Source organism: Taurulus bubalis, assembly GCF_910589615.1.
Source record: "Taurulus bubalis genome assembly, chromosome: 4".
NCBI lineage: Eukaryota > Metazoa > Chordata > Actinopteri > Perciformes > Cottidae > Taurulus > Taurulus bubalis.
Genome location: NC_136592.1, coordinates 28,580,600 through 28,652,688, shown reverse-complemented (window position 1 = coordinate 28,652,688; position 72,089 = coordinate 28,580,600). Strand labels below are relative to the sequence as shown.

General features: G+C 42.2%; 9 protein-coding genes across 9 annotated transcripts; 6 read left to right on the top strand and 3 right to left on the bottom strand.

The window, feature by feature from the left end:
- Window positions 1-6,370: 6,370 nt before the first annotated feature.
- Window positions 6,371-7,617, bottom strand: LOC306735434 (trace amine-associated receptor 13c-like; the record flags this gene model as incomplete). The annotated part of the gene is made up of 2 exons (XM_079216901.1): window positions 6,371-7,190; window positions 7,445-7,617. 2 exons carry the CDS (start codon window positions 7,615-7,617, stop codon window positions 6,371-6,373), a joined length of 993 nt encoding a protein of 330 aa, XP_079073027.1.
- A 1,724-nt stretch (window positions 7,618-9,341) lies between these two features.
- Window positions 9,342-10,564, top strand: LOC306735433 (trace amine-associated receptor 13c-like; the record flags this gene model as incomplete). Its single annotated transcript, XM_079216900.1, has 2 exons — window positions 9,342-9,553; window positions 9,748-10,564. The coding sequence occupies 2 exons, from the start codon at window positions 9,342-9,344 to the stop codon at window positions 10,562-10,564; spliced, it is 1,029 nt and encodes a 342-aa protein (XP_079073026.1).
- An 8,521-nt stretch (window positions 10,565-19,085) lies between these two features.
- On the bottom strand, window positions 19,086-25,318 carry LOC306735349 (trace amine-associated receptor 1-like; the record flags this gene model as incomplete). The annotated part of the gene is made up of 3 exons (XM_079216809.1): window positions 19,086-19,346; window positions 24,516-24,810; window positions 25,065-25,318. 3 exons carry the CDS (start codon window positions 25,316-25,318, stop codon window positions 19,086-19,088), a joined length of 810 nt encoding a protein of 269 aa, XP_079072935.1.
- Window positions 25,319-26,961: 1,643 nt separating this feature from the next.
- On the top strand, window positions 26,962-28,184 carry LOC306735432 (trace amine-associated receptor 13c-like; the record flags this gene model as incomplete). The annotated part of the gene is made up of 2 exons (XM_079216899.1): window positions 26,962-27,173; window positions 27,368-28,184. The coding sequence occupies 2 exons, from the start codon at window positions 26,962-26,964 to the stop codon at window positions 28,182-28,184; spliced, it is 1,029 nt and encodes a 342-aa protein (XP_079073025.1).
- A 3,040-nt stretch (window positions 28,185-31,224) lies between these two features.
- On the top strand, window positions 31,225-32,410 carry LOC306735437 (trace amine-associated receptor 13c-like; the record flags this gene model as incomplete). Its single annotated transcript, XM_079216904.1, has 2 exons — window positions 31,225-31,397; window positions 31,594-32,410. The coding sequence occupies 2 exons, from the start codon at window positions 31,225-31,227 to the stop codon at window positions 32,408-32,410; spliced, it is 990 nt and encodes a 329-aa protein (XP_079073030.1).
- A 3,921-nt stretch (window positions 32,411-36,331) lies between these two features.
- On the top strand, window positions 36,332-40,350 carry LOC306735348 (trace amine-associated receptor 13c-like; the record flags this gene model as incomplete). The annotated part of the gene is made up of 7 exons (XM_079216808.1): window positions 36,332-36,410; window positions 36,717-36,823; window positions 36,929-36,951; window positions 37,912-37,996; window positions 38,091-38,297; window positions 39,076-39,335; window positions 39,534-40,350. 7 exons carry the CDS (start codon window positions 36,332-36,334, stop codon window positions 40,348-40,350), a joined length of 1,578 nt encoding a protein of 525 aa, XP_079072934.1.
- A 5,816-nt stretch (window positions 40,351-46,166) lies between these two features.
- Window positions 46,167-47,354, top strand: LOC306735436 (trace amine-associated receptor 13c-like; the record flags this gene model as incomplete). Its single annotated transcript, XM_079216903.1, has 2 exons — window positions 46,167-46,339; window positions 46,538-47,354. The coding sequence occupies 2 exons, from the start codon at window positions 46,167-46,169 to the stop codon at window positions 47,352-47,354; spliced, it is 990 nt and encodes a 329-aa protein (XP_079073029.1).
- Window positions 47,355-53,119: 5,765 nt separating this feature from the next.
- On the top strand, window positions 53,120-54,307 carry LOC306735438 (trace amine-associated receptor 13c-like; the record flags this gene model as incomplete). The annotated part of the gene is made up of 2 exons (XM_079216905.1): window positions 53,120-53,292; window positions 53,491-54,307. The coding sequence occupies 2 exons, from the start codon at window positions 53,120-53,122 to the stop codon at window positions 54,305-54,307; spliced, it is 990 nt and encodes a 329-aa protein (XP_079073031.1).
- A 5,357-nt stretch (window positions 54,308-59,664) lies between these two features.
- Window positions 59,665-60,857, bottom strand: LOC306735347 (trace amine-associated receptor 13c-like; the record flags this gene model as incomplete). The annotated part of the gene is made up of 2 exons (XM_079216807.1): window positions 59,665-60,466; window positions 60,697-60,857. The coding sequence occupies 2 exons, from the start codon at window positions 60,855-60,857 to the stop codon at window positions 59,665-59,667; spliced, it is 963 nt and encodes a 320-aa protein (XP_079072933.1).
- Between the last annotated feature and the right edge of the window lie 11,232 nt (window positions 60,858-72,089).

Sequence of the window (72,089 nt, the reverse complement as noted above, 5' to 3'; positions counted from 1 at the left end):
AGGTAGAGTAGGAAGCAGAACATGTTGCCGGTCCTCTCAAGCGGACCTGAAACACAGCTGGAGTGGACGAAATGTAAACCTACACGTACAGACAATGGTCAAAGTATTCTCATGCAAATGTAGCGATATTCAAACAAGAATGTTTTCAATTCACCTACTCTTTGTACTTAAAATAATAAATAAATGCATTTATTACATTTTACCTGAAGGGTCATATGTACTGTGTCTTGTGCTTTGTGACTAAATACATCAAGTCATACTCTTTAATACCGCTTAAAGCTACATTTCTAAAAAAAAACCCTCAAAACTCAAAAACAGTGCAAAATAAAGCACCTTAACAGACATTAATGACCCATGTACAAGCCGTAATCTATTTATAATGTATAATGTTGGACTAATAGGCAGACAGATGAACTAGCATTTCCATCCATAGCCACGGCAGCACAAAAAAATGTACTTTTTCCAGACCTGTAAAGACCCTTTCCTTCCTTACTAGTGGCTGGTGATGGGGAAGAGTCAGTGTCGACCTTTATGTGAGAACAGCTTATATGTGCTGATTCAGTTGAAGAGTTGATTTTCTTTGTTTTGAGACATTCGCACATTTCTGAATACAGATATGCGAAGATCACTCCTTCCGCAGGCAGAGTTTGTCTGGTTATGAATGTGGCAAAAAAAAACTCTTGCATTCAGCAAGAATTACCCCAAAATGTTATTTTTTTGGGATTAAATTCAGCTACCCTCAGAGCTGTTGCACGAGTCAGAATAATACCAAAAATTGTGAGGCAAAAGTGTCCATGTTTCCTTACCCCGTGTTTAAGGAGAAGTTTCTCTCGGATGCTTCAGCGCTCAGACGGCCTGCCTCTCTGTGTGGAGGACGCAGCAACCTCTGCGTCTATTTATAAACATCGACCACAATCGAGTTGACTCCACCGGCGCAGTGAAGATGTTACCATTCTTGCGACTCGGTGCTCAAACTGGTTTCTGTCACGAAACATTCCAGTTTTCAAATCCTCTGTGATTAACTGAGAGATAAAGATGCGTTGTGTGAAAACAACCAGACAATGTTCGACGCCAGACGCAACAATGCCTAAATACTGTCACTGCGAGACTGAAGCAGCATCAACATACATGGCATATTTAGCATGTGTTGGAATCTGATATTTATCAACTGGATTATATGTTGTCTATTGTGACTTATCAGGAGTAAGCGTGAATTAAAAGGACGGTTTACCCCAAAATCTAAAATACATATTTTTCCTCTTACCTGTGGTGTTTCAGGTTTATGTTCATGCACCTCTAAACCAGTTATGTGGGCTACCTTAAGTAACCCACAGAACTGTTTTTTTGGGTGCTTTGAGCACCCCAAGCCGAGTGACATATAGTCCATCTCTACAGCCAATATTTCTAACGCTCGGTATCTCCCACCAAAACAATCTTGAATGATAAATAGCACTCCAGTGAGAGGAAAGTATGTATTTTTGTATTTGGAGTGAACTGGCCCCTTAAAGAGCCTACGTTTCTTTGGTTTAAAACAAGTCTGTGCTATGTCTATATTTAGTTTTGAAGTACACATTGCATGTGTGTGATGTCAAACTGGTTGGACATGTAGTTTGTTTTAAAAAGTTCACAAGACAAAAGAAAAGCATTCAAAAGCTCAACTGTACCGATCAAGTCAAGAGAGATGTGGTCTGGAATGTAACAGTGCAGAAAGGAGTTTGACAGCTCTATTATGAGTGCTGTCACGGATGAGTTTTACCCCCAGGGAGAAAATAGACAGATGCAAAGGCCAGTTGTCGCCAGCCAGTCCCAAACAGAGGACCAAACAATAGCATTTTTTTAGAGAATTACAACACGTCGCAAAAGGTTACATTCGATGCAAAGGAGCGTCAGTTCTACTCCGAGCTCCCTCTGGATGTCTGAGCTCTTCACCCAACGAAAGAAAGCCCATTTCAGCCGCTTGTAATCTGCAATCTCATTTGTAGGCCACTACCCAAAGGTCATGACCATTGGTGGTCGTCCTGCAGCCGCAAGGTGCCTGGTTCAATCCCCAGTCTCCCCACAGTTCGCATGTCGAAGTGTCGATCAAGACACTGAACCCTCGCTTCACAGCAGCCCACTAGATCGTGGATGGGCTGGTAGATCGAGATCTTTGCCTTCTGGCACCATTTGATCTCCCTTGCTTGGGTTAAGCCCTAGGGGGACCCTTTTATATCAAGAAAAAATCATGGTATAAATCCCTCCCCCCCAAAAAAACAAACATGTTAGGTATCAAATTAAACATAAAAAATCTGGGCTACAATAATATATAATCCCAATGTACAACCTCTAAACACAACTCAATCAATAAATAGGATTAGGGGTTAGGGTTATTAGGGATAGGGCTTAAAGGGCTACGGGAATCACTCCCACACCGGTGGGCACAATTCACCGTCAGAACAGTGTTCTCAGACTTGGAGACTCTCATTTCGACCACTTCACACTCAGTTGCAAACAAAATGCAAGAAAATAACATATAGATTATAAAACTTTGCAAAATAACCTTGTTTTAACAAGTTGAAATTAAGGTAAACTCAGTGTGCCATTATCCTGTGATTACTACTTGGGGCCACAGTCGCAGCTCTTAATCACGGATTACATTTTGGACTTTGATATTCTGAAATCAAATTACCCTGAAAAGGGAATATGGTGCCTTGGGTCCTGCAAGGGCTTCAGCATGCAGACCCGATGGAAATGTCTGTGGCCCAAGATGAGTACTTCTGTGTACTCTGTATGGCCTAACCTACAGTGGGCCTATAGGGCTTTTTGTGGGTGACTTGCAGGCTGTGTCTCAGGCTCAAGCCATGCAGACCCACATTGCATCGGTCACACAACAGCGTCCAGTGGGTGTAACTGCTAAGAAATCTGAGATGAAAGCAGCCGGGATTCTTGGTGTTGTTGTGGTTGTGTTCCTGATCTGCCTTTGTCCATTATACGTTTCTGCTTTTACAGTCCAAAGCACATCTTTAACCTTTGAAACCTGGCTGTACTACTGCAACTCTTGTCTAAACCCACTCATTTATGCCTTTTTTTACCCCTGGTTTAGAAAATCTATGAAACTCATTGTAACATTTAAGATACTTCAGCCTGACTTGTGATATGACAATACTTTAGAGACAAACTGGTCAGTAGCATCACTAAAACCTTCTAAGAACATGGAAATGTATTGCTGTTGTATAGCTGGATACACTGAAGTAAAGTCAAATGATGTTATGACTGGAGACAGTGACGTTCGTATATGGTAATTGTATTTCATTTTATTCTGAATTTGCACCTTATTGACAATTTATATTTATATGTATCTGCACTCCATGTATTCACACTATTTTCTACATTGTACTGCAACTGCTGTTCCACAATTTCCCTTGGGATGAATAAAGTTCTGTATTATATTTCATCTGTAATCTTTGTGAATCACGTTGTCTAATCGACAATGAAGTGTGTCCGTTGTCATCATATAAGCTGAAACTATACTTGCGGAAAAATGAAGCCAACGTGACAGTCCAAGGTATAAAACATTGTGTTGTTCTCTTTAGCTAATATCCCTGTTAATGACGATTGTACAGAACATCAATTTTAACCGGTTTCCATTTAATTATTCAAAGGTTGTGAGCTGCTAACTGTCTGCTCTGCAGCTCCACAGACGAGCCACCTCTTTTTTTGTGTTAAGCTGTGTTTCTACATTTCCAACCATAGTTTTGAGTCTGAATAGTCAGCTGGTTATGTCATACTTAAGCATTCATTTGCAGTATGCAGCACACACTGACTGCGTATAGTGAGCAGAGCATCAGTGTGCCATTTTGAACAGACTCATTGGACTGAAGCTGCCCTGCTAATGTGTTGCTCCCAATAAACCCGTGTAGTCATGTTTATTGTGCAGTCAATGAAATAAAATACATAAATAGCTTCTCCGTGAGAACCACAGCAACTTAATTGCAAAGGTGACGTTGGTAGCCTTGTGGCGTGCAGGACAAAGGAGAGAAGGAACAAAACTGCACTTAGAATAAAGAGATGTGCAGATAAGAGTGTGACAGGGAAAGAGAGACAGATCTATTGTATCTGTGTGTGTCTGTGACAGAGGGAGGGAGAGAAAGAGGCAGGCTGTCTGTGAGGAAGAGTGTTGCATAACTTTCTCTCCATTAGATATTTAAATCATTATCAGCATGCTCGTCTTTATTCTTAGAATGCATAAGATCTCAAAGCAATCTGCCTTCATTTCTTTCTCTCCCGATTTCAGGAGTTGTCAGGATCTACAAACTTACATTGAAAGTAAACGACTTGCTCACAAGAAAACACAGCAGGCCACCATTTAACTGCGTGTGCCATCTTCTGGTGGCTAAAACTTGACAAGTTATTTACTTCATAATTAACTGTTGATGAGGAGTTATCCCTCTTTTGAAAGATGTGTCTTTCAAGAAGTAAAAGAGATTTCTTCATATGTCATGTAACATTGAGACCTATCATACCAAATATGCCATATGTGTGTGTGTGTTTGTGTATATATATTTATATACATATATATCACATTAATATGATTATTATATTGGGAATAGAAAAAGTTGAAATCTTTATTGTAAAGCATTTTACAGAGCATTTTAAGAATAACAGAATGGTTAAAACCACAGATGTAACACTAAATTAGAGTTGAAATGATATCCATGCCTTTTTATAGGTTTACAAAACAAACTGAAAACATTTTATTGAGTAGATTTAACTTGACAATCTAGGCAGACTTTGCCAGAGCCTATAATATCCTTTTCAGCCCCGCAGTGTCCATTATTGGACAAGAAAAGAGACGAATAAGTCAAGTGACGTTACCTAAAGGATCTTCAGAACCACAACGTTGATTAACTTCATTTAAATTGCTGAAATACAGTAAAGTCTTGTGGGAAGAGTTCTATCGGCTCAGAAAAAATTAAACTTACCGTTAAGTTTATGTAATTACATAAACCCCGTAACCTCGCGGTCAATTTCGCGCGGCAGTTTGACGGAGGGAAAGGTTAAGATTCATAACTTAAGATTAAAATTGTACTTTTACTTTGGACTACAGCGGTCTCTTTTTACTTTTGACCGAATTGTTTCCAATTATATGTGTATTTATATAAATATATAAGTATATATATCAAATACATTTAAAAAACACATATTAATTAATTGTTTATTACAATTAATTATTACATATTAATCACATATTACATATATATAATATATGTATATGTACAAGATATATATATATATATATTACATATACATATTAAAAATAAAAAATACATATTAATGAATTGATAAAGCCGGGTATGCTCCAAGGAGATCAATTACAGTAAAAAAGGGCTCACATCGCCTCTCTTCACACTTAATAAAATGAAACTGCACCCCTCCTATGCAATTATTCACAGCCTCACAAAATACCGCATAGTGTCCTCCATTTTGGTGTTATGGATATGGTCACTCTACTTTGAATGGCTTTAGAGAAGGACCGGGTGGGCGACGTCAGCAAAAGCAGCCGCATACCTTTAAAAATAACCGGCAGAAGTCATTGTTGCTGATACCGGACCCAACTCGATTTATTTGTGCTACAAATAAATCAAACAAATCTCACCGTGCAGTCAGATAGGAGAGACCTACAAGTTTATACGGCATCAGGTTTTAAGAAGATTAATCAACATCGATCCAGAAGAAATAAATCAGCCACAACAACAGTTATAAATGTGTGAGAAACACAAAGTGATAAAGAACATTAATATGATGCCCGTCAGTGGCACGAGTGTTGAGTGTGTTTCATAGTCTGTATGTACACATTATTGATTATTGATCTAGGCTGCCAGTATGCTGAATCACAGTCTATGGAAATGGACTAATGGATTAATTACACTTAATTAATATGTGAATAAAATACAACAGCACATCCTAAAACATGTTGAAAGCTTAATGATTTATAACAGTTTTGCAACTCTGAAAAAAATCTTAATATTTTTCTTCACAGTAAACGTCTGTATATGATTAAATCAAGCTTGTCTCATCAGCAAAAAAAATTCAAATCGATCTGTCATACCAAGAAAAAACTGTATACAGAGGTAAGGAATAACTAGAAGGCATGCATAATAACAGTGATTTGAGTGCACTCCCTTTAACTTGAAGACAGTGCTTCAATGTATTTCAAAATAACAATAGAACAACATAGTAACAACACAGCATTTAATTGACTCAGTACTTTCACATTTTAACTATATTTTGCACAGCCGTTACACCTTTCGAGTTTACTTCAGTGACTCAGTAACAACACCAAATACATTTCCATCTTCACAATAAGTTGATGTTACTCATCAGTCTGACCCTACAGTATATTAACATCACAAGAGCCGGGCTGCAGTATCTTGAGGGTGACTATGAGTTTTATAGATTTTCTATACCAAGGGTAAAAGAAGGCATAGATCACTGGGTTAAGACACGAGTTGAAATACAGCAGCCAGACTACAAAGGGTGAGGATGAACTACTGTCTTCAATAACTCCACCTGTAAGGGATGGAGAGTAATATGGACAGAAACATATCAGAAGCACAACCACAACAACACCAAGAGTTCTGGCTGCTTTCATCTCAGATTTCTTAGCAGTTACACCCACTGTACGCTGCTGTGAGAGCGTTGCAATGTGGGTCCGCATGGCTTGAGCCTGAGACACAGCCACCACAAAGATTCTCAAATATAGAACTATGATGAGGGTAATGGGGCCGATAAAGGTAAAGACAACATCAACAGATCCTGTGACGTGGTTAAGAACAACTACACATTCTCCGTAGCAGGAATAATGTGAATCAGGGTGTATCAGAAAGTCCATCAAAATGAGACTATTGTAGAGAACAGAGTAAATCCAACACAAACAAACACAGATCTTTGTTCTGTCCAGAGTAACTCTGGTGTTATAGTGTAAAGGGTCACAAATAGCCAAATAACGATCAATTGATATGAGCACCATATTTCCAACCGAAGAAGAAGTAATTATAAAATCGATAACATAATACAGAGCACACATGAGGTCACCCAGGAACCAGCAAGCCTGTGTAAAAAGGATATCAACCGGCATCAGCAGGAGGCCCACGAGGAAATCTGAGACAGCCAGAGAGAGGATGAGGAGGTTGGTGGGGCTGTGCAGCTGCCTGGAGAGGAAGAAAAACATCACTTTTGAGATTGTTTACAATGGTAGAGAGTAAGAATATAATTATTCATGAGATTATTATTAATGTTAACTTGTTAGTAACATCAATGAATGTATTTTGGAGTCCAACATTACATTTGAATGCATAGCATTTTAACGTTAGGATTTTTAAAACAAAGATTTATATTATTAACTAGAACATTCACATTTAATTGTCAAAACATGTATTAATTCATGCTGAGGGTTAATCTCTGCCTGAAGTGTGAGATAGAGATGATGACCAGCAGGTTGAGAGCCGCAGTGAGCAGAGAGATGAAAGACAGCAGAGCGTTAACAAGCGTGCCGTCGAAGTGAGGCGGCACTGGTTTCCTGCAGGAATTGTTGAGGAGTAGTGGAAAGCAGAGTTCAGCTACTTCTGGTGTCTCCATGTTCAGAGAGTGGTGGTGGGAATCTGCTAAGTTCTGGGAGCTTTTTGACTGTAGCTCTCTGATAAACAGCAGCTCTCCCATGACAGCGTTTTCTTATCTCCAACAGAGACTAAAACCCCTTCCCTCTACTTTGCTGTGTCCAGTAATCTTCATCTCAGTCCTCATCACTTCCCTCCATCTCTTACTTGACATATTCTTTCCCTCATTGTTCTTTACGTCATCAACTGAATAACAACTTCTAGCTATCTTGACTATGGTTACCACTTAATCCTCACTGGTAGAGATTTGTTGTACATTCTAATCTAGACAACTGATTCAGCTAGATATAGTTTGGTGGGCTCAGCTCTAAGCACAGTCATGGCTGTATGCAGATTCTTACTGTAGAAATAGAGAGGTCCAAAACATGGACTTTATTAGTGGCCTTTGGGGGTATGGTATCCTGAAAACTAGTTGATTTTCCTGTTTGAAGATAGTTGGCTCACAATAGGTTCAAACCATGTTTTTGGGTATTAGTAGAAATGATCTTTCAAGCAGTAATACATAGGGATCAGATACAATGTTGCAATGAATGATCCACATCATAATCTTAAAATACAGAAAAGGCCACAATGAACACCAAGTCCACATTGACTTATTTTACAATACTTTTCCTGAGTCCCTTATGACCTAATGCCGAACCGAGCACTTTTGTTGCTTAAACTTGACCAAATTATTTAGTTGTGCAATTAAACCAAAAAACTATGTAACCCAACATTTAAAAGTTATTTTGAAAAGAGCCTGTATGCATATGACAAGCAGAAACTGTACTGTGGACATGGAAATCGAGTTTGAAAAAACCCTATGCAGGAAACTGGCACTGTCCTTGACACATCAAAAACTGACACTAGAAAGGTACCTTGTCAAAGAGCGTCATTGTAACGCCCAGACATTCTGGCTAGTTTTTGTTGTCCACAGTCCTAGTTTGTAGCACCACTGACCGAGCATCGGTATCTGAAGAGTTGGGGTCGAGAATGTGTTGGAGGGAGAGTAGGACACTAGTCTAAAAGAAGAGCTAATTGGCAGATTAACAAGAGGGGAAGCAGGACATCCAGCTGGATACTGGGACAAGCGACCATCTGAAGATCCACCTAGCTTTTCAGAACAAGTGGGGGGCTGTCGGTGCAGGGACAACCTGGCAGAGGTAGCTGAGTGGAGACCACAGCATGTGGCAAACTGGAGATCAGAAACATATGAAGGGGTTTCCTGAGTAGTGATCAGAGAAAACTATTGAGGTTGGCCAGCAGTGAAATGGTGACAACAGCAGGGACTAAAGTTCAACAACACATGACATAACTCATAACCTATCTAGTTCAACCTCTTTATTGCAAAAAGTAAAAAAATATGCATACATCTATAGCTTATCCAGGTTCATGGCCTACTAATAGTAACCAGAAGCTTTATTCTCCCTCCTTCTTGTCCTGGTCACAACTTTCTTAAAAAAGTAACTTTGGCTGTGTTGTGATGTGCCTTGCTGTTCCTTGGTGCAAAGCATGATGGAAATTGTAATTGTTGAGAAAAACATTGGAAAAAGATGGAAAAGGAGGGGAGGGGGTGGGGGGCGCGAAATACAGGGAAATTCCCATGAAACAGTCAGGGTAATATTCAGTCACTCCCACTCAAAGAAAGTTATCACCAGAGTAAAAGAGAAGGGGTGTGCAGGAAGAAAAGAGACAATCATCAGTTGTATGACGAGCTCAGCAGCATCTTGTCTCCTCTTCCTGAGAATGAAAGCCCTTGAAGAAGCTGAACTTTGCTTTCCACAACTCCTCAACTCCTCCTGCAGGAAGGCCATGCGTCCTCACTCTGAATCTATGCTCATTTACATTGTACTGTCCTCCATCTCTCTGCTCACTGTGACTCTAAACCTGCTGGTCATCATCTCCATCTCCCACTTCAAGTATTCATATGTTTTATCAATTTTAAATCTGCTATCTGTACAGAAATAAATAGTTAATGGAATAGAACAAAACTAAATATTATATTTCAGACTTTTAAGGGAAATATGTTCATGTGTTTCAGCCATTTGCTTTTATGTCTTAATATAATTACGCTGCCAATATTGATAAGCATGTTATTCTCTTATCTCTCCAGGCAGCTCCACACAACCACCAACCTCCTCCTCCTCTCTCTTGCTGTCTCAGATTTCTTCGTGGGCTTCCTCATGTTTTTTCAAATTATGCTCATAGACGGCTGCTGGTTGCTCGGTGACCTCATGTGTATTCTGTATTATGTTTTGGACTTCATTATTACTTCTGCCTCAATAGGAACCATGGTGCTCATATCAGTTGACCGATATGTGGCTATTTGTGAGCCTCTACATTATCCAAACAAAGTCACACCAAAAAGAGTTCAAGTCTGTGTTTGTCTGTGTTGGATATGTTCTGCTTTCCTTCACAGTCTGCTGCTGAATAATAACCTGGTACAACCAGGCAGGTATAACTCCTGCATTGGAGAGTGTGTCATTGTTATTAACTACATTGCTGGACTTGCAGATATTGTTTTGTCCTTTATTGGTCCTGTCACTGTCATCATAGTTCTGTATATGAGAGTTTTTGTGGTGGCTGTGTCTCAGGCTCGTGCCATGCGGTCTCATATTGCAGCTGTGACAAGCCAGCGAACAGTGAAAGTAGCTCCAAAAAAATCAGAAATGAAAGCAGCCAGAGCACTTGGAGTTGTTATTGTAGTGTTTCTAGTGTGCCTCTGCCCATATTTTTGTGTTTCACTCACAGGCCAGGACACCTTGTTTAATGCCTCAACTGCTGCCTTTGTAATATGTCTGTTCTATTTGAACTCCTGTCTTAACCCTGTGATCTATGCCTTTTTTTACCCCTGGTTCAGAAAATCTATTAAAATTATTGTTACACTGAAGATACTTCAGCCTGGCTCATGTCAGACCAACATAATGTAGAGAGACACTGCATGGTGGATGAAAATAGACGGAAAAATGTACTTGTCACCTTTTATTTATTAATCAATGTAAAAGTATTGGTACAGTAACCTTTGTATTTACACTTTTACATTCAGATCATTTGTGTGCCTTTACATTGGGTACTGTTTCAATGCAACAGTGAAGCAACTTTGAAAACTACTACTACTCTAGAAAAACTGTTGCCTGACTGGTGTGTGGACTCTTGGACTATTGTAGAAATGCTGTTTTCTTTTTTGTGATTCCAACATGTCTTTAGTTGCACTGCGTGACTGTAGCTAAAGACCTTAATGCAACTCTCTCTTTCCTGTTTAGAAAGAGGAGCCTACCAGCATCCTTTCAAGGGGCCTTTCCCAGATTTTACAAATGGTCTGCAAACATGTTTTAATTCGAAAATCCTTTTATTGATCATATCTATCAGGTAGTTGTGAAACTGTGATCAGCAACTGTACTTACTTCTCCTCAGTTTGGTTTGACTGCCGGATTTAAATCTTTTCTCTTTTACGCAAGTTTACAAGATCACTTCAATGTACCTTGATTTTGAAAAACACGTAAAGGAACGAGTGTAATGATGTTTGTTTGGTTTATCTGTTCTATGAAAGATCTCAATGTGAGGAAATAATCGGCAGATGAAAAAATATCTATTTTTCAATGAGGGGCACCTCCTCAACAGTAAATCAAGAAGAAAATAAGCTTAAGATGTTTGCACATGCATTCAAATGGTGGCTTGTAGTGTTTTCTTTTGAACAAACAATATTATTGTTTATCTAAAATGCAAGTTTGTAAATCCTGACAACTTCTGAAATCAGGAGAGAACCAAAAATAGTGATTGCCTTCAGGTCTTATGCATTAAGCCACCAGACACAGAAACAGCGTCTTTCCACTGGCCGTCACTCTGATGAACAATTAATCAGACTCCTTCACCTGCACTACTTGCACTACTGTTGTCTTTAATTGTCTTTTTTATATTTATCTTGTTTTTTGCATATTGTGTTTGTATATCAGTAGGAAGAGCTACGTGAAACCGGAGTCAAATTCCATGTACAGTGCATCCGGAAAGTATTCACAGCGCTTCACCTTTACCACATCGTGTTATGTTACTTATGTACATGTTATATTTTCGTTCTTTATTTTTTAATAGATTTGCAAAACTTCCCCAAATGTTTTCCACTTTGTCATTATGGGGTGTTGTGTGTAGAATGTTGCCGAAAAAAATGAATTTAATCCATTTTGGAATAAGGCTGTAACAAAATGTGGAAAAATTGAAGCGCTGTGAATACTTTCCGGATGCACTGTATGTGTAAACACCCATGGCCAATAAAGCTGATTCTGATTCTAAGAATAAAGACTAGCATCCTGATTATGTGATTATGTTATCTCTCTGTCACAGAAACACACAGATGCATTGACACTGTCTCTCTTCTCTGTCACATTCTTATCTGCACATCTCTTCATTCTAAGTGCAGTATTGCTTATGTTTCCTCTCCTTAGCTAAAATAACGAACCTTAACAACCCTCTTTCTCCACAAATATCAGTCACATTTGCAAATAATTTTGCGTGGTTCTCACCGAAAAGCTATTTATGTATTTTATTTCCTTTGTTACACAATAAACCCTATAGCTCAAAGCTCATCAACGCTGTTCTTACACAGAAATATATACGCAGGTCCAAAAACTGAGTTTAGAATAAGGCTTTGGGGGCATGCCTTTAAAAAATATATATATTTCCATGACTTAAATATGTACATTGAAGATGTATAAAGAGTAAATCATTGTGTAACAAAACGATTTAAAACCATGTCAGTGGGCATTAGTTTAAATTATTTGTCATGCTGTCATACATGAGAACCAATGTAAATGTTGCAATTAATGATTCAATCTTTAATCTGAAAATACTCTGTACAATGTGTGTCCCTTTCTCTGTCACTTGGCTCTCTTGCCAACTTGAATAAAACATTTTTACTAATATTGTATACTCCTTATTTATTTCATCTTTGTGCTTGAGTTTGACTGAATTATAGACATATATCTCAAACACAAATACACAAGCAAAGTGTGTGTTTTCAAAAACATATTCATGTAATAATAATAATAATAATAATAATAATAATAATATGTTATTGTGGTGGAAATGAATGTATAGTTTCCTTGTGAGAAATCAACAGCACTTTAAGCACGTTAGTCTTTTAATACGATATTACAGGATAAGATATAGAAAGATTATAACGAGTTTACAAGTCATCAAACATGAGCCATAGTAGAGACAGAAGTCATGGTACATTCAGCTGATGTAGCCGTAATCGATCATATTTGACTTGTCCATTGTTTACATTCTTTTACACAAGTCAGAGACACAGGTGTCCAGTAAACACATCTGACAAAAAGCATAGTTCCTAAGCTATATAATTACTCAGAGTGCATCGGATTCATTTTCCCCCGACAGTTATTACACTATAATTATGCTCTGTGTTTGTTTAATTGAGCCTATCATTTCCACTGTATAACCCAAATAACATACTGTATATATGTCAGTAGCAATCACAGGGTTTATCCTAAAAAAAACATCTCACGACTTTTGCTGATCGATTTAATACGAGATGGAAAGATAAGATATAAGAAAATATATTAATTTATTAGTCCCGCAGTGGGTACATTTACAGGATTAAAGCAACAAACAGGATAAAGTGCACACAACAGACATATACAAAATAAAAAGTGATATAAATGATGAACATTAAAAACAGTAATAAAAACAGTAAATAATCTACAATAACTGAATATTATGTATACGGACAGAATAAATATAACTATTTTGCACAGTGTATTTATATATGTTTTTGTGGTCTACTAGGAGCTCCGCTGGTTGTGCAGCCTGGCAGAAACCGGAAGGAAGGACTTGTGGTACCTCTCCTTCACACAGGTAATGAATCATCCGGTGGCTGAAGGAGCTGTGCAGAGCTGCCAGAGTGTCCTGCATGGAATGGGAGGTGTTGTCCATCAGAGATGATAGCTTAGCCATCATCCTCCTGTCTCCCACCACCTCCACCGTATCCAGTGGACACCCCAGCACACTGCTGGCCTTCTTTACTAGTTCGTTCAGTCTCTTCCTGTCAGCTGTCGAGATAACGCCGCTCCAGTAGACCACTACGTAAAAGATGGGTGACGCCACCACCGAGTGAAAGAAGGTCCTCAGGTGTGCTCCCTGCACTCCAAGAGACCTCAGTCTCCTCAGCAGATAGAGTCTGCTCTGTCCCTTTTTGTAAAGTGCGTGAGTGTGATCGGTCCAATCCAGAACATCTATGTCCTCAAGATCATCCTGGCCCTGTTTTAGCATCCCTGTACAGGTTACTACTAGGTTTTAGAATACATTTTAAGATGAAACTTTTTAAGCAATTACCGGTTCAGGTCCCAGTTACATTGCTGAACTGCTGCCCTCTTTGAGCAGAGCTCAGCCTGAGATCCTCAGGCAAGGCTCTGCTGGTTGTACCTTATGCTGCGTTCACACCAAACGGTAAACCAAGTTTATTCGCTCGACAATAAAAGGGTGTCAAAGGGGGCGTGGCTCATCTCCGTTGCTTCTCTCTGTGAAAAGAGCTTTCATTTCCGCTCGTTCTGCTTTATACTTGTTGTGGAAGTCGCAAACAAGCCGCACACAACTCGGTAAATTTCACCGACTCCTCCAGGAACTGCGTCTGGCTTATCTCCGTAAAACGGATACCGTTTCCGCCATCCACCATGGAAATAACCACTAGTTCTGTTAGGAACCGGACCACGGTGGCTGGACTCACAAGCAGACAAGACAGTTTGATTCGAAAAAGCAAGTCTGTACTTAGTATGCACACAGAACGTCAAAAGACAAACTCGCACAGGACAGGGAGTTGACACAGACTAAATACACAGGGGAACGAGACACAGGTAGAACCAATGAGGGCGGGGCTTGCAATCACACAGGAGGGCGGCACACAAGGAGGGAGGAGTCTGGAACGAGAGACAATGTGAGTGACAGACAACACAACATACACAGACAGTGAACACAGAGCTACCCAGAAGATCTGGGCATGACAAGTTCTGCTTTATACTTGTTGTGTAAATTCCACATACGTCGGAACATCACACTTTTGCAGTCACTATCCCTCAGCTCTGGAAGTCCCTACCTGAAGATCTGAGACTTTTAAAATCCGTAGCATGTTTTAACCCTCTGGACCCTAAGGTCATTTTCTCAATTTTACACCATTTCTTAAATTCACCTTTTAAAGGCACTTGCATATAAGATACATACCCATGTTTTACATACAAAATTGCAGAACAATCTCTGCTCTCTATATAATGAGCAGTGGCGGGCCATGACTTATGCACCTACGCTTGCGCTGTTGATCGCGGTGCACCGGCGGCGGCGCACACCGCCGCTCTCAGCCAGCCACCCTGCTTTGCTCCGCCGGCACCCACCGACGATGCCCCCACCTAGTTCCCCATTAGTTCAATAAATTGTGTCTCAGGGGCAGAAAATGGGAAGAAAAAAAGAGAAATCAACAATCTTAAAAATGTTTGGTGCACAATAAGGGTTGTTTTTTGTCTCTGAGCAGTGAGTCTTTTTTCAGCTCCCTTATCGATTTATCATCTGCCCATAAAAGGGTTCTCTTTTTAAATTAGCACCAGCTGTGCATGCCCTAATTACACCCATTAAACTAATTACATACCTGAAAAATAGTCAACAAACAAGACAATCGAGTGCAGTTCCCGGCTTCCCCAAAAGCAGCGACTGGGAACAGTGTGCCCATAATTCCTTTCACCACACGGATGCTGTCCTTGGCCGGAGAAAGAGCAGCATCCCGCAGGCAAAGACATGTTCCCCTGCTCAGAGGAGATAACCACACCCGGCCTCCAGTCCTCCTCTCCCCCACCTCCTCCACCAACCTGCCTGCACAGCATCTATCCTCCTGGCCGTCAACGTTTTTCTCTCTTACGACTGTCCATCGCAGCACATCGAGGTGGGGATGGGAAACAGGTCTAGCAGCGAGCGCTCTCCCAACACCTCCACGCCGTGAGCTAACTTAGCTCGGGAGCTAGTAGTGCGAGCTAAGTTAGCTCTATGGAGGTGGGAGCCAGCGGAGAGCCAAGCGGGGGGAAAACAAACAGAAAAAGAGGAGATTACATCGTGGAGGAGGGTCATATTAGCAAGGACCCAGAGAAGGTTAAAGCGGTCTCCGAGAGGCCGGTTTCCCATAACCGGAAAAAGCTCCAGCAGTTCCTCGGTTTTGCAAATTTCTACCGTCGGTTCATTTGGAACTTCAGCCAGACGGCATCACCCCTAACCAGACTTATTTCCTCAAAGGTGAACTTTGCCTGATACCCCAACTATGATGTGGGCAACCGGGAGCTAATGGTCATCAAGCTGGCTCTGGAGGGAGGAGTGGAGACGTTGGTTGGAGGGGTGAGTCCACCCATTCATCGTATGGACCGAACACCGAAATCTTGAGTACATCCATTCCGCCTGGTGACTCAACTCCCTGTTTTTTGCCCATTTCAATTTCTCTATCACTTACCGCCCGACGCCCTCTCTCGTCAGTTTTCCTCGGACAAGGTAGACCTAGTCCCTGACACGATTGTTCCATCCTCCTGTGTCCTAGGAGTCCTCACCTGGGAGATTGAGTCTGCAGTACAGGAGGCTCAGCAGACCAAGCCAGATCCTGGAGGTGGTCCTCCTGGGCGACCTATTTGTCCCCCTTTCCGTCCGTTCCCGTGTTCTGCAATGGGCTCACGACTCCTGACTCTCAGGCCACCCAGGAATAAGACGCACTATTAACTGGCTCCGGTGCTCCTTCTGGTGGCCCTCTCTGGACAATGACACCCGAGCTTACGTTCTAGCCTGTACCACTTGTGCGCGTAACAAGGCCTCGCAGAGAGAGATCGGTCTATTATGGCCTCTGCCTATCCCCCACAGACCTTGGTCACATATGGCCTTGGACTTTGCCACTAGATTCCCTCCCTCCGAGAACAATACGGTCATCCTGCCTATCGTGGACCGTTTTTCGAAAGCGGCTTACTTCATTCCCCTTCCGAAGCTCCCATCTGCCCGCGAGACCGCAGACTTGTTGGTCCAGCATGTTTTTAGGCTCCACAGCATTCCGACATTGTTTCCCGATTGGGGTCCCCAGTTTACCTCTCAAGTATGGAAGGCATTCTGCCGCAGCCTCGGCGGCACCACTATCATCTCCTCTGGCTTTCATCCTCAAACCAATGGGCAAACCGAGAGGCTTAACCAGGAGCTAGAAGCCATGCGCCGTTGTTTAAGGGCGGCCAATCCATCCTCCTGGAGTCGTCACCTGGCCTGCATTGAGTATGTACACAACAGCCATACCTCCACGGCAACGGGCCTCTCTGCCTCCGAGGCCTCCATTGGCTACCAACCTCCCCTTCTACCTAGCCAAGAGGTCGAGATTTCTGTCCCATCTATCCAGAGCTACCATCGACGATGCGGGAAAGTCTGGAAACAGACTTGTGCCGCTCTACTTCGGTCTGACCACCGTCGCACACCTGCCCCAACCTATCTCCCCGGCCAACAAGTCTGGCTTTCCACCAAGGACATAGATTTACACACTGAATCCAAGAAACTCTCCCCCAGATACATTGGCCCGTTCCCCATAGTTTCCGTTATCAACCCCATCTCGGTGAAGCTCAAGCTCTCGCAATTTTTGAAGATCCACCCTGTTTTTCATGTATCCCTTCTCAAAGCTGTACACTCCAGTCCGTTGAACGCTGTGGCCGAACCCCCTCCACCTGGTCCGGTATACACAGTTGACCGTCTTCTGGATATTCGCTCACGAGGGAGAAGCTACCAAGACCTCGTTGATTGGGAGGGGTATGGTCCGGAGGAACGGTGATGGGTTCCGCGTTCCAGGATTATGGATACAGGCTCCCATTGAGGATGGGGGAGGCAGGGAGGGGGTGGGGGGGTTACTGTGAGGATTATTGCCTAACCCTGTACTGTTTGCTGTGAGTTCCTCTCTCGGTTCCTCTCTCTTCACACTTAATAAAATCAAACTGCACCCCTTCTATGCAATTATTCACAGCCTCACAAAATACCGCATAGTGTCCTCCTTTTTGGTGTTATGGATATGGTCACTCTTCTTTGAATGGCTTTAGAGAAGGACCGGGTGGGCGACGTCAGCAAAAGCAGCCGCATACCTTTAAAAATAACCGGCAGAAGTCATTGTTCCTGATACCGGACCCAACTTGATTTATTAGTGTTACAAATAAATCAAATAAATCTCACCGAGCAGTCAGATAGAAGAGACCTACAAGTTTGTTTTTAAGGCATCAGGTTTTAAGAAGATTAATCAACATCGATCCAGAAGAAATAAATCAGCCACAACAACAGTTATAAATGTTCTCTTCTTGGTTAATAAGCTTGACTATTATGGGCTTCATTAATTTGGGTTCATATACTTTATAAATGATATATTCCTCATTTGTAAATTAAGTAATATAATAATATAATTAATAATTAATAGTAATATATATTGCAACCCAATTATTAAGGACTTATAGATGATGTACTAATGGTTAACATGTGCTTTATAAATGTGTTTTAATACTGCAATTCAAGATGAATTCAGGTAGTTACTAGTCGTTAGATAAGTATTTTGTGTGACCTCATCTAAAATGAGAACTAGCTATGCTTTCCAACGCATTTATACATTACATTGAAAGGCCAGCAGTGCCTCAAAGCTAACAAAAGTCTCAGTTATCTTCTCAACAGAAAAGAGAAACACAAAGTGATAAAGAACATTAATATGATGCCCGTCAGTGGCACGAGTGTTGAGTGTGTTTTATAGTCTGTACGTACACATTATTGATTATTGATCTAGGCTGCCAGTATGCTGAATCACAGTCTATGGAAATGGACTAATGGATTAATTACACTTAATTAATATGTGAATAAAATACAACAGCACATCCTAAAACATGTTGAAAGCTTAATGATTTATAACAGTTTTGCAACTTTGAAAAAAATCTTAATATTTTTCTTCACAGTAAACATCTGTATATGATTAAATCAAGCTTGTCTCATCAGCAAAAAAAATTCAAATCGATCTGTCATACCAAGAAAAAACTGTATTGGGAGGTAAGGAATAACTAGAAGGCATGCATAATAACAGTGATTTGAGTGCACTCCCTTTAACTTGAAGACAGTGCTTCAATGTATTTCAAAATAACAATAGAACAACATAGTAACAACACAGCATTTAATTGACTTAATTTAAATGTGTAACATGCCAACTGCAGAATTCTTTTTTTTTCAGTACTTTCACATTTTAACTATATTTTGCACAGCCGTTACACCTTTCAAGTTTACTTCAGTGACTGAGTAACAACACCAAATACATTTCCATCTTCACAATAAGTTGATGTTACTCATCAGTCTGACCCTACAATATATTAACATCACAAGAGCCGGGCTGCAGTATCTTGAGGGTGATATGAGTTTTATAGATTTTCTATATCAAGGGTAAAAGAAGGCATAGATCACTGGGTTAAGACACAAGTTGAAATACAGCAGCCAGACTACAAAGGGTGAGGATGAACTACTGTCTTCAATAACTCCACCTGTAAGGGATGGAGAGTAATAGGGACAGAAACATATCAGAAACACAACCACAACAACACCAAGAGTTCTGGCTGCTTTCATCTCAGATTTCTTAGCAGTTACACCCACTGTACGCTGCTGTGAGAGCGTTGCAATGTGGGTCCGCATGGCTTGAGCCTGAGACACAGCCACCACAAAGATTCTCAAATATAGAACTATGATGAGAGTAATGGGCAGAGGTGACAAGTTAAGTAGTGACAAGTTAACCTTACTTAAGTAGAAATTGTGGGTATCTATACTTTACTGGAGTATTTATTTTTCAGACGACTTTTTACTTCTACTCCTTACATTTTCACGCAAATATCTGTACTTTCTACTCCCTACATTTTAAAAATAGCCTCGTTACTATTTCATTTTGATTTGTTTTCACTTGTTTTCACACGGCTTGTCATCGTTCAAAAACACACACACAAAAAACCTCTCCGCCCCGTTGCCCACGGATACGTGCGCGCGCACACAGGTGAGCGCTGAGCACATACACCAGCGGACAGAGAGCGTCGAAAAATATGTCGCGTGAAAAGTAGACCGCTATATCTGCGTTTTAAACGCTCCCAGGGTGAAGATGCAACAGCAGCTCTCATGTGAGGAGCAGCGGAGTTCTCCTCGCACCGGAGCAGCTCTCCTGCTCCAAGTGAAACGAGCCACGGTGCTCGTGTCTTCTACCAACATGAGCTGTTGGCTTCACATATTACAAAAGTACAAAGTACACGGATATAAAACTAAGTCATTAATAAATACATGGACAAATGCCTGTACTTTCGGGTAAATGGTTGCGGTACGCCGTTAACAGGTTACGCATCTTACAGCTTACGCATGCGCGATTTGACGCGACGCCGTGAGCTCCGTGAGCTCGTCTTTTCCTGCTGTTGCGTTTCTTAAAATAAAAAAACAGATCTAAGCTCAATATTGAGCATGAATTGAGAGAGGCCGTATCAAATCTACAACCCCGTTTATAACATATGTGTCGAGGAAAGCAGGTCACTGCAGCCACTAATACTGATACAACGTGATGGTTCACATATCTGCACTCATTCTGTTTTGTTTGGCAAAAAAAATTAAAAGCTTATTATTTTCCACAATGAGCTATTTAGTAGTAACTAAATATGAGTAATTTTTTGCACAGATAGAACTTACACAAAACATTGTCTGATGGGGCAATCTGATTTACTTGAAAGTGATTGCAATTTTCTTTATTCTCCATCCATCCATTATCAGCCGCTTATCCGGGGTCGGGTCGCGGTGGCAGCAGGTTCAGCAGGCCGACCCAGGCTTCCCTCTCACCCGCAACACTTTCCAGCTCATTCTGGGGGATCCCGAGGCGTTCCAAGGCCAGCCGGGAGATATAATCCCTCCAGCGTGTCCTCGGTCTTCCCCGGGGCCTCCTACCAGTTGGACGTGCCTGGAAAACCTCTAATGGGAGGCGTCCAGGAGGCATCCTGACTAGATGCCCGAACCACCTCAGCTGACTCCTTTCGACACGAAGGAGCAGCGACTCGACTCCAAGCTCCCTCCTGATGTCCGAGCTCCTTACCCTATCTCTAAGGGTGAGCCCGGCCACCCTGCGGAGGAAGCTCATTTCGGCCGCTTGTATTCGAGATCTCGTTCTTTCGGTCACGACCCAGAGTTCGTGACCATAGGTGAGGGTTGGAACATAGACCGACCAGTAAATGGAGAGCTTTGCCTTCCGGCTCAGCTCCCTCTTCACCAGGACGGACCGGTACAGCGCCTGTTTTATTGCTGCAGCCGCACCGATCCGTCTGTCGATCTCCCGCTCCACCTTACCCTCACTCGTGAACAAGACCCCGAGATACTTGAACTCCCTCGCTTGGGGTAGGCAGTTTGTCCCCACCTGGAGGGAGCAATCCACCGGTTTCCGGCAGAGCACCATGGCCTCAGATTTGGAGGCGCTAACTCTCATCCCTGCCGCTTCACACTCGGCTGCAAAACGCCCCAGTGAATGCTGGAGGTCACAATCCGAGGAGGCAAACAGGACCACATCATCCGCGAACAGCAGAGAGGCGATCCCGAGACTCCCGAACCGGATCCTCTCCGCCCCCTGGCTGCGCCTAGATATCCTGTCCATAAAAGTCACGAACAGGACCGGTGATAAAGGGCAGCCCTGGCGGAGGCCAACACCCACCGGGAACGTGTCTGACTTACTACCGAGGATACGAACACAGCTCCTACTGCAGGCGTACAAAGACCGGATAGCCCGTGCCAACGGGTCCGGCACCCCATACTCCCGCAGCACCCCCCACAAAAACCCCCGAGGGACCCGGTCGAAAGCCTTCTCCAAGTCCACAAAGCACATGTAGACTGGTTGGGCAAACTCCCAGGACCCCTCCAGTAGTCTTGCAAGGGTAAAGAGCTGGTCCACTGTTCCACGACCGGGACGGAATCCGCACTGCTCGTCTTGAATCTGAGGTTCGACAAGCGGTCGGAGCCTCCCTTCCAGCACCCTGGCATAAGCTTTTCCCGGGAGGCTGAGCAGTGTGATGCCACGATAGTTTGAGCACACTCTCCGGTCCCCCTTCTTGTAGATGGGAACCACCACCCCGGTCTGCCAGTCCATGGGCACTGTTCCCGACCCCCATGCGACACTGAAAAGGCGAGTCAACCAAGACAGCCCAACAATGTCCAGCGCTTTGGGCATCTCAGGGCGGATCTCATCCACCCCTGGCGCCTTGCCACCAAGGAGCTTTTTGACTACCTTAGCGACCTCTGCCAGGGATATGGGAGAAACCACCCCAAAGTCTTCCGGCGCTGCCCCCTCTCCGGGGGACATGTTAGCCGGGTTTAGGAGTTCCTCAAAGTGCTCTTTCCACCGCCCGACGATGTCCCCAGTCCGGGTCAGCAGTTCCCCCCCCCCTGCTGAGAACAGCCTGGGGTAGGCCCTGCTTTCCCTTCCTGAGCCGTCGGATGGTTTGCCAGAACTTCCTTGAGGCCAACCGAAAGTCCTTCTCCATGGCCTCCCCGAACTCCTCCCATGCCCGAGTTTTAGCATCCGCGACCATCGCAGCTGCAGCCCTTCTGGCCTGCCGGTACCCGTCAGCTGCTTCAGGAGACCCCTGGGCCAGCCAGGCCCGAAAGGCCTCCTTCTTCAGTTTGACGGCTTCCCTCACCCCCGGTGTCCACCACCGGGTTCTCGGGTTGCCGCCACGACAGGCACCGATGACCTTCTGGCCACAGCTCCGAGCAGCCGCGTCCACAATAGAGGCTTTGAACATGGTCCACTCGGGTTCCATGTCCCCAGCCTCCCTCGGGATTTGTGAGAAGTTCTTCCGGATGTGGGAGTTGAAGACCTCCCGGACAGGGTCCTCGGCCAGACGTTCCCAGTTCACCCTCACTACACGTTTGGGCTTGCAAGGTCTTTCTAGCCGACTCCCCCGCCATCTGATCCAACTCACCACCAGGTGGTGATCAGTTGACAGCTCTGCTCCTCTCTTCACCCGAGTGTCCAAGACATACGGCCGCAGATCAGATGATACGACTACAAAGTCGATCATTGATCTCCGGCCTAAGGTGTTCTGGTACCAGGTACACTTATGAGCCACCTTATGCTCGAACATGGTGTTCGTTATGGACAAACTGTGGCTAGCACAGAAGTCCAACAACAAAACACCATTCGGGTTCAGATCGGGCAAGCCGTTCCTCCCAATCACGCCCCGCCAGGTTTCTCTGTCATTGCCCACGTGAGCGTTGAAGTCTCCCAGGAGAACTATGGAGTCGGCAGGCGGCGCCCTTTCCAGGACCCCTCCCACCGACTCCAAGAAGGCCGGATACTCCGAACTGCTGTTCGGTGCATAAGCACAAACAACAGTCAGAGCTTTACTCCCTGCAACCCGTAGGCGCAGGGAGGCGACCCTCTCGTTCTCCGGGGAAAACTCCAACATAGCGGCGCTCAGCCGGGGGCTCGTGAGTATCCCCACTCCCGCCCGGCGCCTCTCACCCTGGGCAACTCCAGAAAAGGACAAAGTCCAACCCTTCTCCAGGAGCTTGGTTCCAGAGCCCATGCTGTGCGTGGAGGTGAGCCCAACTAAATCTAGCTGGTACCGCTCCACCTCCTGCACCAGCTCCGGCTCTTTCCCCGCTAGCGAGGTGACGTTCCACGTCCCTAGAGCTAGTCTATGCTGCCGGCGATCGGCTCGCCCAGGTCTCCTGCCTGGCCCGCCGCCCGGTCTGCATAGCACCCGACCCCGATAATTCTCCCCGCGGGTGGTGGGTCCACGGGGTGACTGCTGCTCCATGTTGTTTCTTCGGGCTGAGCCCGACCGGGCCCCATGGGCGAAAGCCCGGCCACCAGACGCTCGCCGACGAGCTCCCCTCCTGGGTCTGGCTCCGGGAGGGTGCCCCGGTTTCCCTTGTCCGGGCGAGGTAACTTTAGTCCGTGGGCTGCAATTCATCAGGGTTTTTTGAATCGCTCTCAGTCTGGGCTCTCCCCCGAGACCTGTTTGCCTTGGGAGACCCTACCAGGGGCTGACGCCCCGGACAACATAGCTCCCAGGATCACTGAGCCACTCAAACTCCTCCACCACGTTAAGGTGGCGATTCATTGGAGGAGTTTTCTTTATTCTGTTATTTATAAAAGCACAGATGAGTCACACAATTATGTTATTTACAGTAAAAGTTTGAGAACCACAGCTTTAAGTGTTTGTGTCGGAGTCGCCGGCACCGCTTATTTTGCACTATTACAATACTTATAGGCAACTAGTTATCATGTCTTCCGCTCCATGAAACGCATGTTAATGCTCAGTAGTACACATATATATTTGCATTGTAATAAAATGTGATCATTTTAAATGGGCATATATGCAGCTGAAACGGGTAGCCTAGTGCATCCCACGTTTTTCAACATAACATTTTAAAACAATATAGTCAAACATTACATTTTAAAACATCATAGCCTTTATAAAAATGATTGTTTAGGGGGAGGTGGGGTAGTGCACTATAGGCCCCTGAGACGTGGCTTAAGAGTTTGTCCTTAATGGAAAAAAAACATTCCCCTTACATTACTTTTACTTTTAAGTAGTTTTTAAACCAGTACTTTTACACTTTTAAAAAAAAAGTGTTAAAAAGTTAAAAAGCTTGAGTTCATACTTCAACTTTTACAGAAGTATTTTTAAACCCTAGTATCTATACTTCTACTTGAGTAATGAATGTGAATACTTTTGACACCTATGGTAATGGGGCCGATAAAGGTAAAGACACTACACATTCTCCGTAGCAGGAATAATGTGAATCAGGCTTTATCAGAAAGTCCATCAAAATGAGACCATTGTAGAGAACAGAGTAAATCCAACACAAACAAACACAGATCTTCGTTCTGTCCATAGTAACTCTGGTGTTATAGTGTAGAGGGTCACAAATAGCCAAATAACGATCAATTGATATGAGCACCATATTTCCAACCGAAGAAGAAGTAATTATAAAATCGATAACATAATACAGAGCACACATGAGGTCACCCAGGAACCAGCAAGCCTGTGTAAAAAGGATATCAACCGGCATCAGCAGGAGGCCCACGAGGAAATCTGAGACAGCCAGAGAGAGGATGAGGAGGTTGGTGGGGCTGTGCAGCTGCCTGGAGAGGAAGAAAAACATCACTTTTGAGATTGTTTACAATGGTAGAGAGTAAGAATATAATTATTCATGAGATTATTATTAATGTTAACTTGTTAGTAACATCAATGAATGTATTTTGGAGTCCAACATTACATTTGAATGCATAGCATTTTAACGTTAGGATTTTTAAAACAAAGATTTATATTATTAACTAGAACATTCACATTTAATTGTCAAAACATGTATTAATTCATGCTGAGGGTTAATCTCTGCCTGAAGTGTGAGATAGAGATGATGACCAGCAGGTTGAGAGCCGCAGTGAGCAGAGAGATGAAAGACAGCAGAGCGTTAACAAGCGTGCCGTCGAAGTGAGGCGGCACTGGTTTCCTGCAGGAATTGTTGAGGAGTAGTGGAAAGCAGAGTTCAGCTACTTTTGGTGTCTCCATGTTCAGAGAGTGGTGGTGGGAATCTGCTAAATTCTGGGAGCTTTTTGACTGTAGCTCTCTGATAAACAGAAGCTCTCCCATGACAGCATTTTCTTATCTCCAACAGAGACTAAAACCCCTTTCCTCTACTTTGCTGTGTCCAGTAATCTTCATCTCAGTCCTCATCACTTCCCTCCATCTCTTACTTGACATATTCTTTCCCTCATTGTTCTTTACGTCATCAACTGAATAACAACTTCTAGCTATCTTGACTATGGTTACCACTTAATCCTCACTGGTAGAGATTTGTTGTACATTCTAATCTAGACAACTGATTCAGCTAGATATAGTTTGGTGGGTTCAGCTCTAAGCACAGTCATGGCTGTATGCAGATTCTTACTGTAGAAATAGAGAGGTCCAAAACATGGACTTTATTAGTGGCCTTTGGGGGTATGGTATCCTGAAAACTAGTTGATTTTCCTGTTTGAAGATAGTTGGCTCACAATAGGTTCAAACCATGTTTTTGGGTATTAGTAGAAATGATCTTTCAAGCAGTAATACATAGGGATCAGATACAATGTTGCAATGAATGATCCACATCATAATCTTAAAATACAGAAAAGGCCACAATGAACACCAAGTCCACATTGACTTATTTTACAATACTTTTCCTGAGTCCCTTATGACCTAATGCCGAACCGAGCACTTTTGTTGCTTAAACTTGACCAAATTATTTAGTTGTGCAATTAAACCAAAAAACTATGTAACCCAACATTTAAAAGTTATTTTGAAAAGAGCCTGTATGCATATGACAAGCAGAAACTGTACTGTAGACATGGAAATCGAGTTTGAAAAAACCCTATGCAGGAAACTGGCACTGTCCTTGACACATCAAAAACTGACACTAGAAAGGTACCTTGTCAAAGAGCGTCATTGTAACGCCCAGACATTCTGGCTAGTTTTTGTTGTCCACAGTCCTAGTTTGTAGCACCACTGACCGAGCATCGGTATCTGAAGAGTTGGGGTCGAGAATGTGTTGGAGGGAGAGTAGGACACTAGTCTAAAAGAAGAGCTAATTGGCAGATTAACAAGAGGGGAAGCAGGACATCCAGCTGGATACTGGGACAAGCGACCATCTGAAGATCCACCTAGCTTTTCAGAACAAGTGGGGGGCTGTCGGTGCAGGGACAACCTGGCAGAGGTAGCTGAGTGGAGACCACAGCATGTGGCAAACTGGAGATCAGAAACATATGAAGGGGTTTCCTGAGTAGTGATCAGAGAAAACTATTGAGGTTGGCCAGCAGTGAAATGGTGACAACAGCAGGGACTAAAGTTCAACAACACATTACATAACTCATAACCTATCTAGTTCAACCTCTTTATTGCAAAAAGTAAAAAAATATGCATACATCTATAGCTTATCCAGGTTCATGGCCTACTAATAGTAACCAGAAGCTTTATTCGCCCTCCTTCTTGTCCTGGTCACAACTTTCTTAAAAAAGTAACTTTGGCTGTGTTGTGATGTGCCTTGCTGTTCCTCGGTGCAAAGCATGATGGAAATTGTAATTGTTGAGAAAAACATTGGAAAAAGATGGAAAAGGAGGGGAGGAGGTGGGGGGCGCGAAATACAGGGAAATTCACATGAAACAGTCAGGGTAATATTCAGTCACTCCCACTCAAAGAAAGTTATCACCAGAGTAAAAGAGGAGGGGTGTGCAGGAAGAAAAGAGACATTAATCAGTTGTATGACGAGCTCAGCAGCATCTTGTCTCCTCTTCCTGAGAATGAAAGCCCTTGAAGAAGCTGAACTTTGCTTTCCACAACTCCTCAACTCCTCCTGCAGGAAGGACATGCGTCCTCACTCTGTATCTATGCTCATTTACATTGTACTGTCCTCCATCTCTCTGCTCACTGTGACTCTCAACCTGCTGGTCATCATCTCCATCTCCCACTTCAAGTATTCATATGTTTTATCAATTTTAAATCTGCTATCTGTACAGAAATAAATAGTTAATGGAATAGAACAAAACTAAATATCATATTTCAGACTTTTAAGGGAAATATGTTCATGTGTTTCAGCCATTTGCTTTTATGTCTTAATATAATTACGCTGCCAATATTGATAAGCATGTTGTTCTCTTATCTCTCCAGGCAGCTCCACACAACCACCAACCTCCTCCTGCTCTCTCTTGCTGTCTCAGATTTCTTCGTGGGCTTCCTCATGTTTTTTCAAATTATGCTCATAGGCGGCTGTTGGTTGCTCGGTGACCTCATGTGTATTCTGTATAATGTTGTGGACTATATTATTACTTCTGCCTCAGTAGGAACCATGGTGCTCATATCAGTTGACCGATATGTGGCTATTTGTGAGCCTCTACATTATCCAAACAAAGTCACACCAAAAAGAGTTAAAGTCTGTGTTTGTCTGTGTTGGATAGGTTCTGCTTTCCTTCACAGTCTGCTGCTAAAGGATAACCTGCTACAACCAGGCAGGTATAACTCCTGCATTGGAGAGTGTGTCATTGTTATTAACTACATTGCTGGACTTGCAGATATTGTTTTGTCCTTTATTGGTCCTGTCACTGTCATCATAGTTCTGTATATGAGAGTTTTTGTGGTGGCTGTGTCTCAGGCTCGTGCCATGCGGTCTCATATTGCAGCTGTGACAAGCCAGCGAACAGTGAAAGTAGCTCCAAAAAAATCAGAAATGAAAGCAGCCAGAGCACTTGGAGTTGTTATTGTAGTGTTTCTAGTGTGCCTCTGCCCATATTTTTGTGTTTCACTCACAGGCCAGGACACCTTGTTTAATGCCTCATCTGCTGCCTTTGTAATATGTCTGTTCTATTTGAACTCCTGTCTTAACCCTGTGATCTATGCCTTTTTTTACCCCTGGTTCAGAAAATCTATTAAAATTATTGTTACACTGAAGATACTTCAGCCTGGCTCATGTCAGACCAACATGCTGTAGAGACACACTGCATGGTGGATGAAAATAGACAGAAAAATGTACTTGTCACCTTTTATTTATTAATCAATGTTAAAGTCTTGGTACAGTAACCTTTGTATTAACACTTTTACATTCAGATCATTTGTGTGCCTTTACATTGGGTACTGTTTCAATGCAACAGTGAAGCAACTTCGAAAACTACTACTACTCTAGAAAAACTGTTGCCTGACTGGTGTGTGGACTCTTGGACTATTATAGAAATGCTGTTTTCTTTTTTGTGATTCCATCATGTCTTAAGTTGCACTGCGTGAGCTAAAGACCTTAATGCAACTCTCTCTTTCCTGTTTAGAAAGAGGAGCCTGCCAGCATCCTTTCAAGGGGCCTTTCCCAGATTTTACAAATGGTCTGCAAACATGTTTTAATTTGAAGATCCTTTAATTGATCATATCTATCAGATAGTTGTGAAACTTCAGGTCTTATGCATTAAGCCACCAGACACAGAAACAGCGTATTTCCACTGGCCATCAATCTGATGAACAATTAATCAGACTCCTTCACCTGCACTACTTGCACTACTCGGACTACTGTTGTCTTTAATTGTCTTTTTTATATTTATCTTGTTTATTGCATATTGTGTTTGTATATCAGTAGGAAGAGCTACGTGAAACCGGAGTCAAATTCCATGTACAGTGCATCCGGAAAGTATTCACAGCGCTTCACCTTTACCACATCGTGTTATGTTACTTATGTACATGTTATATTTTCGTTCTTTATTTTTTAATAGATTTGCAAAACTTCCCCAAATGTTTTCCCCTTTGTCATTATGGGGTGTTGTGTGTAGAATGTTGAGGAAAAAAAATAATTTAATCCATTTTGGAATAAGGCTGTAACAAAATGTGGAAAAATTGAAGCGCTGTGAATACTTTCCGGATGCACTATATGTGTCTGGCCCATGGCCAATAAAGCTGATTCTGATTCTAAGAATAAAGACTAGCATCCTGATTATGTGATTATGTTATCTCTCTGTCACAGAAACACACAGATGCATTGACGCTGTCTCTCTTCTCTGTCACATTCTTATCTGCACATCTCTTCATTCTAAGTGCAGTCTTGGTTATGTTTCCTCTCCTTAGCTAATGTAACAAGCGTTAACAACCCTCTCTCCACAAAAATCAGTCACATTTGCAAATCATTTTGCGTGGTTCTCACCGAAAAGCTATTTATGTATTTTATTTCCTTTGTTACACAATAAACCCTATAGCTCAAAGCTCATCAACGCTGTTCTTACACAGAAATATATACGCAGGTCCAAAAACTGAGTTTAGAATAAGGCTTTGGGGGCATGCCTTTAAAATATATATATATATATATATTTCCATGACCTAAATATGTACATTTAAGATGTTTAAAGAGTAAACTCTTGTATAACACAATTATTTAAACCCATGTCAGTGGGCATTAGTTTAAATAATTTGTCATGCTGTCATACATGAGAACCAAGGTACATTTTTCAATTAATGATTTAATCTGAAAATACACTGTACAATGTGTGTCCCTTTCTCTATCACTTGTCTCTCTTGCCGAAATATATTTCAAACAGTGAATAAACATTCAAAACAAGCAAAGTGTGTGTTTTCAATAACATATTCATGTAATAATAATAATAATAATAATATGTTATTGTGGTGGAAATTAATGTATAGTTTCCTTGTGAGAAGTCAATAGTACTTTAAGCACGCTAGTCTTTTAATATTTTATTACAGGATGAGATATAGAAAGATTATAACGAGTTTGCAAATCATCAAACATGAGCCATAGTAGAGACAGAAGTCATGGTACATTCAGCTGATGTAGCCGTAATCGATCATATTTGACTTGTGTAAAATAATGTAAACAATGGACAAGTCAGAGACACAGGTGTCCAGTAAACACATCTGACAAAAAGTATAGTTCCTAAGCTATATAATTACTCGGAGTGCATCGGATTCATTTTTCCCAATCAGTTTTTACACTATAAGTATGCTCTGTGTTTGTTTTGTTTAATTGAGCCTAAAATTTCAGGGTTACAGAATCAAACTGGATAAAGTGCACACAACAGACAGAAAATGAAAAGAAAAAAGTGATATAAATGATACACAGTAATAAAAACTGACGATACGGGTGACTGCCCCTTTAAGAGCAGGTAGCGTAGCCATAGTAACGGGGTGCTGTTGAGGGGTTAAAGGTGACTGGTTGTCACCAGGTGAGAAATGTTTTTTGTGTAAGCAGCATTAAACGGTTACACACCTGTGCAGCCAAAGAGAGAAGTTGTGTGTGCTGCGTTCATTCCTGCGCTCCTACAAAGTGATAACATGGCCCTAAAGCTGAAAAATGTACACTTGATTTTTGAAATTCTTCATATCTTTGTGGAAAACTGTTTTGGTGCTAGAAATTGTTTTACCATAGGTCTTAGGTTCACACGAGCAGCATAATATATGAATAAAAGAGAAGATAAAGGTAAATAAAGGTCTAAAACCTAGCATATGGTTAGGCCTTATTCCACACATCTAGCATGCTAAATATATCTGAACAGGTAGGGGAGGTGAGAACCATGCATCTTTAATTTGTCACGTCACCAAAGGCAAAGTTGGTAGCCTTCTGGTAGGTCTGGACTGTATAAACCCCTTTATCTCAAAACATTCCAAAATATGCATACATCTATAGCTTATCCAGGTTCATTGCATAATAATAGTATCCAGAAGCTTGACTCTCCCTTCTTCTTGTCCTGGACACAGCTGTCCTAAAAAGGCAACTTTGGATGCATTGTGATGTGCCTTGCTGCTCCCCGTTGCAGAGTATGATGGAAATTGAAATTGTTGCGAAAGAAATGTGAAAAAACGGAGGAGCAGGTGAAATACAGTTTAAAAGACGAAAGAAGATAGATGAAACAGTCAGGGCGAAGTTCAGTCACTCCCACTCAAAGAAAGTTCACCAGAGTAAAAGAAGGAGGGATGTTGAGAAAGAAAAGAGATTAATCCGACACATGACGAGCTGTGCAGCATCTGTTCTCCTCTTCCTGAGAATGAAAACCCCTGAAGAAGCTGAACTTTGCTTTCCACAACTCCTCAACTCTTCCTGCAGCAAAGCCATGCGTCCTCACTCTGTATCTACGCTCATTTACATTGTACTGTCCTCCATCTCTCTGCTCACTGTGACTCTTAACCTGCTGATCATCATCTCCATCTCCCACTTCAAGTATTCATGTGTTTGATCAATTTATATAACTCATATATGAACAAAAATAAATGGATAAGGGAACAGCACAAAACAAAATATTAGATCTCAGACTGTTAAGGAAATATGTTTTTGATTTTCAGTGATTGCTTTTGTCTCTTTAAAAACTATTAATGCTACTAATAATGAACAGCATGTTGTTCTCTTTTCTCTCCAGGCAGCTCCACACACCCACCAACCTCCTCCTCCTCTCTCTGGCTGTCTCAGATTTATTTGTGGGCCTCATCATGTTCTTTCAAATTTTGCTCATAGACGGCTGCTGGTTGCTCGGTGACCTCATGTGTATTCTCTATAATGTTTTGGACTTTATTAGTACTTCTGCCTCAGTAGGAACCATGGTGCTCATATCAGTTGACCGATATGTGGCTATTTGTGAGCCTCTACATTATCCCAACAAAGTCACACAAAAAAGAGTTCAAGTCTGTGTTTGTCTGTGTTGGATATGTTCTGCTTTCTTTAACAGTCTGCTTCTCAAGGATAACCTGACACAACCAGGCAGGTATAATTTTTGCTTTGGAGAGTGTGTCATTGTTATTAACTACATTGCTGGACTTGCAGATCTTTTTTTGACTTTTATTGGTCCTGTCGCTGTCATCATAGTTCTGTATATGAGAGTTTTTATGGTGGCTGTGTCTCAGGCTCGTGCCATGCGGTCTCATGTTGAAACTTTCTCTCTCAAGAGTTCAGTGACTGTAACTGCTAAAAAATCTGAAATGAAAGCAGCCCGGAATCTTGGTGTTGTTATTGTTGTGTTTCTATTGTGCAGCTGCCCATATTTTAGTGTTGCACTTACAGGCCAGGACACTTTACTTAATGCCTCATCTGCTGCCTTTGTAACAGTTCTGTTCTATTTCAACTCCTGTCTTAACCCTGTGATCTATGCCTTTTTTTACCCCTGGTTTAGAAAAGCTATCAAGCTCATTGTTACTCTTAAGATACTGCAGCCTGGCTCATGTCAGACCAACATACTGTAGAGAGACACTGCATGGTGGAGGAAATAAGACAGTAACCTTTGAATGAACACTTTTACATTAAAATCATTTTACATTCAGATCATATGTGTGTCTTTACATTGTGTACTGTTTCAATGCAACATTGAAGCAACTTTGAAAACTACTATTACTCTAGAAAAACTGTTGCCTGATGCCTGTGTAAAAATGAGTTGATGGACTATTATAGAAATAGAAAGATTCCAACATGTCTTTAGTTGCACTGCATGACTCTGTAGCTAAAGACCTTTATGCAACTCTCTCTTTCCTGTTTAGAAAGAGGAGCCTGCCAGCATCCTTTCAAGGGGCCTTTCACAGATTTTGGCCTGCAAACATGTTTTAATTTGAAGATCCTTTTATTGATCATATCTATCAGGTAGTTGTGAAACTGTGATCATCAACTGTACTTACTTCTCCTCAGTTTGGTTTGACCATGCAGTGTGAGGTGGATTTAAATCTTTTCTCTCTTACTCATCACTCCAATGTACCTTGATTTGGAGAAGAAGAAAAAAGACGTAAAGGAACGAGTGTAATGGTGTTTGTTTGGTTCATCTGTTATATGAAAGGTCTCAATGTGAGGAAATAAACGGCAGGTGAAAAAATATCTACTTTACAGGGTTGAAAGAGACATTTTTCAATGAGGGGCACCTCCTCAACGTTAATCTGGAAGAAAATAAGCTTGGGATGTTTGCACATGCATTCAAATGGTGGCTTGTAGTGTTTTCTTTTGAACAAACAATATGTTTATCTAAAATGCAAGTTTGTAAATCCTGACAACTTCTGAAATCAAGAAAGAGACAAAAATACTGATTGCCTTCAGGTCTTATGCATGTGCATGTCTTATACATGTGCATATCTGCACATGTATACGCAGGTCCAAAAACTGAGTTTAGAATAAGGCTTTGGGGGCATGCCTTCAAAAATATATATATATTTCCATGACCTATACATGTACATTTAAGATGTATAAAGAGTAAACTATTGTGTAACAAAACGATTTAAAACCATGTCAGTGGGCATTAGTTTAAATTATTTGTCATGCTGTCATACATGAGAATAAAGGTTAATGTTGCAATTAATGATTCAATCTTTAATCTAAAAATACTCTGTACAATGTGTGTCCCTTTCTCTGTCACTTGTCTCTCTTGCCAACTTGAATAAAACATGTTTACTAATATTATATACTCCTTATTTATTTCATCTTTGTGCTCGAGTTTGACTGAATTATAGAAATATATCTCAAACAGTAGATAAACATAAGCAAAGTGTGTGTTTTCAAAAACATGTTCATGTAATAATAATAATATGTTATTGTGGTGGAAATTAATGTATAGTTTCCTTGTGATAAATCAACAGTACTTTAAGCAAGTTAGTCTTTTAATACTTTATTATAGGATAACATATAGAAAGATTATAACGAGCTTACAAGTCATCAAACATGAGCCATAGTAGAGACAGAAGTCATGGTACATTCAGCTGATGTAGCCGTAATCGATCATATTTGACTTGTGTAAAATAATCTTAAACAATGGACAAGTCAGAGATACAGGAGTCCAGTAAACACATCTGGCAAATAGCATAGTTCCTAAATTATATAATTACTCAGAGTGCATCGGATTCATTTTTCCCAATCAGTTTTTACACTATAAGTATGCTCTGTGTTTGTTTTGTTTAATTGAGCCTAAAATTTCCACTGTATAACCCAAATAACATACTGTATATGTCAGTAGCAATCACAGGGTTTATCCTAAAAAAACATCTCACGCCTTTTGCTCATCGATTTAATATGAGATGTATATGGATAAGATTTATGAAAAGTTATTCATTTATTAGTCCCGCAGTGGGGACATTTACAGAATGAAAGCAACAAACGGGATAAAGCGCAAACAACAGACATAGAAAAAATAAATATATAAAGTGATATAAATGATAAACAGTAAAAACAGTAATAAAAACAGTAAAGAATCTACAATAACTGAATATTATATACACAGACAGAATACATAGAACTATTTTGCACTGTGTATTTATATTGCACAGGTTGAAGTGTTTTTGTGGTCTACTGGGAGCTCCGCTGGTAGTGCAGACTGACAGCAACAGGAAGGAAGGACTTGTGGTACCTCTCCTTCATACACAGGGAATGAATCAGCCGGTGGCTGAAGGAGCTGTGCAGAGCTGCCAGAGTGTCCTGCATGGGGTGGGAGGTGTAGTTCATCAGAGATGAGAGCTTAGCCATCATCCTCCTGTCTCCCACCACCTCCACCGCATCCAGTGGACACCCCAGCACACTGCTGGCCTTCTTTACTAGTTTGTTCTGTCTCTTCCTGTCAGCTGTTGAGATGTCGCCGCTCCAGTAGACCACTACGTAAAAGATGGGTGATGCAACCACCGAATGAAAAAGGTCCTTAGGTGTGCTCCCTGCACTCCATGAGACCTCAGTCTCCTCAGCTGATAGAGTCTGCTCTGTCCCTTTTTGTAAAGTGCATGAGTGTGATCTGTCCAATCCAGTTTATTGTTCAAATGAACATCTATGTCCTCAAGATCCTCCAAGCCCTGTTTTGGCATCCCTTTACAGGTTACTACTAGATTTTAGAATACATTTTAAGATTAAACCTTTTGAGCAATTACCGGTTCAGCTCTTAGTTACATTGCTGAACTGCTGCCCTCTTTGAGCAGAGCTCAGCCTGAGATCCACAGGCAAGGCTCTGCTGGTTGTACCCTAAGTCCCTAAGTGGGCTTTTGCAGTCACTATCCCTCAGCTCTGGAAGTCCCTAACTGAAGATCTGAGACTTTAAAAAAATCCGTAACATGTTTTAAAACACAGGACAGGGCATAGAACAAGAGGCCAGAAACACAGACGGCACCACACAAAAAGTATGCCGACAGACAGAACCTCCAGTCTCAGCGTGAAAAGGCGAGTCATTAGAAAAACAGCAGAATCACAGAAACAGGCAATGAGGGAGCAAACCCATTCTCACTCCCAATTTATCAAATACTTACACTAGTGTCCTTTTTTTGTCTTTTCCCTGTGTCTCTTGTGTCCCCTGTTTGTTCCCTGTTACGTGTGTGTGCCGTGGGCGTGGCTTCCGGCAGCTGGCCTCATGTCCACACCTGCACTTCATCTCCAGCACCTGTCTTCAATCATATCATCAGATCCTTCCTGTTTAAACAACCTAGCTAGCTTCTCTCTCTCCAGTTGCCAGATTATTTCACCATTTCCAGTGGTACTTAGACTCTCGGCCTCTCTAGGATTTCGATTACTCTCGTACTTTACATTGCGTTTTGACTTCTTACTAACTCCTGTTACCTGTGCCCAGGATTCCCGTGCCTGCACTCCTGCTCAGTCGCCGCTGCTCACGCCACCTCACCAGTCACGCACCTCACCGGTCACGCCACTTCACCGCTCTGCCTGCCCTCACCTCTTGCCCTACCATCTCATCAGTGTAGCCCCTCTCCTCAGCGTCATAGCTCCGCCCCCCACCGTGGAGCCGATGCAGCTGGGTTTGAGCGACAATGGAGAATTAAGGCTGGCGTGTGTGTCTACTGCGGCCTTCTCGCTTCCTGTCCTCTCCTGCCATACGATTAGGCTCATCAGCGACTGGAGGGGTCCTGATGAGCCAGACGTCCACCTCTTCAACAATCCCTAATTCCTGCATGCAGATTGGCGCTTCCCTCATATGGGAGGGGAGGTCCATCCCACTCCAAGCCTTGGTAGATTCCGGGGCGGGTGCACACTTTATTGACAGCCTTCAACACCCCCCTGGGCCATTTTGAGTTCCCTGTCATGCCCTTGGGCCTCACCAATGCCCCTGAAGTTTTCCAAAACTTGATCAATGATGTCCTCCGTGATTACTCAACTGTTTCCTCTTCGTATACCTCTACGATATCCTCATCTTCTCCCGGAACATGGAGGAACACACCCAACACGTCAGGCTTGTGTTGCGCCGGCTACTGGAGAACAAGCTTTTTGTCAAGGCGGAGAAATGTGAGTTTCATGTGACCACCGTCAACTTCCCTGGCGTCATCATCCACCAGGGCTAGGTGAGGGCAGATCCAGCAAAGGTGAGGGCAGTGGTTGAGTGGCCCACGCCCACCACTCGCAAACAGTTACAGCAGTTCCTTGGGTTTATTAATTTCTACAGACAGTTAATCCAAGACTACAGCAAAGTAGCTGCTCACCTCACGCAACTCACCTCCACTGCTGCCCCATTTTCTTGGACCCCGTAGGCAGACTCTGCTTTTGCCACCCTGAAGAGACTATTCACTTCTGCCCCGGTGTTAATTCACCCAGATCACTCTCTACAGTTCGTGATGGAGGTGGATGCCTCAGATTCGGGGGTCACCCCTGCACCTTCTTTTCCCGGCGTCTTTCACCTGCGGAGCGCAACTACGATGTGGGTAATCGAGAGCTATTGGCTGTGGTTCTGGCTTTGAAAAAGTGGAGGCACTGGTTGGAGGGAGTAGAGCAACCGTTCATTGTGTTACGTCCCCTTTTTTGTCTAGGGGATAAGGGGGAACGAACACAGGTCAGTCCAAAGAATAAGGGAACAAAGTCAGAAAATAGGAGTAACGAAGAAACAATATTTACTTGACGCTGGCGGTTCACAACACAAAAGAAAAGGTTCTGTTACGTGGGAGATATGGGGGACAGCTTGTGGTAGTGCAAAACAAATAGAAATCAAGAAAACAAAACTAGGCCTAGCTCTCTACCTCTGGAAATAAACAAACAAAATGGCTTCTCTAACTTCTCTACAAAAGATTGATCAAAACATATACAGAGGGAGCACCGACCAATAACCTAGTGTTTCTAGACACAAAGTACCTACGTGTCTGCACCAGTGTACAGGGTACCCCAAACTTACCTACTGCCCTCAACCTCTCACCACAAACCCTCCACCTAGCAGTGTCAGTGTGCCCCGAACTCTTCCGACCTCCTCCTTTTAAAATGGCCAACCGTCTCGCTGACTGGCCTTCACAGGTGGCAACCAATTAGCCAATAGGAACCTGTGGGGGAAAACAAGAGGGGAGGGGAGAACACAACACTGACACGTAACAATAGTTTGGACCGAAAACAAAATCCTCTCTTACCTTCGCTTCGCCAAGAGGTTAAACTCCTGCCAGGCTTTGTACCTAGGAAGGATCAATTTCACCCTCACCTACCGCCCTGGTTCACGTAACACCAAACCCGATGCCCTTTCACGTCAGTCCACCACGGAAGAGCTCACTCTCGAGCCTGAGACCATCCTCTCCCCCTCCCGTGTCGTGGTTGCGGTCACATGGGGAGTTGAGTCTCTCGTTCGGGAGGCCCACTGCTCCTATCCGGACCCGGGAAACGGTCTCCCAAACCATCTGTTTGTGCCTGACACCGTTCGATCACAAGTCTTACAATGTTGCATTCCTCCAGGTTGGCCTACCACCATAGGTTCCACCGCAGTCTCGCTTTCATAAGACAGCGGTTCTGGTGGCCACCCATGCCTTTGTTTCAGCCTGCTCAGTCTGTGCCCGCAGCAAGGCTTCCCACCAACCCCCGGCGGGCCAGTTGCACCCTTTGCCTATTCCCCACCGCCCCAGGTCCCACATAGCAGTGGACTTCGTCACTGGCCTGCCCCCTTAGTATGGCGGAAACACCGCCATACTAACGACCGTTGTCGACTGTTTTTCCAAGGCGGTCCACTTCATTCCCCTCCCCAAATTGCCTTCGGCCACCGAAATTGCTAACCTCCATGTCTTCCGACTCCACGGCATCCCCCAGGATGTGTCGGATCGAGGACCTCAGTTTTCTTCTCAGGTCTGGAAAGCCTTCCATCAAGCACTAGGTAATACCGCCAGTCTCTCGGGATACCACATCAAGAATAACGGCCAGACGCAGCGGGTGAACCAGAATTTGGAGACAGCATTAAACTCAAACTCCGGTCCTCATTTAAGGTGCATCCAACCTTCCTTGTCTCAACTACTGCCTAAGTCACACCACATGACTTTAGTGCTAGATTTCAACTCACAAACAATTTTTGGAGCTCCCAAACCAACACACAAGGTAAGATTCAAATATGTGTTGGTTCAGCACTTCCACACGGTGCTTCAGCATTATGCGTGAACTGTTTAAAGATGTGAGCCGGGAGGCTCGCCAGTGTATCAAGGCCTTATTCCACATGTCTAGCATGCTGAATATCTGAACAAGTCAGGAAGGTGAGAACCACACAAACTGTTAAAATGTGTTAAATCAGTGAAGGTAAAGTTGGAAGCCTTCTGGTAGGTCTGGACAGTATACATTTTTTTATTACAAAACGTTTGAAAATATGCATACATCTATAGCTTATCCAGGTTCAGGGCATTATAATAGTAACCAGAAGCTTTACGTTCCCTTTTTCTTGTTCTGGTCACAGCTGTCCTAAAAAGGCAACTTTGGCTGCGTTGTGATGTGCCTTGCTGTTCCCCGTTGCAGAACCATGGCCTGCCAAGCCTTCTCTGCTGGCCTAAACAGAATCACAAAGTTATAGCTATTTTATAATTACATTTTTTAATTAAAGCATCCCGTCATACGTGTATTTATGTGTACGATATCAGACAGCAGGCCTAGGTATAAAATGCACGGCCCGCCACTGAGGAAGGGAAAAGTTCAGTCACTCCCACTTAGACAAAGTTGTCACCAGAGTAAAAGAAGGAGGGACGTTGATAAAGAAAAGAGATTAATCAGATGTATCACGAGCTCAGCAGCATCGTGTCTCCTCTTCCTGAGAATGAAAGCCCTTGAAGAAGCTGAACTTTGCTTTCCACAACTCTTCAACTCCTCCTGCAGGAAGGACATGCGTCCTCACTCTGTATCTATGCTCGCTTACATTGTACTGTCCTCCATCTCTCTGCTCACTGTGACTCTAAACCTGCTGGTCATCATCTCCATCTCCCACTTCAAGTATTCATATGTTTTATTGATTTATAAAACTGCTAGCTGTACAGAAAGAACATTTTGATGGAACAGAAGAAAACAAAATAACAGATCTCAGACTTTTCAGGGAAATATGCTTTTGTGTTTCAGTCATTGATTTAATGTCTTAATATAATAATTGAAGCTACCAATAATGATAAGCATGTTGTTCTCTTATCTCTCCAGGCACCTCCACACACCCACCAACCTCCTCCTCCTCTCTCTTGCTGTCTCAGATTTCTTCGTGGGCTTCCTCATGTTGTTTCAAATTATGCTCTTAGACGGCTGCTGGTTACTCGGTGACCTCATGTGTACTCTGTGGCTGTATCTAACATACATCATAACGTCTGCCTCAGTAGAAACCATGGTGCTCATATCAGTTGACCGATATGTGGCTATTTGTGAGCCTCTACATTATCCCAACAAAGTCACACAAAAAAGAGTTCAAGTCTGTGTTTGTCTGTGTTGGATATGTTCTGCTTTCCTTCACAGTCTGCTGCTGAAGGATAACCTGGAACAACCAGGCAGGTATAATTCCTGCATTGGAGAGTGTGTCATTGTCATTAACTACATTGCTGGACTTGCAGATCTTTTTTTCTCCTTTATTGGTCCTGTCACTGTCATCATAGTTCTGTATATGAGAGTTTTTGTGGTGGCTGTGTCTCAGGCTCGTGCCATGCGTTCTCATATTGCAGCTTTCTCTCTCAAGAGTTCAGTGACTGTAACTGCTAAAAAATCTGAAATGAAAGCAGCCAGGACTCTTGGTGTTGTTATTGTTGTGTTTCTATTGTGCATATGCCCATATTTTAGTGTTGCACTCACCGGCCAGGACACCTTACTTAATATCTCATCTGCTTTCTTTCTAACATATCTGTTCTATTTCAACTCCTGTCTTAACCCTGTGATCTATGCCTTTTTTTACCCCTGGTTTAGAAAATCTATCAAGCTCATTGTTACTCTTAAGATACTGCAGCCTGGCTCATGTCAGACCAACATAATGTAGAGAGACACTGCATGGTGGATGAAAATTAATTGATCATGCTGGTGAGAATTTAGTCACAGATGTAAAAGCCTTGGCACAGTGTCTTTTTTTTATAAACACTGTTACATTCATATCATATGTGTCTTTACATTGTGTACTGTTTAAATGCAACATTGAAGCAATTGTGAAAAATTACAACTACTCTAGCTACTCTTTTATTTTCCTGACACCTGTGAGGCCAACATAAATCAAAGTCATTGAAGGATCATGGACGAATATAGAAATGCTGTTGACACATATGGGGGCTGCACGGTGGTGTGGTGGCAAACATATCTCCTCGTAGCAAAAGGGACCCAGGTTTCAGTCTTGGGCTGGCCGGAATATTTTTTTATGGAGAAGTTGTCCGGTTAATAGATGGATTTTAGCATTTTTTAATGACAAAAGGTCTTTTGTTACTCTTTGTGATTCTGTAGCTAAACGCATGAAGGGGTTATGCAATTCTCTTTTTCCTGTTTTCACAGGCCTTTCACACATTTTACGAATTTAAAGTGGAAATTAAATTATCTCTCGTCCTGCCACCACCAGAGACTACTAGTCAACACTGTGCAGAAAAATGCCATTACCACATGGAATGACCTAAAATGAACTAAATAAGAAGAATGATGTGGTCTACAGGCAAGTTTTAATTGGTCAGGCTTTTCATTGATTACCTTTATTGGGTAGTTTTGAAACAGAGTTCAGCACCTGTATGAACTTCTCCTCTGTTTGGTTAGCCCATGCAGTGTGAGGTGGAGTAAAATCTTCTTTCAAACACAATCTCACAGGGAAAGAACTCAAATGTACCTTGACTCAAAAATAGCACACTAAATATATATATATATATATATATATATATATGTATATATATATATATATATATATATATATATATATATATATATATGTGTGTGTGTGTTTTTAATCTGGAGCTGTTGGAGGACAGCCAAAGTGTTTAAAGTTAGCCACTCTGTATTCTTTTGGGGATCCCCCACACAGAAATGCACTAAGACAACCGAATGCACAGAGATAGTATGCAGCAGACACATCACTTCAATATGTAAGGTAATGAAATGATGATGCAGCTAAACTTGGAACAATGTAAACATGGTCCAATGTCAGTTAAATGGTGGCCTGCTGTGTTTTCTTGTGAGCAAACAGTTACGTGAGCTTTCAATGCAAATTTGTAAATCCTGACAACTCCTGAAATCGGGAGAGAAAGAAATGAAGGCTGATTGCTTTAAGATCATATGTATTCTAAGAATAAAGACTAGCATCCTGATAATATTTAAATATTCAATGGAGAGAAAGTTATGCAATGCTCTTCCTCATACACAGCCTGCCTCTCTCCCCATAATTAAATTAATGATTAAGTATGCCATAACCAGCTGACTATTCACAGCTGTGGTTGGAAATGTAGTTTTGAAACATTTTTTGTTATGTTTATTGACATTTTCTCTAGAGTACATCCTGAAAACAATATATAAATCAATATGCTAAGAAAAAAAATACAGTATCTGTGACATGTCATAGTATTGTAAAAGGCCCATCCAATCATTGGACTGCTGAAATATATTAACTTAACCTTCCTCTTGTGTTGGGTCGGGACCGACCCGTTTTAGGTTTTTAAATGCATAAAAGAACCACATCAATTTGTTTATTGCATACAGGCTTTTTGACTTTGTCAGGAACCTCTATTTTAACAAAATAAACCATATAAACATTTTTTCACTAAATTATAAAATGCTCTGTTTGAAATTATGAACTTTGTGTTGTTAGGGTCGGTTTCGACCCAGTTATAGGAAGAAGATGTGCTTGATTGTTTGTTGTTTGATTGACCTTGCAAAGCTATATTTTGTGTTATGACTTGTTCTGCTTTTCATTTTGTGTTTGTATTAAAGTTATATTGCTGAAAAAAATGCTTTTTAGCTTTTTTCTTGAAGTAAATATATATGGGTCTAAATTGGCCCGTAACACCATAAATGTTACTATAGTTAATAATATTAAAAATTAAAATAAATAAAAACAAATGTATTTAAGAGATGTGTTCTAATACCCCTCAGTAATAGTCAGGTAACACAACAACCTTTTATTTATTTGTATGATTCTCTTGAGGTTCATTTGACCATTTTTTAAATTGAAATCAAGGGGTATCCTGACAAAGAAAAGGCCCAGAGGCCCACACGAAAAATATTAAAACATACAACAATATGTTCATGGATAAGGAAGCCTAACAAGGTAACCAAGATATGAGAAAGAAAGTGGATGATAGATAATTGTTTTTAGTGTATTTTACAGCTGATTTAAGACATGGGTCAAAACCGACCCATTAACACAAGAGATGCTAACAGAAAGCCAACACAAGAGATGCTAACAGAAAGCTAACACAAGAGGAAGGTTAATATATTGGAGGACCCCTGAAATCCTGTGTGGCCCCACCCTGGCCCCCTCATTTCAAATTGTCTAGAACCACCACTGTTCCTGTGTCGACACGCTGTTAGGGTGCATTCACACCAAAAGCGTTGCAAATTACTCGTGTGACTCGCCGGACTATTTGTGGTTATTCGCATCATTCGTGTCATTCGCTTCATTAGCGCTAGATTACATTACATTTCATTTAGCTGACGCTTTTATCCAAAGCGACTTACATGTTTGCTCTATACACCGTAGACACAGCAACAGGGAGCACTAAGGAGTTAAGTGTCTTGCTCAAGAACACAACGACATGGACTAGCAGAGGGCGGGGCGCAAACCACTAACCCTCTGATTGAAAGACGGTCATGCTAACCACTTAGCCACAGTCGCCCCCGAGTCCCGCAAACTAGACGTGCCGGAGAGGGGGGCTTATCTCCGTGGCTCATCTCCATGGAATAAGTTATCATTTCCGCCATCCGCCACTATTTCTGCTTTGTACGTGTTGTGGAAGTCCCACAAACATCGGACCATCAGACGCCCTTGTGTCTGGGTTCATAATATCATCCGTAGCCGCACACAGCTCGGTTTCACCGACTCCTCCAGGAACTGCGTCTGGATGACTGCCGCTTCCAGCGCTACTAGAGGCGGACCAGTAGCGATTTTTTATCAACAACGGCAGGACGTCAGTGACGACAGGCGGAGCATCTCAACGCTGATTGGCTTTTGAAACACAGCGTCACGCAAATGAGGCAAATCTTTCGTGCCACGTCATTTACATAATTCGCGCCGCCCGCCGCAAATTCGCATTATTCGTATTTTGTGCATTGATAAAAATTTGCACCGCTTTTGTCTCACTGCTGCTGTCTTTACAGTTTATAACAGTATATGACGGGCAAACCAATAATACAGGCATGTTGTTTACAGTTCTATGATGCTTTGATGCTTTGATTTAATTAAAATGGGTGAGTTATATAAAAACATGTATGTATTGTGGCATCATAAGGGGACAGGTAGTGGAGGGGTGCTACAAAATGTCCGCCAGTGCAAGAACTACATCTCCCAGCCTGCCTCACCGCTCACCCAGCTGCAGCTGCTTAGGCCACCTGATTGAGGCAGGGCTGGACGGCTTAAGAGAGAGCACCTGGGAAGCAGGCGAACCCACAAGCACATGGAAGAGGACGACAAAGAAGAGGACCTCGTAGCCTGGATTCTCCAGTGTTGAGTTTTGTTTGGTTAATTAACCACTTTCTCCTCCGGGATGTTTATGTTTTCTAACTGGACTCTTTTTTGATACTTTGTTGTTTGGACGTTACCTTGCTGTTGGGATGGGAAATAAACCTTTACTTTTTGTTCATACCATCGAACGTGCCTGTGTCCAGCTCTCTTTTTGCACTGCCCCAGGCTAGCCTGTCCTAGCGACAGCCCGTGACACTATAGTATGTATATCCCAATGTATATTTCTGCTGACAATCAAATCAACCACACATCTATGAAATCCACATGTTAGAATTCGTTAATAAGACAACGGTTCTGGTGGCCACCCATGCCTTTGTTTCAGGCAGCTCAGTCTGTGCCCGCAGCAAGGCTTCCCACCAACCCCTGGCGGGCCAGTTGCACCATTTGCCTATTCCCCACCGCCCCAGGTCCCACATAACAGTGGACTTTGTCACTGGCCTGCCCCCTTCGGAAGGAAATGTCGCCATACTAACGGTTGTGGACCGTTTTTTTTTCCAAAGCGGTCCACTTCATTCCCCTCACCAAATTGCCTTCGGCCACCGAAATTGCGAACCTCCTAGTCCTCCATGTCTTCCGACTCCACGGCATCCCCCAGGATGTGTCGGATCGAGAACCTCAGTTTTCTTCTCAGGTCTGGAAAGCCTTCTATCAAGCCCTAAGTACTACCGCCAGTCTCTCCTCGGGATACCACCACAAGAATAACGGCCAGACGCAGCGGGTGAACCAGGATTTGGAGACAGCATTACGTTGCGTCACTGCTCGCCACCCGTCCTCCTGGTCGACACACTCGTTGTGGGTTGAGTATGCCCATAACTCTCTGACCAGCTCCGCCACAGGCATGTCCCACTTCATGGCTTTCTTAGGATACCAACTGCCCCTATTTCCGGTCCAGGAGGAGGAAGTGGCAGTGCCCTCTGTTCAAGCAAGTCCAGAGGCAGGTCTGGTCTGTGCGCCTTCCTTCGGTAGCCGGAACCAGGAACCAGGCGTCTGGCCAACTAGCGCCAAATCCCTGCACCCACCTGTCGCCCTCGTCAGAAAGTGTGGCTCCCTTCGCGGGACTTACCCCTTCAGGTCGAGTCCCGCAAACTGGCACACAGCTTCATTGGACCCTATGAGGTGGATAAAATCATCAATCCCTCTGCGGTCTGGCTCAAACTCCGGACGTCATTACAGGTGCACCCAACCTTCCTTGTCTCCCTACTCAAACCAGTGTCCTCCAGTCCTGTGTCACGTCCTGCTCCCCAAAACCGAACCCTTACTGCTAGGTCAGTATTCCTCAGCATCTGATACTAATGCACACTTTAGCATCTGTATGTGACACCAGGCTTTCAACTACTGCCTAAGTCACACTACACGACTTAAGCACTAGATTTCAACTCACAAACAATTTGTGGAGCTCCCAAACCAACACACAAGGTAAGATTCAAATATGTGTTGGTATAGCACTTCCACACGGTGCTTCAGCATTATGCGTGAACTGTTTAAAGATGTGAGCTGGGAGGCTCGCCAGTGCATTAAGGCCTTATTCCACATGTCTAGCATGCTGAATATCTGAACAAGTCAGGGAGGTGAGAACCACACAAACTGTTAAAATGTGTTACATCAGTGAAGGTAAAGTTGAAAGCCTTCTGGTAGGTCTGGACAGTATACATTTTTTTTTATTACAAAACGTTTGAAAATATGCATACATCTATAGCTAATCCAGGTTCATGGCATAATAATAGTAACCGGAAGCTTTACTTACGGCTGTTCCCCATTGCTGAATATGATGGAAATTATAATTGTTTAGGAAATAAGAGAAGGGGAGGTGAAATACAGGGAAAAGCCTAAAGAAGATAGATGAAACAGGAAGGTGGTGGGCCGTCAGGGCCTGCTAAGTATTCTCTGCTGGCCTAAACAGAATCACAAAGTTATACATATTTTATAATATAATTTTTTAATTAAAGCATCCCATCATGCGCGTATTTATGTGTACGATATCAGACAGCAGGCCTAGGTATGAAATGCACGGCCCGCCACTGAGGAAGGGAAAAGTTCAGTCACTCCCACTTAGAGAAAGTTGTCACCAGAGTAAAAGGAGGGACGTTGATGAAGAAAAGAGATTAATCAGATGTATCACGAGCTCAGCAGCATCCGGTATCTTCCTGAGAATGAAAACCCTTGAAGAAGCCGAACTTTGCTTTCCACAACTCATCAACTCCTCCTGCAGGAAGATCATGCGTCCTCACTCTGTATCTATGCTCATTTACATTGTACTGTCCTCCATCTCTCTGCTCACTGTGACTCTAAACCTGCTGGTCATCATCTCCATCTCCCACTTCAAGTATTCATATGTTTTATTGATTTATAAAACTGCTAGCTGTACAGAAAGAACATTTTAATGGAACAGAAGAAAACAAAATAACAGATCTCAGACTTTTCAGGAAAATATGTTTTTGTGTTTTAGTCATTGATTTGATGTCTTAATATAATAATTGAAGCTACCAATAATGATACGCATGTTGTTCTCTTATCTCTCCAGGCAGCTCCACACACCCACCAACCTCCTCCTCCTCTCTCTTGCTGTCTCAGATTTCTTCGTGGGCTTCCTCATGTTGTTTCAAATTATGCTCTTAGACGGCTGCTGGTTGCTCGGTGACCTCATGTGTACTCTGTGGCTGTATCTAACATACATCATAACTTCTGCCTCAGTAGGAACCATGGTGCTCATATCAGTTGACCGATATGTGGCTATTTGTGAGCCTCTACATTATCCCAACAAAGTCACACAAAAAAGAGTTCAAGTCTGTGTTTGTCTGTGTTGGATATGTTCTGCTTTCCTTCACGGTGTTCTGCTGAAGAATAACCTGGAACAACCAGGCAGGTATAAGTCCTGTTTTGGAGAGTGTATTGTTGTTATTAACTACATTGCTGGACTTGCAGATCTTTTTTTCTCCTTTATTGGTCCTGTCACTGTCATCATAGTTCTGTATATGAGAGTTTTTGTGGTGGCTGTGTCTCAGGCTCGTGCCATGCGGTCTCATGTTGTAACTTTCTCTCTCAAGAGTTCAGTGACTGTAACTGCTAAAAGATCTGAAATGAAAGCAGCCAGGACTCTTGGTGTTGTTATTGTTGTGTTTCTATTGTGCATATGCCCATATTTTAGTGTTGCACTCACCGGCCAGGACACCTTACTTAATATCACATCTGCTTTCTTTCTAACATATCTGTTCTATTTCAACTCCTGTCTTAACCCTGTGATCTATGCCTTTTTTTACCCCTGGTTTAGAAAATCTATCAAGCTCATTGTTACTCTTAAGATACTGCAGCCTGGCTCATGTCAGACCAACATAATGTAGAGAGACACTGCATGGTGGATGAAAATTAGACAGAAAAATTGATCATGCTGGTGAGAATTTAGTCACAGATGTAAAAGCCTTGGCACAGTGTCTTTTTTTTATAAACACTGTTACATTCATATCATATGTGTATTTACATTGTGTACTGTTTAAATGCAACATTGAAGCAATTGTGAAAAATTGCAACTACTGTAGCTACTCTTTTATTTTCCTGACACCTGTGAGGCCAACATAAATCAAAGTCATTGAAAGATCATGGACGAATATAGAAATGCTGTTGACACATATAGGGGCTGCACGGTGGTGTGGTGGCTAACATATCTCCTCGTAGCAAGAGGGACCCAGGTTTCAGTCTTGGGCTGGCCGGAATATTTTTTTATGGAGAAGTTGTCCGGTTAATAGATGGATTTTGGCATTTTTTAATGACAAAAGATCTTTTGTTACACTTGTGATTCTGTAGCTAAACACATGAAGGGGTAATTAATGCAATTCTCTTTTTCCTGTTTTCACAGGCCTTTCACACATTTTACAAATTTAAAGTGGAAATTAAATTATCTCTCGTCCTGCCACCACCAGAGACTACTAGTCAACACTGTGCAGAAAAATGCCATTACCACATGGAATGACCTAAAATGAACTAAATAAGAAGAATGATGTGGTCTACAGGCAAGTTTTTATTGGTCAGGCTTTTCATTGATTACCTTTATTGGGTAGTTTTGAAACAGAGTTCAGCACCTGTATGAACTTCTCCTCCGTTTGGTTAGCCCATGCAGTGTGAGGTGGAGTAAAATCTTCTTTCAAACACAATCTCACAGGGAAAGAACTCAAATGTACCTTGACTCAAAAATAGCACACTAAATATATATATATATATATATATATATATATATATATATATATATATATATATATATATATGTTTTTATCTGGAGCTGTTGGAGGACAGCCAAAGTGTTTAAAGTTAGCCACTCTGTATTCTTTTGGGGATCCCCCACACAGAAATACACTAAGACAACCGAATGCACAGAGATAGTATGCAGCAGACACATCACTTCAATATGTAAGGTAATGAAATGATGATGCAGCTAAACTTGGAACAATGTCCAACATGGTCCAATGTCAGTTAAATGGTGGCCTGCTGTGTTTTCTTGTGAGCAAACAGTTACGTTAGCTTTCAATGTAAATTTGTAAATCCTGACAACTCCTGAAATCGGGAGAGAAAGAAATGAAGGCTGATTGCTTTAAGATCATATGTATTCTAAGAATAAAGGCTAGCATCCTGATAATATTTAAATATTCAATGGAGAGAAAGTTATGCAATGCTCTTCCTCATACACAGCCTGCCTCTCTCCCCATAATTAAATTAATGATTAAGTATGCCATAACCAGCTGACTATTCACAGCTGTGGTTGGAAATGTAGTTTTGAAACATTTTTTGTTATGTTTATTGACATTTTCTCTAGAGTACATCCTGAAAACAATATATAAATCAATATGCTAAGAAAAAAAATACAGTATCTGTGACATGTCATAGTATTGTAAAAGGCCCATCCAATCATTGGACTGCTGAAATATATTAACTTAACCTTCCTCTTGTGTTGGGTCGGGACCGACCCGTTTTAGGTTTTTAAATGTATAAAAGAACCACATCAATTTGTTTATTGCATCAAGGCTTTTTGACTTTGTCAGGAACCTCTATTTTAACAAAATAAACCATATAAACATTTTTTCACTAAATTATAAAATGCTCTGTTTGAAATTATGAACTTTGTGTTGTTAGGGTCGGTTTCGACCCAGTTATAGGAAGAAGATGTGCTTGATTGTTTGTTGTTTGATTGACCTTGCAAAGCTATATTTTGTGTTATGACTTGTTCTGCTTTTCATTTTGTGTTTGTATTAAAGTTATATTGCTGAAAAAAATGCTTTTTAGCTTTTTTCTTGAAGTAAATATATATGGGTCGAAATTGGCCCATAACACCATAAATGTTACTATAGTTAATAATATTAAAAATAAAAATAAATAAAACAAATGTATTTAAGAGATGTGTTCTAATACCCCTCAGTAATAGTCAGGTAACACAACAACCTTTTATTTATTTGTATGATTCTCTTGAGGTTCATTTGACCATTTTTTAAATTGAAATCAAGGGGTATCCTGACAAAGAAAAGGCCCAGAGGCCCACACGAAAAATATTAAAACATACAACAATATGTTCATGGATAAGGAAGCCTAACAAGGTAACCAAGATATGAGAAAGAAAGTGGATGATAGATAATTGTTTTTAGTGTATTTTACAGCTGATTTAAGACATGGGTCAAAACCGATCCATTAACACAAGATATGCTAACAGAAAGCTAACACAAGAGGAAGGTTAATATATTGGAGGACCCCTGAAATCCTGTGTGGCCCCAGCCTGGCCCCCTCATTTCAAATTGTCTAGAACCACCACTGTTCCTGTGTCGACACGCTGTTATGGTGCATTCACACCAAAAGCGTTGCAAATTACTCGTGTGACTCGCCGGACTATTTGTGGTTATTCGCATCATTCGTGTCATTCGCTTCATTAGCGCTAGATTACATTACATTTCATTTAGCTGACGCTTTTATCCAAAGCGACTTACATGTTTGCTCTATACACCGTAGACACAGCAACAGGGAGCACTAAGGAGTTAAGTGTCTTGCTCAAGAACACAACGACATGGACTAGCAGAGGGCGGGGCGCAAACCACTAACCCTCTGATTGAAAGACGGTCATGCTAACCACTTAGCCACAGTCGCCCCGAGTCCCGCAAACTAGACGTGCCGGAGAGGGGGGCTTATCTCCGTGGCTCATTTCCATGGAATAAGTTATCATTTCCGCCATCCGCCACTATTTCTGCTTTGTACGTGTTGTGGAAGTCCCACAAACATCGGACCATCAGACGCCCTTGTGTCTGGGTTCATAATATCATCCGTAGCCGCACACAGCTCGGTTTCACCGACTCCTCCAGGAACTGCGTCTGGATGACTGCTGCTTCCAGCGCTACTAGAGGCGGACCAGTAGCCATTTTTTATCAACAACGGCAGGACGTCAGTGACGACAGGCGGAGCATCTCAACGCTGATTGGCTTTTGAAACACAGCGTCACGCAAATGAGGCAAATCTTTCGTGCCACGTCATTTACATAATTCGCGCCGCCCGCCGCAAATTCGCATTATTCGTATTTTGTGCATTGATAAAAATTTGCACCGCTTTTGTCTCACTGCTGCTGTCTTTACAGTTTATAACAGTATATGACGGGCAAACCAATAATACAGACATGTTGTTTACAGTTCTATGATGCTTTGATTTAATTAAAATGGGTGAGTTATGTAAAAACATGTATGTATTGTGGCATCACAAGGGGACAGGTAGTGGAGGGGTGCTACAAAATGTCCGCCAGTGCAAGAACTACATCTCCCAGCCTGCCTCACCGCTCACCCAGCTGCAGCTGCTTAGGGCACCTGATTGAGGCAGGGCTGGACGGCTTAAGAGAGAGCACCTGGGAAGCAGGCGAACCCACAAGCACATGGAAGAGGACGACAAAGAAGAGGACCTCGTAGCCTGGATTCTCCAGTGTTGAGTTTTGTTTGGTTAATTAACCACTTTCTCCTCCGGGATGTTTATGTTTTCTAACTGGACTCTTTTTTGATACTTTGTTGTTTGGACGTTACCTTGCTGTTGGGATGGGAAATAAACCTTTACTTTTTGTTCATACCATCGAACGTGCCTGTGTCCAGCTCTCTTTTTGCACTGCCCCAGGCTAGCCTGTCCTAGCGACAGCCCGTGACACTACAGTATGTATATCCCAATGTATATTTCTGCTGACAATCAAGTCAACCACACATCTATGAAATCCACATGTTAGAATTCGTTAATAAGACAACGGTTCTGGTGGCCACCCATGCCTTTGTTTCAGGCAGCTGAGTCTGTGCCCGCAGCAAGGCTTCCCACCAACCCCTGGCGGGCCAGTTGCACCATTTGCCTATTCCCCACCGCCCCAGGTCCCACATAACAGTGGACTTTGTCACTGGCCTGCCCCCTTCGGAAGGAAATGTCGCCATACTAATGGTTGTGGACCGTTTTTTTTCCAAAGCGGTCCACTTCATTCCCCTCACCAAATTGCCTTCGGCCACCGAAATTGCGAACCTCCTAGTCCTCCATGTCTTCCGACTCCACGGCATCCCCCAGGATGTGTCGGATCGAGAACCTCAGTTTTCTTCTCAGGTCTGGAAAGCCTTCTATCAAGCCCTAAGTACTACCGCCAGTCTCTCCTCGGGATACCACCACAAGAATAACGGCCAGACGCAGCGGGTGAACCAGGATTTGGAGACAGCATTACGTTGCGTCACTGCTCGCCACCCGTCCTCCTGGTCGACACACTCGTTGTGGGTTGAGTATGCCCATAACTCTCTGACCAGCTCCGCCACAGGCATGTCCCACTTCATGGCTTCCTTGGGATACCAACTGCCCCTGTTTCCGGTCCAGGAGGAGGAAGTGGCAGTGCCCTCTGTTCAAGCAAGTCCAGAGGCAGGTCTGGTCTGTGCGCCTTCGTTCGGTAGCCGGAACCAGGAACCAGGCGTCTGGCCAACTAGCGCCAAATCCCTGCACCCACCTGTCGCCCTCGTCAGAAAGTGTGGCTCCCTTCGCGGGACTTACCCCTTCAGGTCGAGTCCCGCAAACTGGCACACAGCTTCATTGGACCCTATGAGGTGGATAAAATCATCAATCCCTCTGCGGTCCGGCTCAAACTCCGGACCTCATTAAAGGTGCACCCAACCTTCCTTGTCTCCCTACTCAAACCAGTGTCCTCCAGTCCTGTGTCACGTCCTGCTCCCCAAAACCGAACCCTTACTGCTAGGTCAGTATTCCTCAGCATCTGATACTAATGCACACTTTAGCATCTGTATGTGACACCAGGCTTTCAACTACTGCCTAAGTCACACTACACGACTTAAGCACTAGATTTCAACTCACAAATAATTTGTGGAGCTCCCAAACCAACACACAAGGTAAGATTCAAATATGTGTTGGTATAGCACTTCCACACGGTGCTTCAGCATTATGCGTGAACTGTTTAAAGATGTGAGCTGGGAGGCTCACAAGTGCATTAAGGCCTTATTCCACATGTCTAGCATGCTGAATATCTGAACAAGTCAGGGAGGTGAGAACCACACAAACTGTTAAAATGTGTTACGTCAGTGAAGGTAAAGTTGAAAGCCTTCTGGTAGGTCTGGACAGTATACATTTTTTTTTATTACAAAACGTTTGAAAATATGCATACATCTATAGCTAATCCAGGTTCATGGCATAATAATAGTAACCGGAAGCTTTACTTACGGCTGTTCCCCGTTGCTGAATATGATGGAAATTATAATTGTTTAGGAAATAAGAGAAGGGGAGGTGAAATACAGGGAAAAGCCTAAAGAAGATAGATGAAACAGGAAGGTGGTGGGCCGTCAGGGCCTGCTAAGTATTCTCTGCTGGCCTAAACAGAATCACAAAGTTATACATATTTTATAATATAATTTTTTAATTAAAGCATCCCATCATGCGCGTATTTATGTGTACGATATCAGACAGCAGGCCTAGGTATGAAATGCACGGCCCGCCACTGAGGAAGGGAAAAGTTCAGTCACTCCCACTTAGACAAAGTTGTCACCAGAGTAAAAGGAGGGACGTTGATGAAGAAAAGAGATTAATCAGATGTATCACGAGCTCAGCAGCATCCGGTATCTTCCTGAGAATGAAAACCCTTGAAGAAGCCGAACTTTGCTTTCCACAACTCATCAACTCCTCCTGCAGGAAGATCATGCGTCCTCACTCTGTATCTATGCTCATTTATATTGTACTGTCCTCCATCTCTCTGCTCACTGTGACTCTAAACCTGCTGGTCATCATCTTCATCTCCCACTTCAAGTATTCATATGTTTTATTGATTTATAAAACTGCTAGCTGTACAGAAAGAACATTTTAATGGAACAGAAGAAAACAAAATAACAGATCTCAGACTTTTCAGGAAAATATGTTTTTGTGTTTTAGTCATTGATTTGATGTCTTCATATAATAATTGAAGCTACCAATAATGATACGCATGTTGTTCTCTCATCTCTCCAGGCAGCTCCACACACCGACCAACCTCCTCCTCCTCTCTCTTGCTGTCTCAGATTTCTTCGTGGGCTTCCTCATGTTGTTTCAAATTATGCTCTTAGACAGCTGCTGGTTGCTCGGTGACCTCATGTGTGCTCTGTGGCTGTATCTAACATACATCATAACTTCTGCCTCAGTAGGAACCATGGTGCTCATATCAGTTGACCGATATGTGGCTATTTGTGAGCCTCTACATTATCCCAACAAAGTCACACAAAAAAGAGTTCAAGTCTGTGTTTGTCTGTGTTGGATATGTTCTGCTTTCCTTCACGGTGTTCTGCTGAAGAATAACCTGGAACAACCAGGCAGGTATAAGTCCTGTTTTGGAGAGTGTATTGTTGTTATTAACTACATTGCTGGACTTGCAGATATTTTTTTCTCCTTTATTGGTCCTGTCACTGTCATCATAGTTCTGTATATGAGAGTTTTTGTGGTGGCTTTGTCTCAGGCTCGTGCCATGCGGTCTCATGTTGTAACTTTCTCTCTCAAGAGTTCAGTGACTGTAACTGCTAAAAGATCTGAAATGAAAGCAGCCCGGAATCTTGGTGTTGTTATTGTTGTGTTTCTATTATGCATATGCCCATATTTTAGTGTTACACTCACCGGCCAGGACACTTTACTTGATGCCTCATCTGCTGCCTTTGTAACATGTCTGTTCTATTTCAACTCCTGTCTTAACCCTGTGATCTATGCCTTTTTTTACCCCTGGTTTAGAAAATCTATCAAGCTCATTGTTACTCTTAAAATACTGCAGCCTGGCTCATGTCAGACCAACATAATGTAGAGAGACACTGCATGGTGGATGAAAATTAGACAGAAAAATTGATCATGCTGGTGAGAATTTAGTCACAGATGTAAAAGCCTTGGCACAGTGTCTTTTTTTTATAAACACTGTTACATTCATATCATATGTGTATTTGCATTGTGTACTGTTTAAATGCAACATTGAAGCAATTGTGAAAAATTACAACTACTGTAGCTACTCTTTTATTTTCCTGACACCTGTGAGGCCAACATAAATCAAAGTCATTGAAGGATCATGGACGAATATAGAAATGCTGTTGACACATATGGGGGCTGCACGGTGTGGTGGCAAACATATCTCCTCGTAGCAAAAGGGACCCAGGTTTCAGTCTTGGGCTGGCCGGAATATTTTTTTATGGAGAAGTTGTCCGGTTAATAGATGGATTTTGGCATTTTTTAATGACAAAAGATCTTTTGTTACACTTTGTGATTCTGTAGCTAAACGCATGAAGGGGTAATTAATGCAATTCTCTTTTTCCTGTTTTCACAGGCCTTTCACACATTTTACAAATTTAAAGTGGAAATTAGATTATCTCTCGTCCTGCCACCACCAGAGACTACTAGTCAACACTGTGCAGAAAAAGGCCATTACCACATGGAATGACCTAAAATGAACTAAATAAGAAGAATGATATGGTCTACAGGCAAGTTTTAATTGGTCAGGCTTTTCATTGATTACCTTTATTGGGTAGTTTTGAAACAGAGTTCAGCACCTGTATGAACTTCTCCTCTGTTTGGTTAGCCCATGCAGTGTGAGGTGGAGTAAAATCTTCTTTCAAACACAATCTCACAGGGAAAGAACTCAAATGTACCTTGACTCAAAAATAGCACACTAAATATATATAAATATGTTTTTATCTGGAGCTGTTGGAGGACAGCCAAAGTGTTAAAAGTTAGCCACTCTGTATTCTTTTGGGGATCCCACACACAGAATTGCACTAAGACAACCGAATGCACAGAGATAGTATGCAGCAGACACATCACTTCAATATGTAAGGTAACGAAATGATGATGCAGCTAAACTTGGAACAATGTAAACATGGTCCAATGTCAGTTAAATGGTGGCCTGCTGTGTTTTCTTGTGAGCAAACAGTTACGTTAGCTTTCAATGTAAATTTGTAAATCCTGACAACTCCTAAAAATCGGGAGAGAAAGAAATGAAGGCTGATTGTTTTAAGATCATGTGTATTCTAAGAATAGAGACTAGCATCCTGATAATATTTAAATATTCAATGGAGAGAAAGTTATGCAATGCTCTTCCTCATACACAGCCTGCCTCTCTCCCCATAATTAAATTAATGATTAAGTATGCCATAACCAGCTGACTATTCACAGCTGTGGTTGGAAATGTAGTTTTGAAACATTTTTTGTTATGTTTATTGACATTTTCTCTAGAGTACATCCTGAAAACAATAAATAAATCAATATGCTATGAAAAAAAATTACAGTATCTGTGACATGTCATAGTGTTGTAAAAGGCCCATCCAATCATTGGACTGCTGAAATATATTAACTTAACCTCCCTCTTGTGTTGGATCGAGACCGACCCGTTTTTGGTTTTTAAATGCATAAAAGAACCACATCAATTTGTTTATTGCATCAAGGCTTTTTGACTTTGTCAGGAACCTCTATTTCAACAAAATAAACCATATAAACATTTTTTCACGAAATTATAAAATGCTCTGTTTGAAATTCTGAACTTTGTGTTGTTAGGGTCGGTTTCGACCCAGTTATAGGGATAAGATGTGCTTGATTGTTTGTTGTTTGATTGACCTTGCAAAGCTATATTTTGTGTTATGACTTGTTCTGCTTTTCATTTTGTGTTTGTATTAAAGTTATATTGCTGAAAAAAATGCTTTTTAGCTTTTTTCTTGAAATAAATATATATGGGTCGAAATTGACCCATAATACCATAGATGTTACTATAGTTAATAATATTTACAATAATAACAATATTTATAAGATGTGTTCTAATGCCCCTAAGTAATAGTCAGGTAACACAACAACCTTTTATTTATTTATATGATTCTCTTGAGGTTCATTTTACAATTATTTTAATTGAAATCGAGTTATACTGACAAAGAAAAGGCCCAAAGGCCCAAACGAAAAATATTACACACATCGGACCATCAGACGCCCTTGTGTCTGGGTTCATAATATTATCCGTAGGCGCACACAGCTCGGTGTTTCACCGACTCCTCCAGGAACTGCGTCTGGATGACGTGATGGTGGGTCCCGGAGCCAGACCAGTTGAGAACCACTGGTCTAATGTGACCGTATACAAGGTGTAACGAGACGTCATACCCTGCATAATGGTTCATTGTGACCTCAGACAGTACATTGCGGGGCCTTTCTCAAACCACCCTCTCCCTACCCAGTGCCACTCTGCTTGGGAAACGCACTCACAAACCCATCCCGCCAAGTGTTTCTTGGATAGGGAAATGAGAAATCACTAATATTGTATTAAGGTTTAATATGATCTCATATATTACATCATTGTCTAATGTGACTTCATACACGAATGCATGTTCCATGCAACTAGCTGTACAAACATAACCTGCTCAAACTATGATAGACATTTCATATTGTCATACAACGTTGACAACTTAAAGTTTACATTGTATTTAGTACCAAATATACCCACGTACAGAAAGCAGTACACATGTTCATTTTATAGTAAAGTTTTGTGTATCTAAAAGGACTGTTGCGAAAACCAAGAAGTTCATAAACATTAGAGTTAGAACACAAGAAGATGTTTAAAAAATAAAGGAAATGCTTCAAAAGAAGGATTGGAAAAAGCTTTAATTTTGTGTGTTTCTCTGTACAGTTATAGGAACCAAAGAAAAACATGCTGTTATTCAGTAAACCCCACCTTGGTAATGAACCAGATTCAGATTTCAGATTCATGAAGGTAAGTTCGTACCAAAGCTTGACACTGTTTTTATATCGTATGCATAATGTCGACAATCTGGATACAGCCTGAACAAAATAGATGTGGATTGTCAGTGGAGCTGAGGAGGACCCGGGTGACACCACAGTCCAGACAGTTAGCAGCTCACAACCTGAGACGGCACCCACCTGTCACTCAAAGCAGCCTGGCGTCTAATATGCTTTTAAGCTTTGATGTAATTTAAATGGGTGAGTTATGTAAAAATCACCCCCTGTACTATTTTTCACGACAGGGATATTAGCTATAGAGACCAAAACCTTTTTTGTATCGGGCTATAAACATTTGTATTGCTGCTGTAAAGTTGGGCATTTTAACATGGTGGTCTATGGGGATTGATTGTCTATTAAAGAACACTATTCACAAAGGTTTAAGATGTAATAAGATAATACAGAACTTTATTCAACTTTATATTAACAGCAGTTTACAAAGTAGAAAAGAGTTTGAATATATGGAGCGCAATTAGAAATATATATTGTCAATGATGTCCAAATCCAGAATAATTTGAAGTAAAAATGTGACCATATAAAAAACAACACTGTGTCTGAAGCCATTACAACTTTTGACTTGAGACCCTCAGCTCCTTTAAGTCCACATTGAAGACTTTTCTGTTTGCTGTTGCCTTTAATTGAACCAGATTCAATTACTGCATCTCACTGCTGCATTTTATTTCTTAAACTGCAGTGCAACTTTTATTCAACTTTTATTTTTTATTTTGCTTTTTGACTGTTTTAATGTTTTCTTAACTGTTTTTAAATCTGCATTATGTTTTGATGCTTTTAATGGTTTTATGTGAAGCACTTTGAATCGGCTTGTTGTTGAAATGTACTATACAAATAAACTTGCCTTGCCTTGCCTAGCGACTAGAAATCAGCAATGCTGATCTCCAGATTGCATATTCATTAATAAATACAGGACCATAGACATTGTCAGTAAAGCTTTTTTTCCCACTATGGTGTTTATACTGTTTAGTTAATCCGGGGTTCACATGATTCCCTGGTCATTTGAAATCAATTTAAAATTCTCCCTAACTGCCGACTTAAGGCACTTTTGGGGGATGTGAGGCTGGAGTGTTTGTTTCCTCTGAATTGATTAATGCTACACTTCAGGTGAGTAGCAAGACTCTCAAACACACAAAACAAACCAGCGCACACACACACTTGTGATGTGACTTACTCTCAGGAGATTTCACCGCACACACAAGCAACGTGTGTCAATGCAGGAATCAGGACACCACAGATATTGTAGCTTCTTCAATTCTTTTGGTTATGACATCATGACTTAAACAACTGCAGTTATGGCCAAATCGGTTAATCTTGATTACCTTAATTCCCATATAAATAGTTAATGTAAATAAAGATTTAACCTTTATCGTGCACCGTGTATCACATGTATTTGTTCACTCTGAATGCAGCCTCTCTTGATTGAAGTCAATTTAACATATCTCGATACTTCTTCAAATACAGCAAAACTAAAATTCATATCCCATTCAACAGTTGCCATATAGTTCAAAAGCACAATCTCTTATGTTTCAATAGTTTTAAATATTTTGCAGATGCTTGCCACCGTTACTGGAACAGTCTTCCTATTGAGTCAAGAGAAAACACGTATTACCTAACTTTTAAACAAAAAATAAAGAGATGGCAGCAAACTAAACCTGCAATCACAAGAAATCATACTACCTCATCTCTGGCACCACCGTTACATACAATCACTGTTTTTATAAATCTGCCACTTTTGTAATGAACATATGTATTTCATTGTATTGTATAGTATTGTCTTGTACAGTGTTCTAGTGTTGGCTGGAGCATTTTAATAACCTGCACAGGCACTACAGACAGAAATGAGCTCTCTCTCAGCTAACTCTGGCACATTCACATTGAAGTGGAAACTGAAATGTTGATTAATGTGTAAATACAAATCTTTTAAGCTTTGATGTAATTTAAATGGGTGAGTTATGTAAAAATCACCCCCTGTACTATTTTTCACGACAGGGATTTTAGCTATAGAGACCAAAACCTTTTTTGTATCGGGCTATAAACATTTGTATTGCTGCTGTAAAGTTGGGCATTTTAACATGGTGGTCTATGGGGATTGATTGTCTATTAAAGAACATTATTCACAAAGGTTTAAGATGTAACAAGATAATACAGAACTTTATTCAACTTTATATTAACAGCAGTTTACAAAGTAGAAAAGAGTTTGAATACATGGAGCGCAATTAGAAATATATATTGTCAATAATGTCCAAATCCAGAATAATATGAAGTAAAAATATGACCATAGAAAAACAACACTGTGTCTGAAGCCATTGCAACTTTTGACTTGAGTTTAGCGTATCCAGCTATACAACAGCAAATACATTTCCATCTCTATAGACCAGTTTGTCCCTAAAGTATTGTCATATCACAAGAGTCAGGATGAAGTATCTTAAATGTTACAATGAGTTTCATAGATTTTCTAAACCAGGTGTAAAAAAAGGCATAAATGAGTGGGTTTAGGAAAGAGTTACAAAAGAACAGCCAGGTTACAAATGTCGAAGATGTGCTTTCGACTGTAAAAGCAGAAATGTATAATGGACAAAGGCAGATCAGGAATACAACCACAACAACACCAAGAGTTCTGGCTGCTTTCATCTCAGATTTCTTAGCAGTTACACCCACTGGACGCTGTTGTGTGACCGATGCAATGTGGGTCCGCATGGCTTGAGCCTGAGACACAGCCACCACAAATACTCTCATATACAGAACTATGATGACAGTAATGGGACCGATAATGGTGAGAACAAGGTCAACAGATCCTGTGATCCAGTGAAAAACCACTACACATTCTCCGTAGCAATTCAGTGAATCATAGTGTATCAGAGAATCCATCAAAATGAGAATACGGTAGAGAACAGAGCAAATCCAAAAGAGACAAACACAGATTTTTGTTTTGTCCAAAGTAACTCTGGTGTTATAGTGTAGAGGGTCACAAATAGCCAAATAACGATCAATTGATATGAGCACCATATTTCCGATCGAAGCATAAATAATGGTATAATCAATAACATGATACAGAGCACACATGAAGTCACCCAGGAACCAGCAAGCCTGTGTAAAAAGGATATCAACCGGCATCAGCAGGAGGCCCACGAGGAAATCTGAGACAGCCAGAGAGAGGATGAGGAGGTTGGTGGGGCTGTGCAGCTGCCTGGAGAGGAAGAAAAACATCACTTTTGAGATTGTTTACAATGGTAGATGGATAAATAACATTAAATGAGTGCAACATTATATTTGAATTCATAATATTTCCTAGTCAGGATTTTTTAAATACAGATGTATTATGTATATTCACATTAAATGGAAGACATTTAAATCATGTTCATTTTCATTATGTATATATGCATCAGTTCATTCATTAGTTTTAGAGTGAATCTCTGCCTGAAGTGGGAAATAGAGATGATGACCAGCAGGTTGAGAGCTACAGTGAGCAGAGAGATGAAAGACAGCAGAATGCTAACAAGCATGTTATTGGACTGAGGTTTCCTGCAGGAATTGTTGAAGAGTGGAAAGCAGAGTTCCGCGCCTTCAGTCGTCTCCATATTCAGAGGAAGGAGGTGCGAGAAGGCTGAGTTCTGGCAGCTTTTGGACTAAAGCTCTGTGTTATACAACGGATGTATCTCTTTTCTTGTCTCGTCATTTCTCTCATGCTCAGTTTTTTTGTCCAGTAGAGACTGAAGTCCCTCCCCTTCACTTTGCTTTCTCTGATCATCTTCATCTTGACCTTGATCACTTACTTCCTTCACATATTTCAATAATGTATTCATTTTTTAGTAAGTTTTAATGGAGTGCAAGTCATCCACAAAAAGCCCTAGGTTAGGCCATACAGAGTACACAGAAGTTCTCGTCTTGGTCCTGATGGACCGCAGCCCCCTGCCGGATGGAAAAGACTCGAACAATTTGTAACCGGGGGTAGAGTGGCCGGCTACAATCTTACTTAGCCATGCAGGGTCCTGGAGGCTAAACAAGTCATGGATCCTGGAGGCCATGGAGGGAAAGCAGATAGAAGCCAATTACCCTCTCAGCAGAATAGATGACGTGCTCAAGTCTGCCCTTATCCTTGGCAGTGGTTGCAGCATACCAGATGCTGATGGAGGAGCAGAGGATGGACTCAATGATGACAGTGGAGAAGTGCACCATTATGGTCTTTGGTAGGTTGAATTTCTGCAGCTGCCTCAGGAAGAACATCCTCTGCTGAGCCTTCTTGGTAATGGAGCTGATGTTTGGCTCCCACTTAAAGTCCTGGGTTATGATGGAGAACAGGAAGCGAAAGGACTCCACAGCATTAATGGGGGAGTCATAGATGGTGATGGGTGCGGGTGGGGCTGCGTTCTTCTGGAAATCCATAACCATCTCCTCTGCCTTTAGAGCGTTGAGCTCCATGTTGTTTTGACTCTAACAGGTCACCAGGTGGTCAGTGCCAGGCCATGTTGACTTGTGTCGTCTACAGACCTGTTTGCTCTCTTCCTGAGACAGCAAAAGTTCAACCTGACAAAGACCACGAGGGTCTACTACTACACTGCCATCATTGAGTCCTCTGCTCCTCCATCAGCGTCTGATACGCTGCAGCCACTGCCAAGAACAAGGGCAGACTGCAGGGTATTATTGGCTTTGCTGACAGGGGGATTAGCTGCAATCTGCCTTCCCTCCATGACTTGTTCGCCTCCAGGACCCTGAACGGGCAAGGAAGATTGTAGCCGACCGCTCTCACCCTGGTCACAAACAGTTTGAGTCCCTTCCATCTGGCAGGAGGCTGAGGTCCATCAGGACCAAGACCTCATGCCACAACAACAGTTTCTTTCCAGCTGCAGTCTGGTTCATCAACAAAGCCCGGGACCCCCCACTAACTGACACTGGATATATTCCGTCTCGCGCATGTTGAGTATTTATAACAACAAAGTCACTTGTGACCTCGGATGACCCCCAGCCGGGTATAACTTACGGCGTCTGCGCTCAGCACAAGAGCCACCGCAAAGCTCTCTCTAGTCTCCTTCATCCTCTGCCAATTCCTCATCGCCCCTGGTCCCACATCGCATTGGATTTCGTAACCGGCCAACCCACCTCCTACGGTAACATAGTCATTCTCACGGTCATTGATCGATTTTCCAAGTCTGCTCGGCTCATTCCATGAACCAAATTGCCTACCGCCAAAGAAACTGCCCAGATAATGTTACAGGAGGTGTACCGCCTGCACGGTCTGCCCACGGATGTGGTCTCCAACCGGGGTCCACAGTTCACCTCACACTTTTGGACTGAGTTTTGCAGGCTACTGGGGGCCACGGTCAGCCTGTCATCAGGATTTCATTCCCAATCGAATGGACAAGCGGAACGTATGAACCAGGACATGGAGACTGCGTTACGATGCCTCTCCTCCCGTAACCCGCAATCCTGGTCCACACAACTCCTGTGGGTTGAGTATGCCCACAACACCCTTCCCAGTTCAGCCACTGGGCTCTCCCTCTTCCAGTGTGCCTGTGGATACCAGCCCCCACTCTTCCCAGAGCAGGAACTAGAACCCAGTGTACCTTCTGTCCAGGCGTTTGTCCAGCGGTGCCGACGCACTTGGAGGCAGGCCCGCTCCACGCTATTGCGCACCTCCGAGCGCTACCAATGGTCAGCCAACAAACGTCGTCTCCCCACGCCTCAGTACGCTCCGGGACAACGGGTCTGGCTGTCGACTCGGGACCTTCCCCTCTGAGTTGAGTCCAAGAAGTTGGCTCCCCGTTATGTGGGCCCGTTCCCTGTTTCACGGGTCATTAACCCTGCAGCCATCCGGCTGCGTCTACCATCAGCCATGCGAGTCCATCCCGCCTTCCACGTCTCCAGGGTTAAACCGGTCCAAGAAAGCCTGCTTCAGCCCCCCCCCAGACCCCCGCCATATCGCGATACTATGCTGAATCGATTTTTTTTGAATGCCGATACAATCAGCGTTCCTTACTTGTAATCCCTTTAACGATAGCATGCAGTCCAACATGTCCGCATGTGCTGCTTCCCTTTGATACTGGTCTGTTGTCTGCTGAGTTCAGGCGCTGATCTGGGACTAGGAGTTTCTCCGCCTTAGTTCTTCTCTCAAACGGGTCTTGGAGGGTTGAGTTAGGGAAATCTTTTTTAGGGCGCTGATTGGATCAATTGTATGTCATTCATTTACTTCTTTAATCAGTGATTGACTAAATTGCGTATTAGACCCGTCTTCTTTAGGCAAAATCGATCTAGCCCCACGACGTGCACTGGAGCAGCAGAGATGTGCACTAGCAGAGGGGACAAGCAGGAAAAGCATATATTTGGTGCAGATATCCTATTTTACAAATATTACTGGGTATATTCCATAGCTCAAAAACACAAATATTGACGATTTGTATAATTTATTAATATTATTATAATTGTTCTAATTAATAATATTATATATATTATTTAAAAAGAAATTGGTGGCTCAAGGTGGGTGGGGCCAGGCCCCGCTGCCCTCTATTGGCCGGCCGCCACTGATCTCAACGCTGATTAGCGTCAAGCAAATGAGGCAAATTTGTCATGCCACGCTATTCACATAATTTGCGCCGCCTGCTGGAAATTTGCATTATTCGTATCCATTCGTGTCTGTGCATTGACAAAAATCTGCAACGCTTTTGGTGTGAATGCACCATTAGTCTTACTGCTGCTGTCTTTACAGTTTATAATAGGATATGACGGGCAAACTGGTGGATTGCTCCCTCCAGTTGGGGAAATAATGCCTACCCCAAGCAAAGGAGTTCAAGTATCTCGGGGTCTTGTTCACGAGTGAAGGTAACGTGGAGCGGGAGATCAACAGGCGGATCGGTGCGGCTGCATCAGTAAAACAGGCACTGCACCGGGCCGTCTTGGTGAAGAGCGAGCTGAGCTGGAAGGCGAAGCTCTCCATTTACTGGTCGGTCTACATTCCAACCCTCACCTACGGTCACGAACTCTGGATCGGATACTGGGGATGTGAGAGTCAGAGTCAGTTAGTGAGGATCCCAAGCTTTGTTGATGAACCCGACTGCAGCTGTAAAGAAACAGTTCTTGTGTCATGAGGTCTTGGTCCTGATGGACCGCAGCCTCCTGCCAGAGGGAAGGAACTCAAACCGTTTGTGACCGTGGGTTGACTGGTCGGCTACAATCTTACTTGCCCGTTCAGAGTTTTGGAGGCTAAACAAGTCATGGAGGGACGGCAGATTGCAGACAATCCCCCTCTCAACAGAGTGGATGATGTGCTGCAGTCTGCCCTTGTCCTTGTCCTTGGCTGCAGCGTACCAGATGCTGATGGAGGAGTCGAGGATGGACTCAATGATGGCAGTGGAGAAGTGCACCATCATGGTCTTTGATAGGTTTATTTTCTGCAGCTGGATCAGGAAGAACATCCTCTGCTGAGCCTTCTTGGTAATGGAGCTGATGTCCGGGTCTCATTTTAGGTCCTGGATAATGGTGGAGACCAGGAAGCGGAAGGACTCCGCAGCGTTGACGGGGGAGTCATAGAAGGTGATGGGTGCGGCGGGCGCTGCGTTCTTCCGGAAATCCACAACAATCTCCTCTGAGCTCCAGGTTGTTTTGACTGCACCAGTTCACCAGATGGTCGCAAGCCATGTTGACTGCGTCGTCTACAGACCTGTTTGCTCTGTAGGCAAACTGCAGGGGGTCTAGGAGTGGGTCAGTGAGGGTTTTGAGGTGGGTTTTGAGGTGCGACAGGACAAGGTGCTCAAAAGACTTAATGACTACAGGCAACGGGCCTGTAGTCATTAAGTCCTGTGATCCTTGTTTGTTGGGGGATGATGGTGGAGGCCTTGAATGGGTGGGATGGGTGGTTGTGAGGCATCAACAGCTATAACAGGAAGCCGAGTATCGATCTTTTATTTAATCAATTATAAGCTTTTTGGTGCTCGAAAAATAAAATCAATTGCTTTTTCATTCCACTAGATGGTGCTGTGTTGTTTTCTGGTGAGGTCAGCAGAGGTCCCGAATCAGCGTGATGTTAGGAAGTTGATAAAAACAAACATGGAGGCACCGGAGAAAGAAATTAGAAATGTGCCGTCCGTGTTTAAAGCAGACGTCTTGACTTCCTGTCACTCGTAGCACCGCTGCTGCACAGCTGTTGCTCGAAACACGGGACAACATGCGCGACACGGCGCTGGTCGAAGACGGTAAAAAAAAGCATAAATCAAACTGACTACGGGTCCTCTAGCATCGCTGGAAGCGGCCGTCATTCAGACGCACTTCCTTACGTGAAATCCACCAAGCTGTGTGTGGCTACGGATAATATTATAAATCCAGACACGAGGGTGTTTGTTGTTTCGTCGTTTTTGGGATTTCCACAACAAGTATGAAGCAGAAAGAGTGGTTATTTCCATGGTGGAAATGAAAACTGCACGCCTCGTCTTGACAATCACATTTTGCTGCAATAAAAGTGAGGTGAACATCTTCTTAGATACAATATGTTGACAACGTTTTCCTTTGGGGACAATTTGCGGTGGAAAAAAGGGAATACATCACAATACTCAATAAATCGCAGTATCATGATAGTGTTGAATCGGGACCCGAGTATTGTGATAAAATTGAATCGTGGAACCTCTGGTGATTCCCACCCCTAGTAGCCACCGTAGCCCAGGACCTAAACCCTAGAACATCTACGTCGGTTGATTGTCGTTACGTTATTTCCATTTTCTTGCTTTTGTCTTATTTATATTTTTTATTATGCTTTATTGACAATTCACAAACGTTTCACCCGATTTTGAGCATGAAAAAAAAAGTTACTTCAGCTGGTGTCACGTCCCCTCCCAGGTAGCAGCGGACTCGACCGTATTGTGACTGAGTGTCGGCTGTGTTCCGGCTCGATGCGGCCAAATGTGAGCCAGCTTTGGCTCGTTTCATTTTTGCCATATCTGGTCCCGGGTATATCAGCAGCCAGTACTAAAGCAAGTTCTGGTCATGTAGCTCCCTACAAAGAGCTTCTACAAAATTCAAAATTTCGTGAATTTCCCCCCTATGAGTTCAGACAAGATCCTGGTAAAAATGAAAAGCTATTCACAAAACATCTTGAGGCCCTAAAGAGAGCAGAGGAGGCAGAGGAGTTTCTTAAGCAGAGGATAACAACAGTGGAAAAGACAATTAGGTACAAGATATATTCTCCAAACGCTAAATGACTGTGAGTTGACTATATAGAAATGGTACAGAATAGATCACAAAGGGATAGGACATTAGAGATGTAAGCATCTCCCATCCAATGCAATAACGCGTTATGCCAGAAATGAAAATGATGACAACACTAAGATATTTGGCAATTGAAAAAATGCAACAGTGTTCACTGGTTGACAGATGTATATGCCCACCAGCACTGCTGGCCTGCAATCATAGAAACTGATGAAAGCTAAGTCTGAGCTCTGACCTCTTGAGTTCACTGTCCAGTCTGTCACTACCAGTGCATTTTCTTTTCTGTTTTTGGATCAACCAATCACACCTCTTACAAAGAAAAGGCCAGCGGCGTGTAACCCGACTTTTACGGTAGATGTTTTGTTGGTGGGAGGATCACCTGAAGGAAGCCCAAAAGAACTACTTAGTACTTAACTTACGTGCGTCACCCTAATCGTATTTATTTAAGCACGAACCATTATTCTTTGTTAAATCCAACCAAATAGTTTATTTGAATTCCCAACGTTAACCTTGTGTTAAAAACTGCACCCATGAGTCCTCATGTGGAGAGTTGGGAATAAGAACTGGACATTAAATGATCGGCGAAAAAGCTATAAAATGCACAGACATGATACGTGAAATATCTTTAAAAGTGACGTGCTATTTATTCGCCTTCTCATGAGATCACCTTGGTCGCCTACACCAAGAACATAGAACATACAACTTTAAAAAGTACGTAGTCAGGAGGTCATGACTTTTCTGTCAACGACTAACAGCTGTTGTCAGTATTGGCCTTTTCACGGGACTTTGGGGGTCTTTTATTTTGAAAAAAAAGGATTCAATTGTGGGTTTCGTGGAGGAGCACTGATCAGATTAAATATTGCCAGACAAAGAGAGCTAGAAGTCTTAATTTTACCGAAATTGCTTTATGCTAAAAATCTGCCTCCTACAATATTCCTTTCTCTCCATCTCTCTCTCATTTACACACACACACACACACACACACACACACACACACACACACACACACACACACACACACACACACACACACACACACACACACACACACACACACACACACACACACCCTCTACCTGATTTACACAAGCCCATGAGACTGTATTCATGTCAACCACATAACACAACAAACATCCACGTACAGTCACCGCTCTCTCGTGAAACGCTCTCGTTAAGGATTCACACCTTCTTGTGTCGACGTCGGATGATTGCGCACTTTTTAATCTCAGAGGGATCCTAACAGTCAGGTGGTAAGAAAGTCATCCATCTTCCAAAGTAAACAGATGATGTAAAATAAACCCATGATGCAAACTCTGTGAGGAGACGAAAGAATGTAACCTGTCAACACATGATGTAACCTCGTCCATACCACCTACACAGTGAACATTAATAATACGTGCACCTTGTAAGTGTAACTCCATGCTATGAAATATGTCTTAATCAAAGCGAAATAAATAAATGTATTTCTAAAAATTGCAAAATCCTTCAACAAACCCTCATGAGTCCTTCAGAAGAGGCCGTGTGGCGATGGAGGCTCTGCAAGACACTGCTTTGCTATGTGTTTTTGTTTTTGTCTGCACACAGAGAAATATGTGCATTATTTGATTAAGAACAATTCATACAGTTTATAATGAGAGCAAAATATATGATTATGCTATTTTAACTGGCTACTTTACTCAGGGTTCTGAGGGGTGATCGTGGCTCAGTGGAGAGTAGGGTCGTCCCTCAATCAGAGGATCGGGGGCTCGATCCCCGGCTCTGCCAGCCCATGTCGAAGTGTCCTTGAGCAAGACACTTAACCCTAAATGGCTCCCGTAGCTGCCCCACAGGTGTATGAATGGTTGATAATCTGATGTGGCACCTTGCATAGTAGCTCCTCTCATCAGTGTATGAATGGGTGAATGATGTCATGTAGTGTTAAAGCGTTTTGAGTGGTCGGAAGACTAGAAAAGCGCTATACAAGTACGGGTCCATTTAGTGAAGTGTAATTTTAAATCTCCCCAAGAAACGTCCATTATTAAACATAATGTATTTAGTGTCAGGCCATATGGACCATGCTCCATGTACCAGTTTTATTCTTCAGGCCGCACATTAGCCAGCTAATGTTTTGTCAGTCACACAGTCTCAGTCTGTGTGGTGCAACTTGTTTCAAATTGGCGATTAAGTCAGATTAGTAAATGCTTTTGTTGAAATTTACGAAACAACTGGTGCAACCGGCTCCTCAAGTCAAAGTAGGCTGTGTGCAAAATGGAGCAACACTCAAATCCCCTCAAAAGCTGTGTGTTTACGGACACCTATGTGCAAGGTCTTGAGCAGGTTTCATTTTGCACTCATGCACTTTAAAGTAATTTACATTCTGATAAATCATTTTAAAATATGGAATAAACAAGTGGAAAAAAAGAGCTGTGGCCACGTGAGTGCACCTGCTGTTGTGGTTTCTTACACTGACTAATGTATTATGACAGCTGGAATGTTTCCATTCACACAAATGACACGAGAGGCTGTTGTTTGGCTTCAGGCAGCTCCACACCCTCACTAGCATGCATGCAACCCGTTCACAGGACTTCAGACACTGAATGCAGGCCGCCTTTGTTGTTCTTCGTCATCACCTGGCTTCACATAATCGCCGTGAGAAGAGGTGTGTGTGTGCGTGTCTGTCTATATTTGGGAATAATGCTGCAGGCAGTGTATGATTCTCAGTACATCTGAGGATCATATGTCCCTTTTTTTCAAATAGTCATATATAATATAGTGTTTTTCAGGATTATCTTTCTATTCTTTCTTCTTAGTATTTGCCCTCACTAGTTTTTTGGTTGTTTTTTAAATACATGATCTAAATGCTGGACTCTGTCTAGATCTTATGATATTGAATTGTTCTATCACTGGTTTAGAAATTCTGTTAAACATATTGTTATTGTATAAAAACTACGACAGTAACTCCTGTGACAAGATGGAAGAGAAAGGTTTGGTGTCTCCAGTGTCCCTCTGCTGTCCGTTGTGAGTGTTGCATCTACAATGCAACCTGCTGCTGTCCTCAAACCATCTAGAGACACAGTATACTGCGTGATGCTCTCACGCAAACCTGCATTTAACAAGAAACAGAGCCTGGAAATGTGTTTGTACCTGCATACATTTTCTGTTCTAGTCCTCAAAGTTTACAAGATGGTGGCACGCAAACATTTACACTATTTATATTTGTTCTATCATTGCACTACATGTTTGTTTATTGCATTATATGTTCGTGCCATGTCCCGTATCTTGTTATAACCTTATGTTCATTCGTTGAATATAACATAATTTTGCTCCACTATGTAATATTATTCACTGTATATATAGATGGAGGACAATATATTATCTCTTATTTTATTTTATCTTACCTTAAACTTTGTCATTTCAGTTAAATGTCTGTCATGTCATTTCTACATATATAACATGTTTAGCTTTGAGTTTGGAAGGATAGTTTTGGATCAGGTTTTCCTATTTCATTTTATTGATAAAATGTAAAAAAGATATGAAGGATACATTTAAGACATTGTTTTTATTTTCTCTCTACTGGTCTGTTTACTTCCCCCTGGCATTTTTTTCCAGCATCCTACACCTTTTTTTTTCAGTAGAAAGTTATTGAAAAGGGAAAGTTGTCAGTTCCCTAAAGTCACCCTCACACAAAACAGTCCCAGGGATATATTTGTGAGGGGATACATAAGCATAGCGTTCATGTATGTTGGAAGCACTGGTTAAAACGTATAATCAATTGTGCATATATATGCATGCATATCCAATTCAAAGCATAATATCGTGTTGCCACACCACATATATTTGTAAAAACAGAGATAAACAGATATGCGGGACTGTTTGTCTTCAGTTGTGCTGGAGTTTTAAATGAGTTTAAAACAATATATATATATATATATATATATATATATATATATATATATATATATATATATATATATATATGCCATAATCTTGAGACTAGGATGTCAGCAGCATGAAAAAAAGCCGTTTTCTCTCTCGTTACGAGCATGAGGCCAGAGGTGAAGAAAGACAAGTCAGAAAGGTGGATTCCTTGACCGAGGAGCTTTCCTCATTTCTACATAGGTGGAGGTCTCAGCTTTTTTTTTGCTGCACTGAAACACAGAAACAGAACAGCAACATGTTACTGAAGGTTTTCTTTTCTTAATCAGATGTTTGTTGGTGTCTTTTTATTTTTAGAGACAGACACACAGATACCAAGACCTAAAGTGAGACTGGCTGTCAGACAGACACATAGTCACCCTCATTCTGACGTAGAAGGAGGTGATGACACAGCTGCACAGGAACAGCAGAGCCAGCAGACCAATCAGAATCCAGAAGAGCTGAGGAGAATGAGGAGCCTGAGGACAAGGAGACGGTGAAGGCCGCAGGAGGCAGGCCGCTTCCTTTTGACCTAAATCAAAAACATGGTACGGAAACTTCACGTTTAAACTTTTCTGGTTTACAACACAAATACAGTGTTGATGTGTTTGACCCATAACACACACACACACACACACACACACACACACACACACACACACACACGGTTCCACATTTCAAAACACCAGCCAATGAACAGAGAAGTATTTGGAAAGTGATTATCCCCTTAAAGCTTTCTTTTACATTTTAAGTCACACACATATTTCATTCAGTTATTAAAAACAAAAAAGGAATAACTGTCCATTTACTATGTGTTTCTTTTACTCAAGGCGGTACCTGTATAGAATATGAACGTGAATACATACATGTGTGTTGCATTTGACAATATTTCTACAAATACAAATCTACTCTAAATGTCCTGAAGGTTTGAACGTACCGGGCAGAAGTTTGGTTGGCGTTCCTTTCTTTTCTTTATCGTAATCATTTTCATTCACTGAGATTTCGCACTCGTACGTCACGGCCATGGCCTCCGGCCCCACGTTGAGCAAGATGAACAGCCATTTCTGTGGACTCTCTTGGTGCATGGTGATGTTCTTACAGTCTTTCTTCTTCTTCTGGCAGAGCATTCTAGGTCTGTCTGTTCTGAGAGTGCACAAAGATGAATCACACACAGTGTGTGTCCCACCTTAGACCTTAAGGCTTTAATCAGACTAGTGGACGAATTAGAGATGCACTCATTCACTCTCTTGCAAAGAGTTGGAGACGAGAAGACTTCTAGCACACCCGGCCAAAAAATAAATAAATATTTTGTGGTTTCAAATGTGCACCGGGTGGCGGTTTTTTTTTGCAGATGAAATGATGCAGTCCAATTCTCGATGCAAAATTAAATATTATAATTATGATACGTACAGTGATATGACGTTGAGTCGAACATCTTGGACGCAGCTGTCGTTTGCGGTGTGTTCGCAGATGATGGAGGCCGACCCGTCTGGGTTCACGGTCCGGTTCTGAGGCTGAAACACCTCAAAGCCTGACGAGTAAAAAGGTTTCAGCTGAAATTTATCAAGCCTTACGATAAAAGTAGTTTGCCTTATTTTTTTTGTCCATTTTCAACCCAAGAAATTGGCTTCAGATTTCTTTTGAGACATGTATGTTTTCCGTCTGTACTTCTTTTTCTTGTAATAAACTGAGTGGTGTCCCAATTTGTTCTTTATTCATTGTGTTAA